The sequence below is a fragment of the Pocillopora verrucosa genome, chromosome 12, assembly GCF_036669915.1.
Source record: "Pocillopora verrucosa isolate sample1 chromosome 12, ASM3666991v2, whole genome shotgun sequence".
NCBI classification, from domain to species: Eukaryota; Metazoa; Cnidaria; class Anthozoa; order Scleractinia; family Pocilloporidae; genus Pocillopora; species Pocillopora verrucosa.
In genome coordinates, this window is record NC_089323.1 from 13,215,192 (window position 1) to 13,287,118 (window position 71,927).

At 37.8% G+C, this 71,927-nt stretch overlaps 4 protein-coding genes and 1 non-coding gene across 5 annotated transcripts; 1 reads left to right on the plus strand and 4 right to left on the minus strand.

The window, feature by feature from the left end:
* Nucleotides 1–8,826: 8,826 nt before the first annotated feature.
* LOC131798279 (angiopoietin-related protein 7-like) lies at nucleotides 8,827–21,592 on the minus strand. Its single transcript, XM_066159319.1, has 4 exons — nucleotides 21,505–21,592; nucleotides 10,992–11,168; nucleotides 10,149–10,529; nucleotides 8,827–9,820 (listed from the first exon to the last, which is right to left on the minus strand). The coding sequence occupies exons 1-4, from the start codon at nucleotides 21,527–21,529 to the stop codon at nucleotides 9,546–9,548; spliced, it is 858 nt and encodes a 285-aa protein (XP_066015416.1). The 5' UTR covers nucleotides 21,530–21,592; the 3' UTR covers nucleotides 8,827–9,545.
* LOC131793107 (small nucleolar RNA R12) lies at nucleotides 15,280–15,358 on the plus strand. Its single transcript, XR_009340892.1, has one exon. It is a non-coding gene; the product is annotated as a small nucleolar RNA R12 (small nucleolar RNA).
* An 11,101-nt stretch (nucleotides 21,593–32,693) lies between the features above and the next one.
* Nucleotides 32,694–46,212, minus strand: LOC136277323 (angiopoietin-related protein 7-like). The gene is made up of 4 exons (XM_066159336.1): nucleotides 46,112–46,212; nucleotides 43,042–43,218; nucleotides 33,279–33,659; nucleotides 32,694–32,968 (listed from the first exon to the last, which is right to left on the minus strand). The coding sequence occupies exons 1-4, from the start codon at nucleotides 46,134–46,136 to the stop codon at nucleotides 32,694–32,696; spliced, it is 858 nt and encodes a 285-aa protein (XP_066015433.1). The 5' UTR covers nucleotides 46,137–46,212.
* Nucleotides 34,958–39,735, minus strand: LOC136277350 (uncharacterized). The gene is made up of 10 exons (XM_066159365.1): nucleotides 39,121–39,735; nucleotides 38,646–38,795; nucleotides 38,186–38,428; nucleotides 37,907–38,065; nucleotides 37,549–37,722; nucleotides 36,830–37,202; nucleotides 36,157–36,418; nucleotides 35,790–35,989; nucleotides 35,408–35,476; nucleotides 34,958–35,147 (listed from the first exon to the last, which is right to left on the minus strand). The coding sequence occupies exons 1-10, from the start codon at nucleotides 39,733–39,735 to the stop codon at nucleotides 34,981–34,983; spliced, it is 2,412 nt and encodes an 803-aa protein (XP_066015462.1). The 3' UTR covers nucleotides 34,958–34,980.
* Nucleotides 46,213–64,063: 17,851 nt separating the features above from the next.
* LOC131786382 (angiopoietin-related protein 7-like) lies at nucleotides 64,064–68,772 on the minus strand. Its single transcript, XM_059103440.2, has 4 exons — nucleotides 68,691–68,772; nucleotides 65,704–65,880; nucleotides 64,861–65,241; nucleotides 64,064–64,532 (listed from the first exon to the last, which is right to left on the minus strand). Exons 1-4 carry the CDS (start codon nucleotides 68,713–68,715, stop codon nucleotides 64,258–64,260), a joined length of 858 nt encoding a protein of 285 aa, XP_058959423.2. The 5' UTR covers nucleotides 68,716–68,772; the 3' UTR covers nucleotides 64,064–64,257.
* Between the last annotated feature and the right edge of the window lie 3,155 nt (nucleotides 68,773–71,927).

Here is a 71,927-nt window from a genome sequence, read left to right on the forward strand (position 1 = left end):
AGTGCCAAAGGAAGCGCTCCCACGACTGAGATGAAAATTCGACCACTAGACTTTCTTAGAACTTTCCGTAAGATAAGTAACACCACATATTTAAGTGAATAGTGATTTTCGCGTGTTCTTATCAGTTCAGGGCTTGGAGGTGATAAGCAATGTAAAATTCACCCAGTAGAGTCGAATCTTCCATATTCCCTGCTTTTACTACGTTTGTGATTGGCTGATTAGTGATCAAGTGGCCTTGCTAGAATTTGCCGAGAATCCGCTGGTAAAACATCATTGACAACTGTTTCCCTCGCGACCAGACATCAAACGCAATAATTTGACTTGCATCTATAGTGATGTTACCTCTATTTTACGTTCCTTTCATTGTTTCAGTGTATATTTTGTGAACCATGATTTAAAAATGCTGCAATTCAAAAATTATTCCGCTTGCTGTCGTAAGAAACCAAAATATTTCTAAATCCAGTTTTCTACTATCTTACTCAGTGATTTATGCGCGTGGTATGAATTCTTTGGAGGTGAAATCCGCACCGGCCTAATTTATTCTGTTTTTAAAATAAAGGGAAGTAAAGAAAATTACAAGGTTATGGTAACGAGAACGTCAAAATAAAGGATATCTGGTACAAAACAATAGTTCAGCCCATGCGTTAAAAGTTTGTATATTTTTTTCCGTCATCTGCAAAACAACAACGCGAAATCACCAGACTTTGCGCGTTCTGACAGAAAAATTACGAATGCAAATGAGTACCTGAGTCAACTTTTTCTCCAAGGTACCCTGGGCAGGCTAACTTTTCACTTACTTCTTTGAAAAATTTAGCCGACCGTTTGCAGGCGGTTGTGAACTTGTCTCGGGTAGGCGAAACAAATTGAGGGGGGCGAGTTGTCTCATTTCGGCAGGTAGGGTAGCCCGGGCAGGTGGGGCAACTTTTTCTCATGTTAACACTTTGTCTGGCTGATTCGAGGCGAGACAACTGGAATAGAAAGTGCGTGCGCATGTCATTATCAGGATGTTTACAGCAATTTTTTCCTATCGTCCGCTATTTTTTCGAATATGTAACCTGGCCGAATGAAGGTTAACAGGTGTCAAATTCCATATAAACGTTTCGCAAAGTTGTCTCGCAAGGGGGAGGGTTATCTCGGGTACCTTAGACCATATAAATGGGGCCTGAGTTACGCAAAAGCAGAGTTGAAGCGCAGTAAGAGACGGTTTAAACATACAGCCATTCACGAAATTCTAACTTACAAGAGACATTCATTTTTTTAATCGAAGTGTTCCTCGGCGTTCCTGTCCTGACTGCTTAAGGTCCCTATTAAGAATTATTCTTTACTACAAGAAAACACTTGTGTACTTTTTCAATCTCTTTGCATAATTATGTCGATGTCTTTGTCGCTGATTGTGTTTTTAAGTTTGAATCTTGTCCGCAGGAATGAAGGCTTTTGTCGAACTCTTGATTTTGAAATCGACAAAAGCCTTCATTCCTGCGGACAAGACTTCAAACTTTTACAAACTTGTTAAGACGCAGCACGACAAACTCCTGATGGATAGCATCACAACCACCTACAAGAAAACTAGCACCGACGCCGCCAACATTATTGACTCACAAGCAAAATCTATTGCCCAAGAGCTCAACATCGACAACCGCACAGAACAAATCGCAAAACAACAAGCTTTTTATTACCCCAAAAGACCATAAAGATAACCTCGCCAACCACCCTACATGCCGCCTCATAAATCCCGCAAAAAGTGAACTTGGAAAAGTCATTAAACAAATTCTCGACAATATCAACTCGAAAATTAAAAAAATTACAAAGCTCAACCAGCGGAAAAACACATCAGATGTAATTAATTGGTTCACCAACATACCCGACATGCAAAAGCATTCATTCGCCTCGTTCGACATCGACAGTTTTTACCCATCCATCACAAAATCTCTTCTCTCTAATTTCATTTGCCAGGAATTATACCACAATCAGCGACAAAGACATCGACATAATTATGTACTGCCGGAAATCACTTTTATTTGACAACGCGACCGCCTGGACCAAGAACAACCTCAGCAGCATTTTCGACGTATCTATGGGCAGCTTCGACGGAGCGGAAGTTTGTGAGCTTATCGGACTTTTCCTCCTTAACAACCTCAGCGAGAAATACGGCAAAAACAGCGTAGGACCCTACAGAGACGACGGGCTGGTACTTCTAAGAAACGCAAGCAGACCACAGAACGGACAAGAAAGGACATCACACGAGAATTTAAGAAACAAGGACTGAACATTTCTATAAGCACAAACCTAAAAATCTGCAACTTCTTCGACGTCACCCTAAACCTCACGGACGGAACCCACTATCCATACAGAAAGCCTAACAACAAAACTCTCTACATCGACACCAATTCCAACCATCTGCCTAAAATAATAAAACGCCTACCAGCAGCCATCGGTCGACGAATCTCCGACATTTCCTTAAGCAAAGAACTCTTTGACAAAGCCAAACCACACTATAAAAGTGCACTCAAACAAAGTGGACACGACGAAGAATTAATCTACAATGAACGCAAGAAACCTGTAATTCACATTATACAGAACAGCCGCAAGAACAGACAAAGAAACATAATTTGGTTTAATCCGCCCTACAGCATGAACGTACAAACAAACATCGGCAGAGAGTTTCTGAACCTCGTCAGTAAACATTTTCCGAAAAATCACAAGTACCACAATATTTTCAACAAAAACAACATTAAAGTTAGTTGTAGCTGCTCAGACAACCTACATACCATAATTAAGAAACACATCAGAAAAATCCTCGAGACAAGCAAGACACCCTCCACGGAAAACAACTCAGTGTAACTGCAGGAAAAAAAACGACTGTCCTCTGAAAAACAACTACCTCACTTCAAGCGTCGTCTACAACGCCAACGTAACAACAGAAAGTGACACAACCGGAAAGAATTACATTGGACTAACTGAAGGAACTTTTAAACAACGTTACACGCAACACAAACTTTCTTTTCGGAACAGAAACCATTCAAACAGCACGGAACTATCAAAGTATATCTGGACACTCAAAGACAACCACACCAGTTTTACAATTAACTGGAGTATTTTAGCGACTGCCCCAGCCAACAGCAACAAAAGCAAGCGGTGCCACTCGTGCCTCACAGAAAAACTTTATTTAATTAAGGCTAAGAAGCCGTCTTTATTAAACAAAAGAACAGAACTCATTTCTAAATGCCGCCACGAGAATAAGTTTTACTTAGCAAATTTCACAAGCCGCCAACAATGGCTCTATAGAACCTTTATTTCACACGTGGATTAGATCATCGCACTAGGGAATTAATTAGCTACTTATCTAATTTGTATATAGGGAGGTATGTTCTTCGCTGAATAAAGTTCTGTCTGACGAGCGCTTAGGCGCGAAACTCAGAGTTACAGAGAATCGATGCGTCCTCTTCTTTAACTTATGTATACTTAGCTCTGCTACCACAGCATTGAGCACTTTATGCCAAGGTAGATTCTACCTCCACATCTATGTGTTTTCATATATATATATACTTTTTTTTTTGCAATCTCTACCTTTCTAATGATGTTTAAAGCTTTTGTTATTTAATGATATTGATAAAACCATTTTAGATCATATTACTAAAAGTAAAATTTATGTTTTAAGGAAATCAATTACGATAAAGGGGTACGATTCTAAAGAAACTGTGGTGTTGCGTCTTCATGAAAATCTAGTATAAGGAGAGTATAACGGGGAAATTTAGTTTTATCAACTGAGTTGATAAAGTAAATTGGCCATCTTAAAAAGTTTCAAAGCTTACTTTTCGAGCGTTTCGTCAGAGCGATAAACTGTAACAAACAGCTTCTGCGATAGCTTGGCGATTTTGTTTCCATGGCAACCCACCAGATCGCAGACCTTATCTTAGCTCAAATATTTTCAAGCCTACCCTGGTTTTTCATTTAATTTTTTTGCCAAAAAAGCTTCTTGCGCCTGATCTGACCAACATGTTAAAGTAGCGAGGTCCATTTCAGTTTTGCTTCATTGTTGTACAGAAGTTTAGGGGAAACGATCCTTTCAATATCTAAGAAGAGTCTCTAATTTTGTTTTACCTAAGTCAGAATCATTTCAGTTTCAGAAATGGTTATTGAATTTTGAGAAATTTTAAGGAAGTTCTTCGACTGAAAAAGGTATAATTAGATGGACGAAGTATTTCAGTTTGAATATCTGTGAACTTTTGGATGACACTATAGCATCATACAAATCACGCATAAAACTTTACGTAAGGGCTGGAATACTGGACTATCATTCATTACAGACCAAAAATATTTTAATTCATAAGTTGCCTACTACTGCAAATGATGTTTGACATGAGAGAAAATCTCGATTTAGAAAGAGTTATCAGGGAAATAAAAGGTCTCTCCTCTCCTGTAGTTCCACTAGATTTTCATAAAGACCTTCATAAATAAGGGGATGATAACCTTCACCGCCTTCAAAATTAAGATGCAGCAAAAATCCAATGGAGACACAGTTCATTAGCTTTAAGGCCATTTCTGCAAGGCTTTCGTATCCAAGCAACAACACTTCCATGACAACAGCCATATAATGGGTAAGGGACGGCTTTTCCTTGCCCATAACAATATTAACAACATGATGCACGCCATAAATGAGGGAAAGGTTGGCTATTGTCATAAACATTGTACCAGAGAGAAGCTCTTTGGTTACTGCGGAGAGTCCTGCAAATGGACAGCCAATGCTTTCATTGACCGATTGAACATGGATTTATAGACAGACATTACAAAGTGAATAAAATGCATCTTTCCAGTAAGTCCATCGATCGAACCAATCATTACAGTCTCAGCTTCTTCCTAGAAATAAAATGTTATTCTTAGATAGCCACCAGATAGACACGGGATGTTCACCATCAATAGGTAGAGAACCAGTGTGATTGTTAACACCATTGTCACGATCCACACAAAGTAGTTGCCGCATTCTGTTGAATTGAGGCGTTCAGACGAGAGAAGGGTTTCAGTGAAACCTTTTCCACAGAGGGTGCCGATCCTGTTCCCCTGGCAACTGTTGTATTATGTTGTTGCAACTGAAGGGCAGTAATCTTCCGGACAGACTAAAAACCCCAGCGACTGTGGATGTGTGGACGTTGGATAGCACCAAAAATTTGGCTTTACTGCAATGTTGTTTTCAATGCAGGTGGCTGCAAATGAACATGGAAGATAGTGAACAAGATATGCCACAACTAATCTTCGAGACGTTCCCCTTTTTAGGCCTAAATAAGCAGGAGCGCAGGATCTGCAAGAATATTTCAGAGAAGTAACGTTCAATATGCAAGCACTCTTATTTTTTTCTTTTCTTCTTTTTCTCGGTATACTGACTGAAAAGCCATTTTTCTGTTTTGTTATTGTAGACCATTCATAGGTCAAAAGATACCTTTCATTGGTCTAATTCAACTACCCTACATTCATTAATAAAGAAAGTATGTTTTCAACACAATGCTCGTGATTAGTTTTTTCAGGTTTACCTAAGAAATTAAAAATATAACAAGATTGAGTATTAGAAAATGTTCATACTGGTATAAAGTAGAAAAAATATTTACCTCAGTTTTGATGAAAGTGATGGATATGTAATAACACTTCGGTGAGTAATCGCCAACTATTGATGTTTTGACTTTAACACGCAAGGCTCCCTTACAAGTGTCATTCATTGCCATATTTACTAGAGCGAGCGCTGTCCGATCTCCTCCTTAAAGGTGCCAGGCCTTAGGTATAGGCCACACCTATGATTTCCTATTTGAAAACGCATACCTTTTAGGGCACGTCCACCTATTTTTAACACTAAAACAACCAAAACTTCTGTTAGAAATGGAGATTTTGGTCCAAAAGAGGAGCCTAAAGAAAAAGTTCTCTCTTTTGGGACGACAATAAACGGAGGCTTTTGAAGAAAGATTGCTGTTACGTATTTGTATAGACAATAGACATTAAAAGCAAAAAAAAAACCCAAACACCTAAAATGAGAGGACAACGAATTCATGTGGACAAAATGAAAATTAAAAAAAAACCGGTTCATGTGAAACAGATATGTAAAGAGGCTTTGCTTAAGGTCCCTATTTTACCGAGGACGGCTAAGAAATACACAAGGTCTTCAAACGCAGGTGCTGAGTTATTTTTCTGCTCATTAAATCTTTTGTTTGCCTCGTCCTCATTGCCGTCACCGTCGTGGTTTACGAAAGGTCCCCATTTACAGTTGTCATCTGTTATGGGATGAAGAAGATTGAAATGAACCGCAATATTTGGTATTCTGCTATTACTCGGGCTTTCCAAAGGATTCGCCCGAGTTGAAACTCCGTCTTGGTTTTTTTTATCTTTTTTTTTTTTTTTTTTCAGAAATATGACGAAACAAGATAAGATGGTGCTAATTCGTTAAACTAATAAACCTAACGGAGCCATTGAATATCACATTTGTTACCTCGATGAACGTGCTGGATTTCTGTGCGTATTACATGAAATATAATGACCATTGATTGATGTGTACCATCTGATACGATATTGCGACAACCTACTGAGTTATACCTTTCAGTATACGGTATTGTTGACCCAAAAAATATAAGGTTTATTATCCACATTGAATATCATATTGTGGTTTCAGGGAACGTGGCAGATTTCCGTGCGGGTTACTCGAAATATAATTATTATTAATGATATACACCTTCTGATGTGAGACTGCTACAGAGGTATACCATGCAATATCGCTGAGTCAAGAAATATTAGGTATGCTATCATAATATTCTAATTCCGTCCTTATCAAGCAGTTTTCAATGCAGATAACACCACCACGAATTCCTCGCGAATTGCAGTGATACCTAGCACAATGAACATACAGTGCTCCGTAGAGTCGTCCTGTATTGAGCGGTTATGGTCACCCCTTGATTTATTACCTTTCCCTTACACCTCAACTCCAGCATAACGTGTAAAAGAAGCTTTGAGTTTCAAATGAAAATTAAAATAATTTGCCGTAGCGGTTTCGGTTTGCAGACGAAGCAAATTGTGGTGATTTCATGTTGTTGTTTTGCATAGGACGGCTAAGAAATATACAAAGTTTTTAAAAGCACGTGCTGAGCTATTGCTCTGCCGATTAGACCTTTTTTTTTTCCATTTCCTCGTTGCTGTCGCCGTCGTGGTTTGCTTAAGGTCCCTATTTTACCGAGGACGGCTAAGAAATACACACGGTCTTCAAACGCAGGTACTGAGTTATTGTTCTGCTCATTAAACCTTTTGTTTGCCTCGTCCTCATTGCCGTCGCCGTCGTGGTTTACGAAAGGTCCCTATTTACAGTTGTAGCGAGCTGCTGTAGCGAATTGATTTATTATAAACGAAAATAGTGAAATAATATACGCGCTTAAGTATTATTATGACTCATTTAATCTTAAAATAACTATTACATTTTCGGGCGAAAATCCTGCGCGCATTGCTCGGAGGTAAACAGCAAAGCATATTCGGAATTTGTGTAGCCAATCAGACCGCGTCTTAGACGTAATCCGCTGTTTCAGTATATACTATTTATCGTTAAAAAGTTGAGCTCCAGCTTCCCACTGTTACCCTTTGGTTTCAAAAGCTGGCTTTGGTTTTCAATACATAACGTTTCTTTAATTTTTACGGCGATAATCGGTTTTGCCCAACGTCAAAATGTCAGCGTACCATATCCGGTGGTTTCGACATGTTAATTGATAGCTGATGATTGGTCAAATGCAATCATCATACTTTGGATAGAGGAAAAAATCACTTGAATTGCTTTCAAAAGTATTGGCGATTTGAGGCTGTTTTCACTTCCGTTAAAAACACACGCACGTACAAAACATAAAAACAAATCATCTGTTTCCATCAATGTGAACTTTTAATGGCCAAAGACAGAATTTCTGGCTCCGGTTGTTCGAAGGGTGGACAACACTATCCACTGGATAAATCTGTATCCGGTGGATAACACAGTACGTTTTGTTAACACTTAAGCGCTTAATAACGATTTATCCGTTGGATAGCATTATCTGCCCTTTGAACAAAGGGGTCCTGGTATTTTATCAAAGATTATCATTAACATAAAAGGTTGGTCAAGGGTCCAGTAATCCATTCATGGCGTACATTGTATCCAAAATAGCTTTCTGCCGTCCGGAAACTTTCTTCTCCATTCGATTTTCTACAGGAATTTCCGGAAATTTTTTCTATCGATTGGAAGCATTTTGCAATTGATGACACTAAGGGAGATATGTTTTTCGAAGGTAAAGGTGTCTCCGTTTCGTTATCAAATGGCTATGGAAAATCTTTAATATATCAAGCAGCGCCAGTGATCGATCGCCTCGCTTCACTGGAATAAACTGGTCACTATATTTATTGTGCCGCCCGTTAACGCTCTCTTAGAAGACCAGGTGCACTATCTTAATGGACTTGGGCCAAGAGGATTGTCTGCCTTCAACTTTCGGTCTCTTTGCGAACGGTGCGCATGCTGCGAAGCAGTTAAATTAAAGTTAGTTGTTTCTGGCAGCGATTCTTTCACAAATGCAAGAAGAAACCGCGTGTACGTTGAAATCTAGCTTCGGAATCGAACATCGTCCTCTTCTTACTCAAAAATCGCTCATAATCTTTTCCTATATAAGTAAAGCAAAGTAAAAATTTGCACTCGGACGCTGATTTGCAAATTTACTCGAAAAAAATGGAAAATTAATCCACTTCATTGTTGTTGTTTATCTCGATAACTTTCCACGTTAACACGTGAAAGGGCAGCGCTTGTCAGATAGATAGAAAGATTGATAGACAACTTTATTTCTCCACAGTAAAATTCTTCAACACAATCTAGGAGTATAAAATATAAAAATTCTGCTTACTTACTAATGATTAATACAGCATTAAAAGTTTAAAAACCCATTATATCATGAAAGCTGTTTTTCTAAGATACTATGTCTCATTTAAAAGCTACAATGACGTAGTTTTTAATTCGCTTAAAGAAACTGTTGAGCAGAGTTCTTGCGAAAGTCTGTTCCTCAGCATGGCACCCCTAAAGGAAAAACTTCTCCTCAAATAGCTGGTTTCGGTGGTAGAATAGCCAACTTGTACGCAGGATTCTTTAGTCAATACGAAGTAATAACATTTCGAGATATAAATCGAGGTTGTAGATATTCAGGGGACAGGTTGCATGTTAGTCGCCAAAATATTTTGATTTTGACAAAACTTTAACACAATCTGTGGTAGGAAACGAGTCGAAAGATTTGGGGTAGAACTGCTAAATACGCAGGCGAACTTTTTTTACGTTTTCTGACGAACCCGTGAAGAAGGTAAGGGGGCATGTTTGCAATGGGACGTATTTACCAAAAGCCAATGTTGGAATTTTTACTACAAAGAAACCAAAAAGATGGTTTGTTTCTGACAATATACCAATTCATAACCTAAATTAATTTCGATTTCGTCGCCTTAGCTGCTCAGAGGTGGATATTATCAGAGCACACTAAAAAATTACTATCTACCTATGTGCTGTGTACTTATCTCTAAGAAAGTTTTTAAAAGTCCACCGGTCTAATTTTCATTTCAGTTGATGAAGGAGCGCTGTCTTTGGCACTGGTTCGATCTAACTTTGCCCAGTGAATCTTTACAGAAGTGTTCCTTCCACAACGCGGATAAATACCATTGAGATTTGACAAATCAGCACATTTAATACCGTTGCCATACCACCAGCCTCTGCCACCTCTTTCAGCACAATCAACAGGATCTCTATCCCAGGTACCAAAAACGAGATTCCTGTGGGGACCGAGGGAATCAGAGGAAACGGTGGCATCTGTTTCAAAACAGAACAAAAGAAATTCGCATAATTCTAGGATCCGTATAACGGCTTTTTCCCGCGAATAACTTGCTGTTTTCCGCAAAAAAGGAAATAAAGGAAAAAATGAAGGTTAGTAAGAAGTGAGTTCCTTACGTGGCACAAAGACCTAACTCCAGACCGAGTAAGAACCAATCAGACATTCAGGTTTACCTCAGGACTACCTTGCCAACTTATAATACCATTATTCGATCAAGTAGAGTAAAATATTGAGATTTAAATGAGAATGAATTAATATATATAAATCGAATGATAAATGCCGAAAAAAGAAAAAACGTTAACTTACTTGTAATATTGCCAATGTATAGCCGGTACTTAGCTGTCTCGTTCCCAATCCCAAACCAGTCATACTCAGCGTGAACAGTTTTGCCAGTAGTTACCCCCAGATCTACCCGAAGCTTGTTCTTTGTCTTGTTTCGAGTCAGGCGGTTTATCTTGTCCAATCCCAGCCAAAATTCACCGACCAAGTTACCGAAGCCATGTTTGTATTCGTTCCAGGTGCGGTTAAAATCAACGGAGCCATCCATTCTCTTCTGGATCACTGTCCATCCCCCGTTGGCTGTAGTTTGGTCACAATATACATTAAAGGCGCCTGAACCATCTGGGTCGATAGTGTAAACACCACTGATCCTTCGTCCGGATTTGTACAGCTCAGCACAGTTCCTAGCTGTTGTAGATAAAATAAATATGCTTGACGTTTTGGGCATGCTCTCAAAGAGGGGGTTTGGTATGAATGTGCTTATATCATCCGAAGAAGTATCTGTCTTGGAGAGAAGACTACGGACTTGGATTCTTCATATATCTTTTATCTTTTAAAAGCGCATCAAATCATAAGATAAGAATAAAAATTATTTTGAAAAAACTCGACAAATGACCAAAGATTCGAAAAAAGTTTAGAATATTTAAATTATTCTGTTGTCAATGTTCAGCTACACAGCAGCTTGAACAGAGAGTTGCTAAAGATAAGAGCTCCAAGCATGTTGAAAATTTTGTCATCTAGATTCGCTAAAATGGTTCCTCTGAAAATAAATGGAGATCGCCATGCATAAGACTACCTTTTTCGTGTTACACTGTATAATGATAAAGATAAAATGGAATAACCAGTACAATTAAAAAAAAGTAAACGTACATCGCACCAATGTTCTGTTCTCTGTGAGAATTTTAACCTCAAATTGAAGTTGGGTCAGTTCCTTCAAGATTTCTTCTAAGCAGACAGCAGTGTTCTTCTGGCAATCTATTGGGGTTGCACTTGTTGATGGTATAAACTGAGAATTCAGAAAAAGTGCCAAAAGCAGTAGAGCTGAACCTGAAGAGAAGAAGTCATTGAGCGGTGAGAAGTCATTCCACCTTAAATATTTTATGATCAGTGCTACGCACTTAAAGAATGAATTGAACAACCGAGAGAACTTAACAATCAACGAGTGCTTTTGATTCGGAAATTGTACAAAGTAAAAAGACCAAAAGTTGTGCGTTTATAACAGTATAACTTGTTTTTCTTCGTAACACTCAAGATGTTCCTTTGAAGAGCCATATTTTTGGAGGCCTTCTGCTCCACCAGTTTTCTATTTCGTCTTTTGATGAAGTAAACAAAAGCTGCTTTTTTCAGCCACAGGCTTCTCTATAACGTTTTCAAGAATAATCCGTGAGCAACTTACAAGTCATTATTTTTTTAAAATAGAAAGGAAGTTCCAGATAAGAACACTTAAATATCACGCCACAATCACACCACCCACCTCAGCCACGCTCTGATCACGTGCAAAACCTAATCACTGATCATGCTTCACAAATGTGAACTGCGAGAGCATAGTAATGAACCTTTACTCATCTAACACAAAGTGCCTATTTACCGTCTCACAGCCATCAAGCGCAAATGGAAAAACAACTTTATTTGATTCTCTGCTTTTCGGTATTGCTTTGTAAGCTCATTAAATTTGTTGTACTCAAATTTTTCAAATGCAAACGACCAGAAGTCAATTCTGCTTCCAATCTCTAAATATCCACAAAATGCAGTTATTTCGAATCCAAGAAACGTTCAAAGCCACAAGGAATAATACTTCCAAAAGAAACATTGCATTGTTTTTGTGTTCCAGCGGAAACGTCCTCACATTATAACTGATCGCGTGTTTTATTTGGTAGAACCGAGCAAAGGAAGTGATCGAAGACAGCCTTCGTTTATAAGAACCTGAAGTCAACTTCAAGCTCTGAGTTTACGAAATACGAGTTACCAACTTACCGAGACGACTATTTGCTTCAACATTTAAACTTCAATCCTATCCAGAAGCGGTCAGCATATTCACAAATAGTTTTGCTGCGTGGTAGCGAACGGAGGAACGGATCGAACGGATTTCATAAATGAACTTTTAATTGCAAATAAGAGTTCTGGGAGAGCGAAGGAATCTCGTAGAAAGCTTTGCCTGACATCCCAAAATTTTGAAGGTTACCGGCATTTCTTTCTGTTGTGGCTATACCTTTTTTGGAGAATACAAAACCCTAAGGTACGTGGAATTTTTTTTATATCACTTATCTTTATGTTGCCACTAAATATGGGATTTGTGGTCATGAAGTCGCCGCGTCTTTTTTCTTCAAAACCGAATCAACTTTCATGGGATGTGAAAGAGAAATGGGATGTTTGTCTTACTGAGTACTTATCGTTTTTTTCAGATTGGGAGGTTCCCGTTGCTTCTTGTGCGTTTTCTTTTCTTTAACATAATAATAATAATAATAATAATAATAACGAATTTTTATACAGGATTGAAAAACCCATCAGTGTGTAACACTGTTGTCCTTGGGGTCCTGTCAAAAATAATAAATAAATAAATAAAATAAAATTTAACAAGATATAATCATTGATCTTGAGGTCTAGAAAAGCATACAATAAAATGAAAAAAAATTAAAAATTAAATAAAAATACTCTGAAAAGGATACCTATAACCACGTTTAGATAGAATTTAACTAAAATAATCTCGCAATTTGTTCTTAAATTTCAGTCTCGAATCTAACGACCTTAGTTCAGCAGGCAGGTTGTTGAAAGTCTTTGCTCCTTGGTAATAGAAGCTCTTTTTACCAAATTCTAAACGAACTTTGGGTAATTTCACTGATATACCGTTATTCCTAGTGGCCTTAGAATGAACCAGCCTTTCGAAGTAGTTCTTAAAGGGTGTGCAAACATTATTCAGGAGACAGTCGAAAACAAACAGACAGCTTTTACGCTTGATCAAATTGTTCACGGATGGGGGATTAAAAGAACTATTGCCGATAACTTTAAAGCCTCGTCGTTCGATGTTCTTTATCATTTCCTTTCGGTAATCCGGAAAGCTAAGACCAAGTGTTCCGCAATAGGTAAAGATAGGTGCGATCATAGTGTTATAGATCGATTCTGCACACTTTTGGTCGATCAAAGGACGAATTGATCGCAAGAGATTGATTCTGGTTGCAGCTTTTTTATAGATTCGGTCAAAATGTGATGCGAGGTTTAGTGATGAGTCAAGGTGAACACCTAAGTACTTATAGGTAGAGGTATTATTGATGAGTGACCCATTAGCAGAAAGTTTAAGTTCCTTGTCTTGAAGGTTGATTCTTTTAGCTGTTCCAAATAACATAGACTCCGTCTTGTCCTTTTTTAGGTTAATGATCAGTTCGTTGTCTTTAAACCACTCGCACAGGTTATTCATATCCTCGCTAAGGCTTTTCTGTATAGTATCAATATCTTTAGAAGAGGTATAGATGACTGAATCGTCGGCATAAGTGATAATCTTCGAGTGTTGAAGCGGTTTATGTACATCGTTGAAAAAGATAATGAATAAGATAGGACCCAGGATACTTCCCTGAGGAACACCTGTGAGAATGGGTTGAGGTTCTGATAGCACGCCTTTATATTGGACAACTTGTGATCTGCAGAAAAGGTAATCAGTGAACCATGCGAGTTCTGTTCCACGAACTCCGTAAGTTGAAAGCTTGCTCAGGAGGCCAGAGTGACTGATGGTGTCAAACGCCTTGGATAGATCGATGAAAACACAGCCTGTCAGGTTACCATTCTCACCTTCTCTTCTGATAACATCGGTAAGATGAGTAACGGCCAGTTCAGTAGAGCGCATGCGACGGAAGCCGTACTGAAAATGAGAAAGTAGACCATTCTGTTCAAAATGAGCCGTCAGCTGCTTAAATACCACTTTCTCCAGGATCTTTGACATTGAAGGAAGTATTGAAATAGGCCTATAATTGTCGATTTCGGCCATTGAACCAGATTTAAAAAGTGGTACAATTTTAGCCGCTTTCCAGTCAGTAGGTACAGACCCTGTTGCGAGAGACAGGTTAATTATATGCGTGAGAGGCTTGGCTATTATATCAGCAGAGTCCTTTAACATTCCAGAAGGAAAGTTGTCAAGGCCAGAGGACTTATTTCTCTTAAGGCTCTTTAATGCATTAAAGACAACCTTTTCCGAGACTGATCTAAACTCAAAGTTCTCTAGCGGCTGCTGGGTGTCTATTGTAAGGGGCCTTTTCCAGACAAAATTGCAAAGAGGGAAGATCTTTCTTTTTAGAGATCGCGCAACATCAGTGAAGAATTTGCAGAACAAATTTGCAATAACCTCTTTGTCGGTTTCTACTGCTTCATTAACGAGAAAAGCTGCTCCTGGTTCCTTTGTAGACTTTGTAGGGTATAGTTTTTTAATAGCTGACCAAAATTTGTTAGGTGAACCCACAGTCTCCTCTAAGAGTTCACGGTGATACCTGCTTTTGCAATTTTTTACCATACCGTTAACTTTGTTTCGTTGGCGCTTGTACGAAGACCAGTCAATTTCACGATTTGTCTTTCTCGCTTTTCTCAAAAGCTGATCTTTGGTATTCATTTCTTGCTTTACCTTCTGTGTAAGCCATGGGCTGAGTTTCCCTTTGATCCTCTTCTTTATAGCTGGCGCATGCTTATCAATACATTCTTTCAGAATGGCTTTCAAAAAAGACCATGCTTCATTAACGCAGGAGGATTTAAAGACAGGTGTGAAACTATTGGACCGTAAATCATTGCAAAAGGATATAGGATCATAATTAGCATAGTTTCGACAGGTGATGGTTCTTGGCTGGAATTTATGGTTATGCAGCTTCCGGACACAACCAATCATATCATGGTCACTTAAGCCGGCGGGAATGACTTTAACACTATAAACATTCTGAGGGCGATTTGTGTAAATCACATCTATCAGTGTTTTTGAATCTTGCGTTACCCTCGTGGGATCCTTGATTAGCTGTTTAAGGCCAAAAGACAATAGCATTGCCTTCAGTTCTTTGTTGTCTGAGCTTACCAAATAGTTGCAGTTGATATCGCCTGTCAAAATGCATTCTTTGTTTTCAGATGATACAGCAGAAAGCATCGACTCCAGTTTATTTTCAAAATCTGCACAAAGATGCTTTGAAGAACTCGGGGGGCGATAAATAAAACCAATAAGGATACCCTTAGATTTTGGAAATAAAATTTCTATCCAGATACATTCGATCCCATCGCGTTCCAGGTCTAGTCTTCTATGAAAGGGGACAGAAGAGGAGATATAAACTCCCACACCTCCACCTTTGCCTGTTTTCCTTGGTCTATTAATGAACGTATAGCCATCCAGTTGAACTTGAGCCTCTTCACTGTCCGATAGATGAGTCTCACTGAGGGATATGATGTCTATATGCTTGGAATCATCGATCATTTGGCATAGACTATCCCTGTTCGCCACGAGGCCTCTGATATTTTGATGAATAATTGTAAGCCCATTTTTCGTTGACAAATCCCGAAGATCAGACAGGATGTCATGTGAACTAGAGGAGCCAACAGGACCAGGTTGAAGTTCAACATCATTTGCGAGACGAATGAGTAGTAAGGAAAGAGAGGAATTAATCGCAAAACGGCATCCAAGGAGTAGAAGTCTTGAATTCGGCAACTGGAGATTCTTTGCATGTTGCGAGCTCGGTGACCGATGGTTAAAAGGTTGAATTCTCACTGTCGTCAGACCGTGAGAAATGAAGAGAAGAGTATCACCAGATATATCGAGGTCAGGATTAGCCTTGGGAAGGAGTGCACCAGAGAAACAAACGTAGAAATAAAGCAGAATGATCCAGCATCTAAGAGCTCTAAAAACGTGACCGTCCGCCATATTGATATGGTAATTATCTGGGTTCTCATAACATAACCTTCATAACCTCTGAATCAAGCTTCCAATCGATTCCACGTGGAATGAATTTAATTCAGAGTCATTCCTACGAAGTACTGATACGGATAAGGTTAAATCGAAGAATCAAATCGTGAAATTTTCAGTCTTTTAAGTTGGGATTCGGTGACGATAAATTTCTCTTTTGACGTTACTTTGGCGATAAGTTTTCTTTCGGAGTGGTCAATTTTCACTCCGTTGGGCGATTAATTGTAAATTACCTGACTAAACGTTCAATGTGGGGAAACTTCAATGATTCGGAACACTTGCTTGGCCTAACTGAAGAGCAGAAAATCCTTCGCCAATTTCCTTAAACCGGGGATCTGCAACAACTAGATTTTGTTCATTAATGAAAAAACGGAATTTCTCTTGTTTCCCTGCGCCCAGGGAAAGTACCATTCATGCACTTCACATACAAAAAAATATCAAGATATATGACCGCATTTACTGCGTGGCAGTTTAACGTTTCTGTTTCATCTTTCAAGCCAGATCAACATTCAAGTTTGTTGAGAAAAGCCGTCGCCAAAATTTTGACCCAGATCAGCTTGAGGATCAGAATAAGTGCATTAAGAGCGAATTTTTTTTATCACCGCGTGGGAGGTGGCACATGATCGGAAAAATCACTATCCTCATATTTCGCTCAGAGATACCTTAGGGTAAGTCTATAAACGTGGTATAATTTTTTTGTTCAGAGCTGTTTTTATTTTCTAGAAATTCACCAAACACTGTATCGAGCCCCAACCGCCGTAAAATGACCGAATTGAAGTCGACGAGTAGGGCAACAAAACCTTTATTCCTCAAAAGCGCAAAAGAAAGCAAGTCTTTCTGAATTTTACCTATTTGTATACGAGGTATTAAAAAATGATTTGAATCTAATAACGGGCTTGTTGACATAACTATGAATTATTGGCGAATATTTGAAAATAGCCAAAATTTGATTGATTAAAAATTACATTTTGGAGCAGTTTTTCAATAAAAATTCTTCCTACCTGGTATAACTCGGAATCACTTGAGATGAGCATTTTTACAAAGTGGAAAGAATGTTCTTTCCATGGATATAAAAATTAATTTGGGGCTCTTAATTACTGCGAAGAAGTAGCCCGGTCTATTTCGTGCAAATCGTAACGCCGCCATGTAAACTACCGCAGATAATCCAATTAGGCTTTTAATTATCGAAGCCATAATTCCAACAAAATCTTATCGCTTTGACCTATACTAGATTGTAAACTGGATTTCTTAGGCTCACCTGGCGAAAAACACCTTTCTAAGATTGGTTCCTTGCCTCAATCTTGTTATAAAGAGACTTGACAACAGCTTCGATAGTACAGCACTACAGGCGGTGTATACCAAATCACACTGAAAACATCTCACGAAGGTTCCTGCCGGAAACGTCGCATTGCTGGACAGTTATAACCATATTTCAGCTTGGAACACTCACATTTTACAAGTCTTCCTTTCACAATAAGAATGGAAGTTTGTTTTTTATAGAACGAGCCAGGGCATCCTGATAGATGAAATGAATCATTGACGTTCGTTTTTTGCGATGGTGTCACGCAATAACATGTCACTCGAAAGGAGGCTCGGTTACCAATACGCTCTTATTTTCTTTCCTTCTTATCCCTTATTTTTTATTTCCGGGAAAAAGTTTTAAATCCAGAATTTAAAATTACCGTTGTTTGCATTTTTTAAGCGCGATACCACTCATGCGTCACCCTAGACTGCTAAATGAATTAGCTATATGTTACTACAGCATAGAGGAAATTTCACTGCATTAATTTTTTTACGACGTAAAAAAATGTGTTATCCTATTTTGTAAATTGTGACGGCTTGCAGGGTAGACAGGTGCAGGAGTGGAAAAATTAAATTGGGAGTAGCTTTCTAAAATACTCAGCGCTAAAAAAATAAATTAGATTAGGCACAGTTTCTAATCATATAATGAGCGTCGCGCCATAAATTTTCCAAAGCAAACTAAAATGGTGTTTTCGTTTGGCCACCGATTTTTTAAGAGGTGAGCGTACCAAATGGAAATCAATTGCTCCTTTCAAAGATTAGTTGGGGGATGCTGCTCCCAAGATAAGCGAAGTCGAGTTGCAGGAAAAGCTTCTCTTATAGTCCCTCTGCGCTTATGTGAGAAAGACATCTCAGCACACAAACAGGCTGTGGGCGTGAATGATGTTGAATCGGAAGTCGATCTCATTTTAGCACGGGCATCGATATTCACGTTGCCTTCCAATATTTCGGTATCTCGATATCTCCGTTCATCGTAAGCAGCCTTACGTGAGCAAGATCGAAGCCCTTTGTTTTAGCTGTACCTGTCAGCAGTGACGAACTACATGTAGCTTGAATTCATTGGTTTCATTGACCAGGAAGAAACCTAAAGTATATGACACTGTATTCCTTTCCTTTCTTTCTTTCTTTCTTTCTTTCTTTTTTTGCTTTATAAAACCCATTCAGTTAGCTGGTATGGAGGAACTTCCTGATTTCTTGAATCTCCGAGGGTACGCCGCCTCTGTCTTGTCGAGAATTCGGGATCTCAAAGAATGGCCGATTAATTGTTTGATTAAGGGACGGGAAACAACTTTTTCCGAGTTCGAGTTGAGAAAACTGTCAAGTTTCTAGCGATGGCCATTATCATCGTAGCAATCAAGGTACAAAATCGAAAGGTTTAAATTGATGAGCACGCTATCATAAGGAAAATTAAAAAAACAACAACAACAACAAAAACAAAAAACAGAGATTGTGTAAGTCCAAAGCTTTAAAAATGTAATTGTAATGACCTACAGTCAGGCGATATCAAATAACACGTAATGTCTCGCGGCCTATTACAATCGGCCGACTTTGTGACTCGAAGATTTACGTTTTTAGTGAAGTTTAACGTTCAAAGTGCTTAGATAAAGCACGAAATTGTTAGTCTGTTGTTCTGTTTACATAGTCGGTAGCATTTTTCCAGTGTCATTAGAAAAGAACGCCTCACCGTGGAACCTGTCTGCCTGCCACTGAAGGTCATGGTAGACCTTATCGATCCACTAGGGACACGTAGGTGATGTATATAATCACGGAGCACCAGACAATTAACTTCCAGTTGTTTTAGTTTACTGGGAAGTTCGTCATTTGAGAGGTTGCGCATGACGTTTGTTTTTCCCGCGAACGTCAAAAATTCAATTTCTGTCGTCTGTCTCTAGGCGTGTGTAAACGGAATTAAGTAGGTTTGATTTATTTCATTTTATTTTTTGTGCAGGATTTTTTTAAGAATTCCATAAATAGGTAACAAAATGAAAGGCAAGCTTGCGTTTGCCGTTTGCCGTTAAACGTCATACTTAAAGTGCCTATTGATAAATAGAATCTTTGCAAGCGCGAAGTCGTGGAAATAGAGTCGATAACAACGCATGTATAGTCAGTACCAGGGGGTGACTAAATTTACGAAAACGTCAAAAAGTAGTTTTTCAGAATGGCACTAATTCAAAACACTCAAAAGAGATCTACAGCGTTTTTTAAGTGAATTCGCGCAGGTTTTTGTTTAAAACATAACACTGACTAAGAAATAAATATTAGTTGGCCCTGCACTCGGTACAGCGATGTCTGCAGACGAATGCCTGTCTGGGTGTCCTGTGCACGTTTAGCGTGATTGCGTGACAAACATGAGTGATGACACACGACTTGGTGAACATCGTTGTGCCATTTGGGGAGCCAAACGTTTCTTAACTGAAACTGTAAGCGATCAAAGCATCTTGGTTTATCGTGCTAAAAAGACTTTTGTATATACTGGAGTTGTATGGAAGCAGAAATAAGTCAAGAGTTGCGATGGTTTGCGATGATTTATGAACAGCTCCGAGTATTGTAAATGGTCAAGCCGGACGTTGTAAACACTTTTCAAGTGAACATGGCGATTTGAAACAAAAATAATGGAAACATCACTCCTTAATCACTGGTTTCAGAAGGTAAGGGTAACATATTGAGTTTCTGATAAAGCACAGCTCAAAGCGGTAAGATTTTGAAGAAATTATGGCTTCGATAATAAAAGAATAATTGGATTATCTGCGGTTGTTTACACGGCGGCGTTGCGATTTGCACGAAATAGATCGGGCTATTTCTTCGCAGTAATTAAGAGCCCCAAATTAATTTTTATATCCTTGAAAAGAACATCGTTTCCAATTTTCAGAAATGCTCATCTCAAGTGATTCCGAGTTATACCGAGTAGGAAAAATTTTTATTGAAAAACTGCTCCAAAATGAAATTTTTAATCAATCAAATTTTGGCGATTTTCAAATATTCGCCAATAATTCATAGTTATGTCAATAATCCCGTTATTAGATTCAAATCATTTGTTAATACCTCGTATACAAATAGATAATATTCGGAAAGACTTGCTTTCTTTTGCGCTTTTGAAGAATAACGTTTTTGTTGCCCTACTCGTCGGCTTCATTTCGGCCACTGTTATGGCGGTTGGGGCTCGATATAGTGTTTGGTGATTTTCTAGAAAATAAAAACAGTTCTGAAAAAAAAAAATTATACCACGTTTATAGACTTACCCTAAGGTATCTTTGAGCGAAGTATGAAGGTAGGGCTTTTCCTAGGCATGTGCCACATTTTTTGGATTTCACGTGGTCTCCAGAAAAATTCTCTCTTAATTCTTTGGAGAGACAAGAAAAGGCGGCAGAGAGCAATATTTAAAGAAAGGAGGAGAAGGTGTCTGAAGACTTTTTCACAAGCGAAATTCCGTTAGAGAATCCTTACATCTTACGGTACTAGATAAACTTCACGCTTTGCCGTTCCCGTACGAAAAGCAACGCAGCGATTTCAGGACCATAATCATCAGCATGTATTCAAAATCAATATGAACGCAAGTAAAGTTTGAAGGAACAAAGGACTGCTAGATGGAAAGGACTTAAATCTTAGACCGGACGAAATTCCACGAATCAACCTAATATTCGCATGATACTTGTTACATAAGAAAGTCACTTTCAAAAACTGATTATAGTTTTCCATCTTGACATTGACTAGACATTGAGTAGCCATTCCAAAGGTAGAAGCAGACTTAAAACTGAAAGGATCTTTTGGATAGAACGAATGTGCGATCGAGCTGGAAAATAGAATTGTGCTGAGCTCAGAAAACGAAAATTATAGGACCGCATAGGCCACCATGACTGTTCCACTGTGTCAGACAATCTGACTATTCTTTATTCAAAGCCACCATCGAAAGACATTCCAAAACGTTTAGAGTTCGACCTCTGTTTTTTTTATGTTTGATAATACAGAGTGAACTTTTCGAAAGTTTTTCCTATTTGCAAGATTAAGAGTCGCATACCATGGGTTAGAAATTAGTTTTAAATGACATAGATGTGCAAACAATCTCATATTTCAAAAAGTAAGCATTGCATCTAATCACTGCTTCAGTTGTGGACGAAAGTCTCCTTGAGATGCGAATTCTTAATCAAAGAGCCAGATTTCACATACCTGTTCCTTGTTTAATACCTCTCATTGTAATTCTTTTGGTGTTGCATGCAGTATCACTCAGAAACGCTGCCAAAAAATGGATAATGACAAGGTTTTGTCAAAACTGATAGGACTCAACTCTCTACTGAGTTATAAGAAGCTTGATGGAGTTGCGTGCGCACATGTTCAATGCATCAATGCCTCTGCAAGTCGTGAGAGTCAAGTACCTCAGCTATCGTCAGAGACAACACTAATTATATTGTTTTTTTCTGGAATGATCGTCAAAAGTGAGCCGTTAAATTAATTACCGTTTCGGCGAAATCTTAATAGGTCATGTTCAAAAAGTTTCCAAACGCAGTTAAAATTGCACAAAAATATACCCTAGGATTTTAACGTAAAGTTTCCACTCTTAAACGTAAGCGAGGGAAACTTGAGTTTTTTTGGAAGGATCTTATACCTAACTGGATAACAACAATTTTTAAAGGCCGACCTTTCTTTGAGTACGTGCGAGTTCATGAGAATTAAACATCAGCGGGGGTAACCGACGTTTTGTTTGAACAAAAACAACTCTTCGAGGAAATGAAAGACGAGATTCTAAAGTGGATTGCAACAACTTTTTAGGGATGACCTTTTCGCGAAGACGTGCAAGACGTTCAACTTGCCAGTTTTACTTTTTACGAAGACTTTGATTTCATCGACGAACGTGACTAACGTTGATTTGAACTTCCTTTTTGAGGGGGAAATAATTATACGATGACAAATTGTTAGATTCCTTCGTAGAATGAAATAAAATAATTTTGGAATAGCTATGAAACATATGTTGCAACCAATTTATTCAAATACTCTCGCTCGCAAGTTTCTACCAGATCAACTAAGAGGGACTCTAACCTTTCTGATTGCATTTCGTAAGGCAAGGATTAGTTCAACAAATATAAGGATAAGAATGAAATATTCAGGGATAGTGTTAGGTCTGGATTTAGTGTCAATTTTGACAATCGAAACTGTTTGAGGCTTCCTTTAGTTCCCGGTAATACATGGTGCATTTCACTGCTTTCTGGAACTCAGACTTAAATCTACAGACTCTCAAAGGCTCATTTGACCAATAAGCCGCACTCCAATTGGTTCTTGAAAGAAACGTCCCTGTAAAGTTGTATTTTATGAAACTGATGGAAAAAGGCCTGAGTTCGTAGGGTGTTACGTGATGCATGACATTGTTTTCCTAACAAGGGGCAATCCGACCTAATTGTTCCTACTGCTGTCAGTTCTCTGAGATACTCGTTTCAAATAGATTAAAGGTAATACTAATGTGCGCTTTCATTGGATATCAGTGTATTTAGACCAGCATTATGGTTGCTGTCCTCTTCAGACCTTATGGTTTACTAAAGATCTACCATCTGGGGCACTTTACGCCCGTTCTTGTAATAAAATGGCTGAAAATAACTCTCTTATCTAACTGCATCAAACCACTCCCAAACAAGAAAATTCAAGTATTCTTTGATGTAAAAAAATAGCCCGATTTTAAATGACTGAAAATGCTTTCTTAATTAAGAACAGATCAATGTTGGCAGGAAAGACGATGTGTCACGTAAATATTGTCATGATACTTGTTAGGCAAGCCATTTTCAAAAACTGACTAAAATCGTTGATCTAACTTCCCAATGACTGGACATTGACTTGCCATTTCCAAGGCTGAAACGAAAAAAAGACAGGCTCTTCTTTCAAACTTTCAAATGAACCGATTGAACAGGCCGAACAAGTGTGTAAATCAAATTGTACAGTCATCAACTACCATGCACGTGAAAGTTCGAACGAGTACGATAACTTGACTATATTTTCATTCTGAACCAGCATCGAAAGACACTCTGAAACGTTTGGAGTGCGACCTATTTTCCTTGTAAGGCCATTGGTATTATAGACTGGGCTTTTTCAGAGTTCTTCCTGTTTGCAAGATTCCATAGATTGCATACAAACCCCTTTGGTTAGTGATTGGTTCAACTCTTACCCTGTTCAAGTTGAAATGCTGTTAGTAACATTGAATGACATGAATGTCTCACGAGAAGTTTTAAACTTGAAGTAAGAAAGGGATTCAAGCAACATTTTTATCAAAGTTTCTAGCTGGATATCACATACCTATTCCTTGTTGAATTCTCCGGGTGATGTATGCACGACGATGGCAAAGGGTAATATTTGATAACGACCGAAAAGAACATTAGCAACTGTAGTAAATGTTGTGGAGAGGTTTTCATAAAGGCTAATTGAGGACTCTACCTACTGCTGAGATTTCAATCACCCGACTAAAGTGCACGTGCATCTGTTTTAAGCACTAAAATTGTAAGAGAGTAAAGTACCTATGTTATCGCCAGCACTAAAGGAATTGATTCTATCGGGAATTTTTAGCAAGAGCGTCCAATGAAAATGGCTATTGCTTGAGGCGGCCTTTGGAAAATCATATCTAGAATGAACCCAAACGCAGTTAAATTTTAATAGTTTTCATTTTTCGACATTCGCAACTGGAAACTAACTGAAAACTTTCACCACACTTCTGCAGCAGCGAAAGATGATATTCTTCACTGAATAACTACAAATTTTAAGGGTTGACCTTCGATTGAAGATGCACGAGTCCGTGAGAATTGGTGCTGAAATTGTGGTTAATATTCCACAAACTGGAATCTAAAATGTTTCATCACTGAGACGCAGTCTCAGCTAAACACGAAACTCTCGTTCTTGAATGGTTTAGATAGTCATTGCATATTAAAAGTGATAAATACCATTTTTTCAGTTGCATGAAAAACTATTAACCTCTCTATGGAAACATATTCCTTCGATTAAGCGATATAACCGTCTCATCGAGTAAAGTTGACCATGATTGAAGAACTCCTGTTTGTTATCTTGCAGATAAGGATTAAAAATTCTTAAATACGAATGACAAGCACAAGCCGCGCTTTCACGGGCGTTGCTTTTAAGTGGTTTAGGGAATGACAACCGGAAATCTTTTGAAAACAGTTCTTTCCATCGCCAACTCACTTAAAGGCAAGCGAGTCGGCAACATAACTGCAGGGATGCCAACCTCTGGAATTTATAATCTGATTTCTGCCAACCCTTACTTTCCAACCAGTCTGCTTAAACCCACCATCCCTCATAAGTTTTATGGCAGCAAGGGGTTTTTAATTTAAATTGCAAAAGTGCAATTTTCAATGATTTTAAGTCATCAAAGCAGATACATGTATATAGCTTAAGAGTGTCATTCAGCAGTTTCCGCTTATTAGAGAGAATTCGCTGAATGAGGCTGTCGAATCGGAAACTGTCCAGAGGATCTCAATGGGGTTGACCGTTGGCTGTAAAACGGCAAAAAAAGTTACCCGTTAGGCGTAAAAATTGACTAATCGTTACAGTTCTTGGTATAAAAAAGTTAAAACGAGAAGCTTTACCAAACCACGATGTTCCATTCTGACATTGTTAAAATCTTAACAATGTTAAGTGTCTTGTCTTGTGGCCGATGCGGTTACGACGGTATTCATACCGACGTCGAGAACAAAGACATCTAGCTCAGGAGTCCTACTCCGCCTATTAGATGTTTCTACTTTTTGTGCGTGGAAAGATTTGACGGACTTAGACTTCTTTTAGGATCGTTACTTTCTTATTTCAGTGTATGAGTGATGACTGAAAGGAACAATTAGTTTATAAAGAGCTTGGGAGGTGAACCAAATCGTAAGATTTGAGACAAGAATCAAAATCGGAGAAGAATATCGTAACTACAAATTGTTTTATTTACATACGTGCTCCCCTAAAATTACCCTACATAACTAAGTTTTATCTGGAGTCGTAAAAACACGACAAGAGATTTGTTTACACAATTCATTTTGACTCACCCAATTTTAAAATGTAATTGTCAGTTATTACGATTTACAATCTGTAAATTAAACAGAATGCCTTCACCAATCCGCTATTAAGCAGATGGCAAAAGCTCTTTGAGGATCTCGTATTTGGCTTTAAAAAAACCTTAAAGAAACTTTACGCCTCGTCATTCGATTATAAATCAGATTTGATAAAGCAAGAGCGCACATCTTGTGACTATATATGCCATAAGTAATCATATTGTTATGGAGCAGGGAACGAAACGCCTTGAGCTGCAGTGACAGTCCGACGGCCAAGCAGTCACACCATCAATCATTCGATCAATCGATCCATAGGTATGTTATCTACATTTAGCATCACATTTGTGGCCTCAATGAACGTGCATGATTTTTAACGCATATCATCGGAAACGAGAAGATAACTTATTTGAAAATGTACGCTTTCTGATATGAAACTTCTTCAAGGTACTAAGATATACTTGTCGTATGCATTATTGCTGACCCAAGAAATGTTATATTTATTATCCACACTATTCGAATTACTTTCTTATCGTGCATGCAGTCTTTAATGCAGATAAGATCACTTTTAGAAAAATGATGTTCCTCGACTATGCAAACTTCTTAAATAGACAAATGCTACAGAACAGAGAATGATAACAGTGTCAAATTGAAAATGACAACTTTTTAAAAGCGGTCCAATGTTTTCTCGTTTTCAAATGTCAGAAAGGGGAAAAGGGAAATGTCTCGAAAATTGCGACGATGATTCTGGCCCATTACCAAGATTTATTCAAGCTAAAAATCGTCCCACGATTGCACTGATACAGAGTACAATGACCATGTACCCATAGAAACAATTGTGGAGATAAAGAAAAAATGTTAACTCATTTGTAAACCTGATGGAGAATTTTATATCATATATACTTGACTTTTCCTGTGCTGGGCGACCTACATTTTTTTCAAAAAGTTATCTTAGCCGTTTTTACGCGTGGAAAATGAGGGGCCTTACCGGTAAAAGTGATGTCAGTAGAACTAGGATACCACTAACTGTCAATGACAGTTAAAATTTCGTTGTCTACTATATCCGGTGGTCTCAACATGTTAATTTATAGCTTTTGTTTAATCAAATACAGTCTTCAGGTTTCGGAGAGTAAAAATAACTGCTTGAGCCGCTATCTAAAGTTTGAAGTCATTCACATGGCGGTGATGTGGTATTTTATTGAAGTCCATAATTGACATAGAGAATGGTGCAGATTTCAACGGAATGTTCATGGTGTACATCCTACCCAAAGATAGCTTTAGTTTCTGTCCTATGAGAAAGATACTCTCAAAGGTCGATTGGATTGTGGCCAAACACGTGAAAAAATGCACTAAAGGTATTTGAACCTTTTTGTTTTGATCCCAAAATGTTAATCCGGGAAAAAAATGTTTCCAGCAGAGACTGGGTGAAAGAAAAAAGGAAGAGCCGTTTGTTTTCTCGCCACACATTAAGGTGATAAGCCACTTGAATTCTTGGCAAAGATAATTAATAGATAAAATCTTCGTTGAGTTGGAAACTTCGTGAAACTGTGTAAAAATAGTTCTACACGTTGAATAACTTTTTGTCGTTATTATATAAATTGGTGGCGCCACACCTCAACTTCAGCATAACGTATAAAAGAAGCGTTGAGCTCCAAATTGAAATTAAAGTAATTTGCCATCCCGGTTTCGGTTCGCAGACTACGCAAATTGTTGTGATTTCACGTTGTTGCTTTGCATAGGACGGCTAAGAAATGTGCAAAGTCTTAAAACGCACGGCCAATTAGATCTTTTGTTTTTCCATATCCTCGTCTCCCTCGCCGTCGTGGTTTGCTTAAGGTCCCTAATAGCAAGAGCTACTTTTGATACCCGATGAATTCGATGGAATGACATTTGGTCGTGGTTCTATTTACCGACTTCCTTCGCCTTGAAAGAAGAAAGATCAAAATATCAAAATAGCTTTGCAATCTTATCAAAATCTGCATTTAATAAACTTTCACTGATATCCAGCTTTTGGCGGTTTCCTAAAATCCGTAACCGAAAGCAACTTTAGCTTCTTGAGTTCCCTCCAACCTTTCGCACGTCGTGTGCTTCATGTCTCGATGAATGAATACCCAACGTAAGAACTAATTGTGCTATAACATTGTCAACGCAGTTGTTTTGATGTTCCTTTCTCAAAGTTTAAAACTTCAGAGAAAGACAGCGCACAATGCATCCCAGATAAATCGTCTTCAAGATATATTCATCTAGGAGCAGTGCAACAACCTACTCTCAACCTGAAAAGATGATAATTTTGAGTGAAATGTACTCAGAAATGAAAATTTTAGATAAAAATCATAGAGCGATCGGATTTCAAAGTAGAAGTACACAGATGTCAGGTTCATCAAATAACGACGTGCTAACCGAAAACTACAACTAGAAAGCAGGGCAAAAATCATAAAGAAATATTTCAAATATTGGAAGTGAAAGAAGTCTGAGTTCCTTGCATATGGGAACTGCGCAATAGAATCAACATGCTTGAATCGATGGCTGCTAGACTTCACGGCCCTAAAAATTACATTATGTTGTATTGAAAATTCCGAGAGTTGTAAGATTTGAATCAAAATCTGCTGTTGCCCAACACTTCAAAGACATTAACAATCGAAAAATAATATTACCTAGCCAAAGAATGGTTTGAAAGTGCGAAGCCCCACTTAAGTCAGCAAATTCAGTTTCGCTTTACAGCCTTAGTTCGTAACGCGTTGGTGGGAATCGTTGTAGTGTTTACTCGAGGGTTATTTGCGTTGCTTTCCATCGCTTTCCAAGTCGAATATCTTTCCGTTAATTTGCTTTTATTTTAGAACTCTCAAAAGTCCATCTAAATCGGGATGGAACGGAAAAAAGACATCTTAAAAATCTTCATACAACGAAGCATTTGTTTGCTGACGTCATACGTGTGCACGATAGGATTACGACGCACGCACGCGCAATTGAATTGATTAGCTGTGTCGTAATATTCCTTGTTATGAGACCTTGATTAATCTATATAAGCAGAATTTCAGGATTTTTTTCTCAGCGAACTAAGTTTACGTGCAGGTGATATTTGTGTTCGCTATCGGCACTCGGTGAATGTAAAATGTGATTCAAAATCGTCTTTGGTTCACATGCATTCAATATCACTACACCATCTAGTGCCGAGGCATGAACACAACAACCGGGCATGAAATTCGTGTATCTACGATACCATGTGCAGGCGCTGGTTTTTAAGAAACCGCCACAAACTAGATATCAAAAAGAAGTTATTAAATGCAGATTTTGATACGATTAAAGGTATTTTGATCTTTCTTCTTTCAAGGCGAAGGAAGTCGGTAAACAGAAAATGACCAGACGCCACTCCGTCGAGTTAATCGGGTATCAAAGATTATCTATGATTAAACGTAACTGCACTGTGTTAATAACAAACGATCAGTTACTATTAGCTTTCTTTAACAATTCTGTAAGGTGTAATATTGAAAAACTTGAAAAACATTTGTTAAAGGAAAAAAAAAACAAAAAAGAAAAGAAAAGAAAGAAACGGCGATCCAGTATCTTCCTCGTTTTCCTGTAAATGTACGGGCCAAATTTCCTCGCATATCCTATTTTAAAATTCGTTCGAGGAGCTAGGGGCATTTTGCAAAAATTATATTATTAGTTTTCATCTCTTAAACGTCTTACGCCCGCCCAGAGACATGTGTCAGCATCAGGCTCTGTGAGCCGCTAGCCAAAAATATGTTAGTACCCCTAACACAAAGAAAGGCCTCTATAGATTGTGCTAGCGTAATTTTTGGCATAATTTGGAAAGAATAACATAATTTTTGAACTTCTTATAAAAGCAGCACTACTAGCTTGCATGATCAGCAAAATTTAAGTTTACTTGACGGGAACATTACCAGAGATATAGAGTCATGACTTGTTTGGTCTCTAAGATTGATCATTTTTAAGTTCAGTTTTTTGTTCAATTTTGCAATGTGTTGGATGAATAAGTTTATCGCAACAGTGCGTCGTTCGTCGTTGAATGGACTGCAGAAACCGGAAGTACAGATCGGTCACAGTTTCCGCTCTCACAAGTAACTAAATGGGTGTGTGGTAGTGAGCTGTGATGTAACAGAGCAAGTGTTTGATTCATGATCAAAAAGACACATGTTTATCAACATCATATGTATAATTTTGAGATGTTTAGTGTTTCTCTTTTTAAAAATATACTTTAGGAAAAAGGAGAATGATGTCCAAAAACGAGCATATTTTAGAGCATAATTTGGAAAAAAAATCGACTAATGCTGTTTGAGTAATATGCTACTTTTACACTCAGTGAGCTCTCATGAACAAGTTCGCGATCACTTTAGTCAGATAATAGTAAAAGCAAGGGTAACGCAAGTTTATTGTTATATTCAGTTCGCCCGAATGATTTGAATCATTTCACTCGCCCAATTACATATGTACACGAGGGAGTCAAGTCATTTAGCTTTGGTTTGGAATTATCAATGGGTGGCGTGACATTTTCTGAGCGGCAGACACAAACGTTTCTCGATAAAAACGCACTGTACACTGATTAAGCAATGGTAACTCCGCCATCTTGTACCTTTGTCGAGGCAGCATTGCTGTGTTTATGGGCGAGTAGTAACGACTGGAAATGCCGAATGGAACAGAACAGCTCCTGAATTTCCAAATTTACAGAAAGATGGAGGATCTCAAGAGCTTGAGAATTTCCAAACGAGTTTCCGAAAACTTTCCTTTCCATTCGATTTTCTGTTGGAATTTCAGGAAAATTTTTTTATTTAACGCAACCACTTTGCAACTGATGACTCCAAGAAAAACATACCCTGCTGTATTTCTCGCGACTTCCGTTTGTATTGTAGCCAAAAAAATGTCACTTTTTCAAAGACGCCAGTTGTTGCAATAAGGTAGCATATCAGAAATATATCTTTTCTATGCGATACGTGCAACTGAAGAAAAGAGAACTGTCTCTTTTATGACTCTGACCTAAAAGAGACAGTGCGAAGTGACTAATCCTATAAATGATTAAAGACATTATAATTATTATTAAAAGTAGTTCTAATTTCATCGAGAATGTTCGAAGTGACTAATCCAAATATTTGCTACGAAGCCACATGTTGGGAGCGCTTCCAACGACTCACTTCTTAGTAAGGGGCCCATTCATGTCTAAGTTTAGCGGGTCCATCTGGTAGCTGGAAGGCCAGGCCAAAGTCGAAGCTTTTTTCCTTCAATTTCTCTAACTGCAGTTCACCTGCAACGATCATTTTTTCATGCATGTCAGCATATGATGTAAATCTATTAAATTAAGATACTTGCGATTGTTAGGAATTTCCAATTGAACAGGAAACGGCGAATTAAGGGGAAATTAAGATAATTTCGCAAAACTTGATTACTGAACGGTAGCTCAAACGACTTCACGTGCACGTTCTCACTAAGTCCACACAAGACTGACCATGGGCGAGCCAAAAACGAGGAGGGTCTTTACGACCCCATGTCGAACATTCTCGATAGAATTAGAACTATTTTTAATAATAATTATAATGTCTTTAATCGTTTATAGAATAAAAATATATTTCCTATGTTACAAGTTAAAATCTAAAGGGTATCGTACAAGGTATAAGAGGAGCAAAGGTTAAATTTCAAGCCACGTCACGCGGCATCATCTCAGAAGTTCTCTTTCCGAGAATATTAGCAACCGTATAATCGGTAACAAATGAAATTTATTGGTTAATTGAATTTTCGGATCAGACTAAACTTCCCTTAGTTCCAGTAAATACTCGAGTGGAGATCTACGAAGTTGCTGTGTTTTTATTTTGTTATTATTAATACTATTTTTATTATGAATATAATCATCATTATAAAATAGTTTTTATTTCTCTTGTAGTTTTTGTTTCTGTTTTTTTTTGTTTGCTTGTTTGTTTGTTTGTTTTCATTTTGCAGCCTATTAATTGTTTCATTACTTAACTTGGCGTCGTGACATAGTATAGCTGGAATGACTTCCTACCGCATAATGACCTCTTCATAAGTTCTGCTCTGCTTAGAACTATTTTTAATCGTTTATAGGATAAAAATGCATTTTCTATGTTATGTTTATAGGATAAAAATAACATAGAATAGCTGGAATGACTTCATACCGCATAATGACCTCTTTACTTAAGTTCTGCTCTGCTGTTTCTGGCACTTTCTGCGATTTTTCAAATCACACCATCAACGCGTGTAGCCCCAAGAGATTGCCAAAAAAAACACTTCAGTCTGATTGAAAGAAGTAATGAAGGAACTGACGCAAGTTCGATTTAAAGCTAATATTCTCACAGGGAAAGGGAAAGTATGAGACTCTCTTTGCTCACTTGTCTTCATCATTCCATCTTCTCGTTATCATTAAATTTCGTCGCACGAAAAACCTATATTACAGGAGTGTTATTTTTCAGAATGGCGATGTCAATTTATATTCTAAGTGATCAATTTTGCGATTCAAGATGACAAAATTTTCTCTTCTGAGCTCTTATCTGTGCAATTCTTTTTTAAAGCAGCAGCGTGACATTATTATAAACGACTGTCAAATACGGTAAAGACAAACTGTTTCAATGTTTTTGTCAAAAGCGAAACACTCACGACAGCGATACCATGACCGTGGGAATCTGGACAGCAATTATGACAATTTGGTAAAAAGTAACCTATTTATTTAAATTGACTTCGAAGATATTAAATCCATGACGAATGCGTCTTCATTTTATAGATACTGATGAAATATCGGGATTTTTTCTTTTACTAAAAACTCATATCTTCATCGCACACAGTGAAGATACTATTTTTATCTTTCACGTGTGAGGATATTGGTGTCGCCATGGTTACTAACATGATGAGCCAATCACAAGAGAGCTTCCCGCGGCCGGTTCTTTTGAAATTTCATTCACAAAATGGCTTCGAGGTGCGAAGACGGTACATTTACCGGTGACTTTCTCGATGAGCTGCCAAATTTTCACATCGATACTTTTTGCGAGCTTAAAGAACATTCAGGAAGATTTGCTGAAGTCTCGGAAAGTGATGTTGAAAAAATTCATTGAAAATTAATTTTAAAAATTTGTCTTTTATGCAGGAATTTCATAAGTATCTATAAAATAAACAGATAATTACATGGCCAATGTTGGAATTTTTACTACAAAGAAACCAAAAAAATAGTTTCTTTCTGACAATATACTAATTCATAACCTAAATTAAACTTTGACGCACGATTTCGTCGCCTTAGCTGTTCAGAGGTGGATATTATCAGAGCACGTTAAAAAAATCACTATCTACTGATGTGCTGTGTACTTATCCCTGGGAAAGTTTTTAAAAGTCTACTGGTCTAATTTTCATTTCAGTTGATGAAGGAGCGCTGCCTTCGGCGCTGGTTCGAACTAACTCTGCCCAGCGAATATCTGCAGAGGTTTTACTTCCACAACGCGGATAAATACCATTGAGATTTGAAAAAACAGCACATTTAATACCGTCGCCATACCACCAGCCTCTGCCACTTCTTTGAGCACAATCAACAGGTTCTCTATCCCAGGTACCAAAAACGAGATTCCTGTGGGGACCGAGAGAATCAGAGGAAACAGTGGCATCTGTTTCAAAACAGAACAAAAGAAATTCGCATAATTCTGGGATCCGTATAACGCCTTTTTCAGCGAATAACTTGTTGTTAACCGCAAAAAAGGAAAATATTAAGGTAAGTAAGACCTAAGTTCCTTACGTGGCACAGATACCTAACTCCAGACCGAGTAAGAACCAATCAGGTTTACCTCAGGACTACTTTGCCAGCCTATAATACCATTACTCGACCAAGTAGAGTAAAGTATTGAGATTTAAATGAGAGGGAATTAATATATATAAATCGAATGATGAATGCTGAAAAAAAGGAAACCGTTAACTTACTTGTAATATTGCCAATGTATAGCCGGTACTTAGCTGTCTCGTTCCCAATCCCAAACCAGTCATACTCAGGGTGAACAGTTTTGCCAGTAGTTACCCCCAGATTTACCCGAAGCTTGTTCTTTGTCTTGTTTCGAGTCAGGCGGTTTATCTTGTCCAGTCCGAGCCAAAACTCACCGACCAAGTTACCGAAGCCATGTTTGTATTCGTTCCAGGTGCGGTTAAAATCAACGGAGCCATCCATTCTCTTCTGGATCACCGTCCATCCCCCGTTGGCTGTAGTTTGGTCACAATATACATTAAAGGCGCCTGAACCATCTGGGTCGATAGTGTAAACACCACTGATCCTTCGTCCGGATTTGTACAGCTCAGCACAGTTCCTAGCTGTTGTAGATGAAATAAAGATGCTTGACGTTTCAAACGTTGGGCATGCTCTCAAAGAGGGGGTTTGGTATGAATGTGCTTATATCATCCGAAGAAGTATCTGTCTTGGAGAGAAGACTACGGACTTGGATTCTTCAGATATTTTTTATCTTTTGAAAGTGCATCAAATCATAAGATAAGAATAAAAAAATTATTTTGAAAAAACTCGATAAATGACCAAAGATTCGAAAAAAGTTTAGAATATTTAAATTATTCTGTTGTCAATGTTCAGCTACACTGTAAAATGAAAAGAGCCAAATTGATCAAAAGCCAAATTGGCCACAATTTCTTGAGGGCCAATTTGGCCCATCAAGATTCGTTTTGGACTATTTGAGCCAAAACGGGCGGGACAGGTACCATTTCAACCCCTCCAAAATCTGAATTGGCCCCTCCAAAATCTGAATTGGCCCCTATGAATTCTACTTTGGAACTTTTCCTCAATTTGGCCCCTCCAAGAGCCAAGTAGGATTGACCAATTTGGCCCCAAAAAAGTACAATAATAGTAAACACAGTGAGTAAGGTCGTTAGTTTTTGCTCTACTTTTGCTTTTGACATAGGAAGATGCTTATTATTTTTGTCATTTTTTCAGCCATGTCGGTTTAAGAAAATCCCACAGGTGTGGATCATTTCAGCTCTTTGATGCCATCTGGCCTTGATCTCATGAGGGCATCTAGAATCACTTTGGTTTGGATGTTATTCAAAATTTCTAAAGATAACCATATGATTGAACAAACTAAGTCACTGAAAATCAGAACAGTGAGCCAAGCTACTATTCTGTGTTCATAGGTTTGATTATACAATGGATTTTGAAAACACAAAGACTAAAATACCCATTCCTAAGCTACATCAAATGCTCTTTATTAATCCATGATTATCACTAGGTTACAGCTTATTTTACAAAAGCTTCAATGCTATTTACACGTCATTTCACAAGCAGTTTTATATACAATACCTTTAAAAGCAAACAGCTGTTTTTGCCCATCTATATTCAATGCACTTTTCAAAAAATGACAGCCTGTTACAGACATAATCCAAAAAATCATATTTGATTGCTGACATATACTCAGTACACCTTTCCAAGATCATTTGCAGACACCTTTTCTATATCTGCTCATTGTAAACATCCACATCACTTTTAGGGCATATAAAAATGGATTGATTGTCCCCAATACTTCTACAAATATGCAAAGGCCTAAATGTTGTGAGTTCTTCTTGGCTCCTGACAGTGACTGCTCCATCATTTAAAACCTTCACATGATATGCATGCAAGTGGACTTCATAATTATGGGTAACAATTTCTTTCAAAACAAAAAAGACCTGTGAAGCATCTTTCCCAGGAACTGTCACAATTTTGTCTATCAGTGAGAACTGTGGTAAGAGCCCATCTCCTCCTGTGTGGACAGCTGCACCTTTTTATATTTGGTACCAAAGACCATGCACCATTTTGCCCTAAAAAATACAACCGTCAAAAAAGATGAAAATATGGGTTGTCCAAGAACAAAAAACTACAACAAAAGTGCAATTGTCAAAAAATTACCATTGAATACCCTGAGCACATGTAAATATTTGTATTCTTAATACAGAATTATTTTTTATTAACATTACTTGTTCTATGTAAAGTTGTTAATTCAGCGTCACCTAGTTTAAAATCTGCACTTGAATGGTGTTTGCATTAAATGAAATTACTTACTCATGAATTAGGTCTTCACCTTCCAGGGTGTCAAGCTTCTCAAGAAGCATGTTGAAGTATGCTGCCCTGTTAGCTTCTTTCTGAGTCCCTGGAAATGGCAATAATAACCTCATAATATTACAATAAGTGTCTTTGTTTTTTTCAAAAGGCATAACATATCTAATTAGACAGCAGGCTTAAAGGTTATTGGCTACAAGTTGACAAAAAATAATTGTGGCGGTTTTTTTCCAATGAATGGTCTCTACACTAAATAAATAAAAGCAGAATTGTTGGTCCTAAGGACCCCCATTAGATAAATACACATAGTATATGTCTATATTGTCACAGGCAAATTCACATGCACATATGAATGTCAGCATACTTTCAGACCAGCGGAAAATAAAATGGTTGTAATTAAATACCTGGGCCTACTTCCAAAGACTTTTCAATTGATGGATGACCATGCTTACTGCCTGATATTTCATAGCACTGCCCCAACTGATGACGAAGAGCCAGCGTCCAAGGAATATTGGTGAAATTGCCAAGGGATGTGGCCAGCCGTTTGAGTCTTTCATGCTTTGCCTCAAATCTCATTGTCCAGGACCGTACCATTGGACCAAGCCTTAAATATCAAAATGCTACCTATTTACATTTTTTCCTTTTTCAATGATCAACCTTACATGTACTATAGATAACTACTGGAAAACACAAACAATAACACAAAGATTTATGTCACAAAATTATCACCCATCAAAAGAAAAGTTAAAATATTTTTAATTTCCAACTTACCTTACCATTGTCCTGGGGTAATGAAGAATATAGTGCATCTTTGGAATCACAGAGGAATTTGGGTACAACTGGGTAAAGCTAGTATGGTGATCTGTGATTAAATCCCTTAAGTAAGCTGCTTTATCAAGTGTGACTGCATCAGCAAAAACAATGTCCACTATTTCCAAAAGATTTAAGAAGAGACCCCACTTCTCATCATCACGAGGGATATGGCTGCCCATCATCAATGGAAGGAAACGGCCAAGGCACCACATCTGTGAAGCTAAAATCACATTATGATCAGCAGAGCTACCAAAACACAGTTTTATCAATTTCATGAGTGAAATAAATAAAATATATATATGTATCAGTGCCATTGATCATTTACCAAAATATTCCACTACTTTTAAAAAATATACCAGAATGGTAGGATCATGATGTTAAACACATGGCAAATGTTTGGAAAATTTTGAATTACTGTAACTTGCAGTTCAAATATTACCATAAAAATAACAATGGACAAAAAGACAGCCTTTTGTTTACAAAATTAATACTAACAGTGTACACTAGGGTGACAATGCAATGATGACGAATGTATCTTGTGTCAGAGTTACAAGCAATGATTTCAAAGCTAAGACTGTATCTCTGGATAAAGCATGTTGTACGAATGAAGCTACTAATAATGCAGTTTTACCTTTTTGTTTGAGAGAATTAGTGTTGGAATTTAGGGTGGCACTTGATATAACACATGGTTTGTTGGAAACATCTGGATAATCATAATCAAAATTTTTAATCCAACAATTTAAATTTTCCAAAGTGAAAAACTGCTGCTCATATATAGCATATTTGAGGAGTTCTTTGACTTCATATTGAAGAAGCCCCTCAAGGACATCATGCATTGCATCACCCGGAAGACCTTCTATGACATGGAAGTATCGTGACTGGTTCAGGGCTGATCTCAGATTTATTCCAAACTGTGAAGAAATGTCAATGACTGAATTTTCAATGGCTGTGCACTGCTGATCATACATTGCTTTGGTGCGTAATTGGAAATCGTCTTCCACAAACTGTGGGGAATAATGAGAAAGTTATTGGATTTCAACACCACTCTTCAATTACAAACTCTATAAGACACGATTTACAACACAGTTTTTTCATGGTAAGTCACAGGATCAGGTGGTTTATAATTAATAGAGGGGAGTATCTTTGGTTCTACATAGAATGGTTCTCACATGGCTGCTGGGAAAGTTAAGCCAAAAGTTATCACAATGAGCAAAAGCCTAGAAAAAAACTTATGAGTAGGCAGCAGAGTGCAAAGTGAATGGGAAGAGATTTAGACAGCTGCATGTAGATTGACAAAACTTATTATATTGTCAGTGGAAAAATAGTTCATCTTTTATTTCATTATATTACCTTTGAAGCCACATCATTTGCATCTCCCATGCAAACTCTGCACTTCAGTGCAGAACAGCTTCCAATTTTAAAGCCTCCAATCTCCTGGGATGCCAAATTATCACCGGAAACGAAGCTGATGGTTCCTCTCAAAGACTTTCTTTCCCCATTTATGGTAAACTGGTATCCTCCATCCTTAGGAAATAAATATAGATCAAATAAAAAAGATGTTGATAGTCAAGCCCTGAACTGTCCAATATATACAATACAAATAAGACTAGTACAACATTTTTAAAGTCTGTTGCATTTCTATACTTTCAGTCTACTCTACAACAGATATTGAATGTACTGCACACTGTGGTCATTATTTAACTCTCACCTGCTCTAACTGATTGAGCTCTGTCATGAATGTTTGAAGAATTTCATTGCATCCATACTTCTTGATCACAGTTCTCTTTGCAATTTCCAGAAGCTGCATTGCCTTTAGCTGGGATCGGTGCTTAGGGTCAATATTCCCAAGAGTATAGTAAAAAAACGCCTAAAATAGTATGCAACATTTAGCATGCTTACAAAGGTTAATTGATTATGACTTCAAATAAGTATCTGAACTGGTTGAATCTTAATTGTGAAACAACTACACCTAAATGCCTTTCCTTACTCTCTGAGGTACATGCATGACTGTCTCATGACTTGTGACAGTATAGTGAAATAAAAATATCTCATTACCAACTTTATGCTTTGAGGTTTTGCTGCCCAGTGGATTCACAACTTCAACATCATCATAATACAATATAATCTGTAAAGCATGTGGGTCCCTAGAGAAAAGAGGGTGCTGGCGGTAAACCTGACCATCACAATAATCAGCAATCATCTCATCATGTCGTTGATGTGAGTTTTCCACCTGTTCAGAAACAATTAGTAAGAATTTACAAATAAATCACCACATTTAACATTCCACCTTTATCAAAATTTAAGAATACCACTGGGCAAAGTAATGGAAAATTACCAGCTAGGCAAATTCCCACAAGTTAAAGAACTGGTCCACATAAAACTAAGTTCCCCTATGATAAAACAAGTATGGCAAAGTGTAGATTGACTTCACCATAATTTCTGTTTACCTGTTTCAAAATTGAGGGGTTGTTCAACCACTGCTCTAAACTTTCAAGAAGAGGGATCTCAATGACTTCATCATTTAGTTGAACCCTTCTTCTTTTTGGACCTTTCTGTCGATGACCATGGAAGTTTCCAAGCACACGTTTCACAGGTTCCTGTTCAGGGGACATTACATAATGCATGTTGATTTATTACATTCCAACAAAATATCATACTGGTACAGAAACATCTAAGTTAGCCTAGCTAGCTGGTTCAAGCATAGCCCTAGCTGGTATAAAACAAGAGAAAAGACTGCACATTTCTGTCTCTGGTATTACAACTATAAATTGTTTAGGCATGTTTGAACATTGTAAGCAGAATTTGGTGTCTTTAACAGCTGTATGTTAAGGTGCTTTTCTTTTCATTAAAATAGTGATTTACTCCCTTACTATTAACAAGGAAATCCTAAATTGTACAATATACTTAATTTCTTATACTTACAACAAGACCAAAGATTTCTTTAAATGCTCGTTTTTGTCTATTTTCTGTTTCAAGGTTTTGAAATGGGCTTGCCTTCTCAGAATTTTCCTCAAATAAAGTTTGCCAGGTTATGTTTTGTATCACATGATTTTCCTCTTCCTCCATATTTAAAAGCTTATCGGCAATATTTATACATACTGACTTAACAGCAGTAGAGACAAGAGAACTGGTACTCTGTACAATGTCATCCAAAGCTTTTTGTGAGAGATTGTGTGTTTCCTTGATTCGCAAAAGATATGCTGCAATCGTGTTTCTTAACTGTTCATTTTGGACATCGTCTTTGTCTTCTTCAAAAAGTGCTTCATCAATAAGCAAATCACCAGCTTGCTCTTCAGGCTCAATATCTTGCACTAAATCCTGAGGTTGTTTAACGTCACGTGCAACTCGTAGAAATCCTCTGTGCACTTTGTGTACGTGACTTCTGTACCCATAAAATTTCTTGTAAGTTCTTCCACATCCATTAATGCCACATGTAACAAAGAAATTAGGATCTTCTCTATGTACCCGCCTGAAATGGCTGATAACTAGTCCAAAATTGTCAAGGACAGCATTGCACATGTTACACGGAATACCCATCACAACTTAAACGCCACAAGGACGTAGGGATTCGGGAATGTTAAGGGGTAAACTGGTAGATCTTTAACTCGAACTAAACCGCAGCTAACGATTGGTTTACTCAACTTAAAACTGTGAACTTTTTAATGATTAAAACTTTGTTATAAAAGCGATTTCCCTCCAAAATTCGTCCTTCTTTTGCTGGTGCGTCTCTGCAGCTCCTTCTTCGTATCTCATTAGTCGAACGAACCTAGCTAGACCTCGTGCGTCGGACTCAATAATGAACTACAGTGGTGAGGAGGTTGTTTCTTGGCTCCAGTCGCATGGATTTTCTCCAGAGACTTTAGAGAGGATAGGTAAGCGAAAGAAATTTGCTTAACAACACATTTTATTGCAATTTTATGTACACAAACTTGACTCCTTCACTGATCTTTGTTCGTATCTTATCTTGCAGAAAAGGACGGTTTGGACGGTGAAGATCTCCTCGGCATTGTCCAGTATGTAGAAGAACTGAGGCACTACTTTCCCTTAGTAAAAGAGCGACTAAAATTCAAGAAATTGATCTTGATGAACGCTGAACCTAGAGATGGTGCGAGTTCTTCGTCGGTAAGATAATTAATTTTCCCGCCAAAGAATTTGACGCATGCGTGATTCCCCTGACTCTCAGCGGTTTCACAACTAAAGTCATGTGTTCTCATTTTGGCGCCGAGAGATAGAGACGGTTACAATTCAAAACGGATACTGCATTTGCACAAGATGAACTTGACTTCTTTCAAGACTCTCTGATTTTAGGATTCCTCACTCCGAATTCTTAAACTTGTCCTTAAAAAAATTAATTGTTATTTTTATGTCCATATCTTAGTTTGTCTCCACTTAAGCTGAATTTGTTGCTCTTTCTCTTTCAGTGTGCAGAATCAAGTTCTACGAGCAATTCGTTTTACACGTCGACTGACGATTCACAAAACACCAACGATGATGAAAATTTAGAACTAACATCGACACCCAATGAAAAGGGAAAATCGCCCAAGGATTTTTGTATCATGGACAAAGCGATAGAACTGGGCATTGCTAAAGTAAGTTCTTATGGGGTAAGATGGTGAAGATAGCTGGATAGTGAAGAGTACATTATCAATTCCTTTCTTGCTATTTTACCCCAAAGGAAAAAACACAAGGTGCCAGTTGGTCCGTCAAAGAAGAGAAATGTCGGGGAAAACAGCCGTCAAAAACGGTGAGATCTGCTAATTTTTATTGAAATATACTAGATATGTATTTACGTCCACTATGCATAAAACAAAGTAAACCTAATGTGTGAATTTGGTAAATTAAAAATTACTTAATTAATAACATGTTATCAGACAGTCTAATTTATTCAAAAAATATTTCTACCTATAGCTTCCTCCTGGATGGCTATCAAAGTTCCAGCTTCCATCGAGAGTAAGAAACTTTTCCGTTTTTTTTAATTTAGTTTTTTTGAGCAATCCTTGTTAATTCATGAAAACTGAAGTGCCTAGGAGTATGATTTCCTTTCTCTATAAGTACATAGTTTGGTGAAAGTACATTATTGATATCATCGAGGTATGATTATGTTTTTTCTCTTTTATGCACAGTTTGTTTACATTTATGGAAACTTTTTAGTCACAAAAATTACTGTTCTCCAATGACAAATAAATTTGTTCATTTGTTTACTTTTTTTACAGTTCTCTGCCTCAGTAGAGTTAGGTATCCAGGAGGGATACCTCAGTGCAAACCAGAAAAGTGAATTGGTCCGGGATGTTTGCACAAGCATCAACCACTTCACCAGCCACCCAAAGCTCTCTGAGAGGCAATGGATAGCTAAAAAAATTGTTGAAGAGTATCCATGTATGGCTGGCAAGAAACTAGTTGACTCAGACACTGAATGGGTTAGTAAAGTTTAAAAATCTATCAGTTTGCTTCTTCTGCTTATGGTAAAAATAGAAATTTTTGTGCTGAATTTCTTGGCTTAAACTTAGAAGATGCAGAGTAATCACTCTGATCTTTTAAGTTCTTAAGTGTGATTGGCTGTTACCAATAATTATAACACATATCTACCATAGGAGGCACAGAGTGGGAAAGGGGCAGAATACAGTGCCAACTGAAAAACTTGAGATGATGTGAACTCCACACATTGAAAGTAATATCATTAGTTGAGTAAAGTTTACTAACAAATGTGCAAAAAATTTGGCATTAATTTATGCAATGTCCTGACCCTTTTCCATGGCTAGTTGGAGGTCAAGATTTTCAACAGGATGAAAAAAATCCAAAAACCCAAACATCCAGCCAATCCTGCTGAAGCTGGTCCCTCTAAGGCCAAAAGGCAAAAAAAAGATTTCAGTATTTGGGCACAGCAGCCAGACTTACCTGCAGGTGAGACTCTGGCAACTTTAAAAGCCTTTGCTGAGGAAAATCGCAATGAAGTCAGGAGAAACCCCCGAAAGCACAGAGCTCATAAGGATTTCATGGACAAAACGTTCCCCCTCCGCCGCCATGAAATCATAACTGCCCCTAAATTGGTGAAGGCTGTCTTGATGGAGTACCCATCTCTGAAATATTTCATCCATGTAAGTATTTGCTGTAAATTGCTTGTATCTGTCATAAATGTAAACCAGTTACAGGTTTGTTTGTTTGTTTTTTGGCCAACTTTTGGCTGATACTAGGGTACCTGTCAGAGATTGCAGTCCAATACTTTTAAATGATATGCTTCCCAATTGTACTAATTTTTTTACTTAAGGGGGGAAGAGGGATTTTGTGTGTATGAAAGGCAAGTTCCTTACCAATATATTTGTGTTCCTATTAAGGGCATGAACAGTCCTTAAGAACAGCATTTCTCTCTCTGGATTCTCAGTACACATGTGGTTATGAATACCTCTAGAGTAGATTCATCTGACAAGTAAGACGACTTACATGTTATGTTTTCTGCCTTACCTTTCAATGCAGTTAAAAGCTGAGCTGTGTAGAATATTCAATGATGATAACATCCCAACCAAATTTCGGGAAAAATACCTTATGTGGCAGCAGCATATCCTAAAATATGCTGCTGCTAGCAAAGATAAGGTGGTCAATGAGGTAATGGATGGAATGGAAGCTGCCCTTAGTGAAGAGGGATGCAACAGAGAAGGTAAAAATGAGGTTTTCAATCATTTACAAAGAAGTATTATACCTTAATTTGTGTAAAACATTCTGCTGCTGTCACAGACACCTGAAAATAAATGGAAATCGCCATGCATAAGACTACCTTTTTCGTGTTACACTGTATAATGATAAAGATAAAATGGAATAACCAGTACAATTAAAAAAAAGTACACGTACATCTCACCAATGTTCTGTTCTCTGTGAGAATTTTAACCTCAAATTGAAGTTGGGTCAGTTCCTCCATGATTTCTTCTAGGCAGAAAGCAGTGTTCTTCTGGCAATCAATTGGGGCTGCACTTGTTGATGGTATAAACTGAGAATTCACAAAAAGTGCCAAAAGCAGCAGAGCTGAACCTGAAAAGAAGAAGTCATTTAGCGGTGTGAAGTCATTCCAGCTTAAATATTTTATGATCAGTACTACGCACTTTACAGAATGAGTTGAACAACGAGAGCTTTTGATTCGGAAATTGTACAAAGTAAAAAGACCAAAAGTTGTGCGTTTATAACACTATAACTTGTTTTCTTAGTAAAACTGAAGATGTTCCTTTAAAGAACCATATTTTTGGAGGCCTTCTGCTCCACCAGTTTTCTATTTCGTCTTTTGATGAAATAAACAAAAGCTACTTTTTTCAGCCACAGGCTTCTCTATAACATTTTCAAGAATAATCCGTGAGCAAGTTACGAGTCATTATTTTTTAAAATAGACAGGAAGTTCCCGATAAGAACGCTTAAAAACATCGCGCCACAATCACACCAGCCACCGCAGCCATGCTCTGATCAAGTGCAAAACTTAAACATTGATCATACTTCATAAATGTATTCCGATCGGGATTTAAATTTATGCAGGGTCATGTGTTTATTATCAGTCAATGACAATCGTGTGTAGAGCAAGGGAAACTGCGAGAGTATAATAATTAAGAATTATTCATCTAACACAAAGTGCCTATTTACCATCTCACATTCATCAAGCGCAAATGGAATAACAATTTTATTAAATTCTTCGCTCCTCGGTATTACTTTGTGAGCTCATTAAATTTGTTGTACTCAAATTTTTTCAAATGCAAACGACCAGAAGTCAATTCTGCTTCCGATCTCCAAATATTCACAAAATACAGTTATTTCAAATCCTAGAAACGTTCAAAGCCACAAGGAATAATACTTCCAAAAGAAACACCGTATTGTCTTTGTGTTCCAGCGAAAACGTCCTCACATTATAACTGATCACGTGTTTTGTTTTGTAGAACCGAGCAAAGGAAGTGATCGAAGACAGCTTTCGTTTATAAGAACCTGGAGTCAACTTCAAGCTCTGAGTATACGAATTACGAGTTACCAACTTACCGAGACGACTATCTGCTTCAACTTTTAAAACTTCAATCCTATCCAGAAGCGGTCAGCACCGTCACAAATAGTTTTGCTGCGTGGTAGTGAACGGAGGAACGGATCGAACGGATTTCATAAATGAACTTTTAATTGCAAATAAAAGTTCTGGGAGAGCGTAGAAATCTCGTGGAAAGCTCTGCCTGTCATCCCGAAATTTTGTAGGTTACCGGCATTTCTATCTGTTGTGGTTATACATTTTTAGGAGAAAACAAAACCCTAAGGTACGTGGATCGGCCTTTTATATCACTCACCTTTATGTTGCCACTAAATATGAGATGTGTGGCAATGAAGTCGCCGCATCTTTTTTCTTCGAAACCGAATCAACTTTCATAGGATGTGAGAGAGAAATGGGGTGTTTGTCTTACTGAGTACTCATCGTTTTTAAAGATTGGGAGATTACCGTTGCTCCTTGTGCGTTTTCTTTTCTTTAACATAATCTCTGAATCAAGCTTCCAACCGATTCCACGTGGAATGAATTTAATTCAGAGTCATTCCTACGAAAGTACTGATACGGATAAAGTTAACTCGAAGAATCAAATCGGGAAATTTTCAGTCTTTTAGGTCAGGATTCGGTGACGATAAATTTCTCTTTTTACGTTACTTTGGCGATAAGTTTTCTTTCGGAGCAGTCAATTTTCACTCCGTTGGGCGATTAATTGTAAATTACTTGACTGAACGATCAATGCGGGGGAACTTTAATGATTCGGAACACTTGCTTGGCCTAACTGAAGGGCTGAAAATCCTTCACCAATTTCCTTAAATCGGGGATCTGCAACAACTAGATTTTGTTCATTTATGAAAAAACGGAATTTCTCCGGTTTCCCTGATCCAGGGAAAGCACCATTCATGCACTTCACATACAAAAAAATATCAAGATATATCACCGCATTTATCAACGTGGCAGTTTAACGTTTCTGTTTCATCTTTTAAGCCAGATCAACATTCAAGTTTGTTGAGAAAAGCCGTCGCCAAAAAATTGAGCCAGATGAACTTGAGGAACAGAATAAGTGCATTAATTCTTTGGAGAGACAAGAAAAGGCGGCAGAGAGCAATATTAAATGAAAGAAGGAGAAGGCACCTGAAGCCTTGTTCTTTAGCAAAATTCCGTCAGAGAATCCTTAAATATTACTGTACCAGATAAACTCTACGCCTTGGCGTTCCCGTACAAAAAGCAACGCAGCGATTTCAGGACCGTAATCATCAGCATGTTTTCAGAAGCAACATGAACGCAAGTAAACTTTAAAGGAACAAAGGACTGCAGTCCTTTCCAGCTAGATGGAAAGGACTTAAATCTTAGACCGTGCGAAATTCCACGAATCAGATAATGAATATTCGCATGATACTTGTTATATGGGAAAGTCATTTTCAAAAAATGATCATAGTTTTCCATCTCGACATTGACTAGACCTTGAATAGCCATTCCAAAGGTAGAAACAGACTTAAAACTGAAAGGATATTTTCGATAGAACGAATGTACGATTGAGCTGGAAAACAGAATTGTGCTAGGCTCAGAAAACGAAAATTATAGGACTGAATAGGCCTCCACGAGCACGAAAGTTCGACTGTTCTACTATATCAGACAATCCGACTATTCTTTAATCAAAGCCACCATCGAAAGACATTCAAAACGTTTACAGTTCGACCTCTGTTTCTTACGTTTGATAATACAGAGTGAACTTTTCGAAAGTTCTTCCTGTTTGCAAGATTAAGAGTCACATACCATGGATTAGAAATTAGTTATAAATGCCATAGATGTGCAAACAATCTCATATTTTAAAAAGTAAGCATTGCATCTAATCACTGCTTCAGTTATGGACGAGTCTCTTTAAGATGCAAGTTCTTCATCAAAGAGCTAGATTTCACATACCCGTTCGTTGTTGAATACCTCTCATTGTAATTCTTTTGGTGTTGCATGCAGTATCACTCAGAAATGCTGCCAAAAAATGGATGGTGAGGTTTTGTCAAAACTGATTGGACTCGACTCCCTATTGAGTTATAAGAAGCTTGATGGAGCTGCGTCCGCACATGTTCCATGCATCAATGCCTCTCCAAGTCGAGAGAGTCAAGTGCTTCAGCTATAGTCAGAGACAACACTAATTATATTAAGTTTTTCGGGAATGATGGTCGAGAGTGACCCCTTAAATTGATTACCGTTTCGGCGAATCCTCTCTTAAAAGGAAGCGAGGGAAATTTGTGGTTTTTTAGAAGGATGTTATACTTAACTGGATAACAAAATTTTTTTTAAGGCCGACCTTCCTTTTGAGTACGTGCGAGTTCGTGAGAATTAAACATTAGCGGGGGTAACTGACGTTTTGTTTGAACAGACACCACTCTTCAAGGAAATGAAAGACGAGATTCTTTTTAGGGATGACCTTTTCGCGAATGGATGTCAATCGTAACAATTGTGATAAAATATTGAAAAGAAGTTAATCTCTCATATACCGGAATCTGAAAAGTCTATCAAAACTATCCATTAAAATCATTAACAAATAAATTAATTCAATAACATGTCTTCCCCTATCTGCCATCGAGCAGATGCCATAAGATGCTGCAGATCTTCTGTTTGATACTAGAGAGTTTTCTTCCAGTGCTTTGTTTCAAAAGAACCCTCAATCCTCTCCATTTAATATTAGTTTTGAAAGATATCTTGTGACTAAATATACTATCAGTGGCATACTCATGTTATTGCGGAGCAAAGCATGCAATGGAGAGGGCTAAGCAATCACATCATAAATCGATAAATCCATGTACAACATGTACCGATAAACTGTTTTATGTCAAAGTATTTGATCAGCTTACTTTTTCATCCGGGGATATCTTTCACTCCAGTCATGTGGCTTACGAACACAACTTATTTCAAATAGTCGTGTTATCTACATTTACAATGGCTCCCTAAGGCGGAACGAGAATGAAAAGAAGATCAAGGATCAACACACAATCGCATCTCTATCCGAGTAACTTCGTGATACCGTATTTCAGAGATACAATATCTCTCATGTATTCACATGGTATCCGTTATTAAATAGTAACATTTTAGCTACCTGGTCTTCAGAGCTAAGAAATAACAAAAAAAAAGATTTTTCTTGTTGTTTAAACTGTCGAGTTTTGTAGTAGTTGCAGAGTGCATCATTGGCTCCCAAGTGCAAATTCATGAGAATTGTGTATGGTGAAGAGTAATAGGTTATTAATGGCATTAAAGATTAAATGGTGAAAATGTCAGTCAATCCTCAGAGCTATGACACAGAACATAACTACAGTATTTTCCTGTTTCAGTTCATGATGAATGTCAGAGTTAGTTTTGTGAAGTTTACTACGAATGTTTACTACAACTTCTCATTATTACGATCGCTTCATTTGCCCTCATTTTGACTGAAACCGTTATCACTCTCAGTGCTATAGTATTGATCCTTTAAAGTACTGCGTATACTAAAGATATTTCTGGTGTGATATTTGAGGAACAGCATGTCGCTAATAATATGTATTGTTCTCTGGTCTAGAGATGAGAACGTAAATAGAATAATTAGAACAACATGCGTAATATTATTTGGGTTACCGACGAAGAATGAAGGCTTGCAGTTCGCAGCAATATCGTACGAGAAATGATATCTAAATTTCAGTCACATTGCAGTAATCATTACACACCACGCCGTGGCCACATACCCGGAGCCAAGTACGGTCTTGAATGGATTAATTGGCCGGCAGCCGGAAATGTTTGGCCAAATTTCATAATTGTTCTTTTGAACTTCTTGAAAGTATCAAAGTTTAGTGATTTTGAGGGATTCCAGAAACAATGTTTATTTCTAGAGTTTACGAAATATGCGACCTTGGATGTCCTATATCGTCTGAGATATAGCACGCGCATAAAGGTCACAAACATGATATTCAATGGCTCCGCCCAAGTTATGTATCAAGAAGTTCAAGTTATTCACAAGTTAAACTATTATTGCCTAGGTTCAAGATGTTTCTAACTCAATAACAGTTTTTGGGCTAGAGAACTCAAGTGGCTTATCACCCCTAAGCGCAACGACTCCTCCTGTCTCGTCCATTTGGCATCTGTCACAAAACATTTTTGTCTGGTTCAAAAATTTCTTACTCCCCTGGAAACTAATTTGTATCGAAAGAAAAATGGTCAAATAGTTTCAGTACACTTTTTCACGCGTTTGACTACAATACAAACGATATTTTGAATATTTCTATTTTAGATTGAAGCAAACATATTTTTGTGTGCAATACTGTGAAACACCACGATTGGTCAGCTGATACGTTGACCATCGTTTCATATCAGCAATGGACTTGAGTAAAATACCAGAAAATGTTGTTTTGACCATTGAAAGTTTAAAGCTCACATGGAGTGAAGCATAAGACTTTTTGCGGTTTTTCTTTCTTTTTTTTTCTTTTTTTTCTTTAACAACGGAAGAGAGAAACAGCCCTAAATCAACACAACGTAATTGACTTTAGAGCGGTTTAATTGATTCTTTCCACTCTCCAAAGTCTATAGACTGCATTTGACAAAACATCAGCTATTAATGAACGTGTTGAAATCACCGGACATAATAGACACCGAGATTTGGGCGTCGGGCAAAACCGATTATTATCATGAAATTCAAGAAACGTTATGAATTCAAAAGCCAACTTTTGATGCAAAATTAATTCGGAAAATGCGTCTAGAAAGATATCCACAATCAAATTTTGGCCACTGAAACGCATTGGAAATTACTCATAGGCAACTTTTATATCTTATCTTTTTAGGCTCTACGAGTATTTGGGGGGTTTGATTATTTCTGGGAGTCAAAGAAATGTTTGTGGGTAGATTAGAATAAGAGAAGACTGGAGTGTTATCTCTCTAGGCGCAAACATCTTAGGCTACTCAAGTTTGTGGTGTAATTATTAAATAAAGATTGTGGATGAGTCAGGAGTATGATGAAACGATGAAAATAAATGCAAATCTGTTAGACTGATAAACCTAGCAGAGTACTAGCCTTGAGTTCATGTTGCTACCAAAAGTATGGTGATGCCCACGGCCTCGAAATCGATCGTTGCATCGTTTTGCAACGGGAACGACAAAGTGTGATTTCTTGTTTGGGATTAGTTTGGTGCAGTTAGATCTGAGGATTGTCTTCTGATATTTCATTGAAACAAACGGGCGTCAACTACTTAGAATCATAAGTCTTTGGTTAAACATGAAGTCTGAACAGAACGAGGAAATAATAGTATAATGCTTTAATTCAAAGACACACATCAGCAGTCCACTTTAGTTTTACTGCTAAATTATTGAATACAAGAATAGGTAAACTCTGACCACTGTAGGAAGTACTATAGTTCAAGTTGTCTCCTACTCTGGGGACACAATTTCTGAAACAAGACTTTACCAAGCCATATCTAAAGAGAACCGACTGAAATGCAGTTGTTTCTTGAATTTTTGTATAACTCCTCAGAAAATCTGTGTTTTTAAGTTTTCAGCAAGCAGTTAAATTTACAATGAAAATAAGAAATAATTTGTGATGAAGTAAATTTATCTGATCTGTGGATTGAAATCAAATAAAGCCATGATCCTCGCGAGTGATCTGCAATTTTGATAGTAATTGTAAACAACAATCCTGAAAAAAGACACGAAGCCAGACGAAACCACACGTTGGGATCGAGGCCAAGTTTAGGGGGTTCTTTCTTTCCCGTGGTGGAATATGTCACAACTGGTAATGGTATAAAACTCATTATTTTAGCTCCCAACGCGTAGTTTCGTGGCTGCGTTGGTAGTGACGCTTACCTAGTATCTTAGAGGTACGTATTTGCTAAGAATTTCCGTTCATCTACGAGGATCATGGTTTCATTTGAAATGCAAAGGTGAAACTGAGCAGACTCAGTTGCCAAAACTAACTCTAAATCTTCACTACCGCTATTCCCAACTATTCATTTCTAATCCTTTTCAATGCCAAAATGGCTTTCTGTTTATATTTCTTGAACTAATCTAAAGCGGCAAGTGTCCATTTTAAAAAAGCTCTTCGTCGTCTTGGTTTTATTTAATCAGTCTGATCAAGACGCCATATGATCTCTTGGTCAGATTTGATTAGATATTTTTCTTTTAGAAAAGAATACTTTGGGAAAAAGCCAACACGAGATATTGAGGACTTGAACCCTTAGAGCTGTCAGCTTTCACTTTCAACCATTTCACTTCCAAGATCTCATAAGTGTTTTCCCTGGCATATAATTCTTCTGACGTTACTTCAAAGAATTTTGTAATAGATCAACAGATGATCCTCCGACAGATATTTTTCTCTCTAGCCCTGTTTTTATCACTTTTGCTTGATACTGTATTAATTTGGTAAGGTGAAATTCAGTACTGGTCACTCATGGGAGTGAAATTTTAATACATCAAGCTGAAGGATTCCTCAATTCTTTGTTTTATTGTTGTTTTTTCTTTTGTTGTTGTTGTTGTTGTTTGTTTTATTTTTTCTGAGAATGAGCTTCGTTGACTTAATATCCTTATGGATGATGAACAAAATACGAAATAAAGTAAACCCGACATTGCTAATTTCTTGTTTTTTCTTTGCTTATCTTTCAGGAAAACTACAATACAAATTTTCGACCATGTTCAGAGAAAGTTAGCTATTTTTCAGGGTATCATCGCTACAACCGACCGGATAAGTGCACACAACACAACTAGAAATGAGTTTTAGAACTGAGCGAGTTCAAAATGCGCACAAATTAATTTATACATCAAACTGGAGAGAGTCTGTAGAAATGACAGAGTTGTGTTTCCATCGGACCTTTTAAGTCCGTACATCAAATTAAGGGATGTTTACTATAGATCGAGTAAGCCCGCACAATTTGACAGAAACTGCTGAGAGATCTTGATGTGTACAGAAGAATGTAAGTTGTTTTCAAAGAATGAAGCGGCTTGACAAACAGCTCTCAAACAGGGATTTTTCGTGAGACAACAGACAAAACAACTGTGATTCGTATCAGTTGATAAAACGATTTCTTAAACAACAGTGCGTCATAAACTTATGAACTGATGATCCTCTTTGGTATCCTATGCAAGTTCCATTCGACCGAAGATTCCGGTTTGGAATCTGTAAAACATTTCGTGTGTCGAATGGAAAAGTATTTTGCAACAGGCCGAAAACAGGCCGAAAACATCTCTTTCCTGTGATTATGTTGCACGTACTTTCTATGACAAACGAAGCTAGCTATACTTTCAACTTAGATGCTTGTGTTGGAATTGCCTTCTGAAAATTGTCTTGATACTAGCTATATCACGTCCTCCACAGCACCTCTGCTCATGCTGAAAAAAACATTGTCATAAACATATTAAGGAAAGAAAATGCAAAGGAGCCTCATACGGCGCGACACTTCAACTTCAGCGTAACGTATAAAAGAAGCGTTGAGCTCCAAATTGAAATTAAACTAATTTGCCATCGCAGTTTCGGTTCGCAGACGACGTAAATTGTGGTGATTTCACGTTGTTGTTTTGCATTGGACGGCTAAGAAATGTACAAAGTTTTAAAACGCACGGCCAATTAGATCTTTTGTTTTTCCATGTCCTCGTCTCCCTCGCCGTCGTGGTTTGCTTAAGGCCCCTAATAGCAAGAGCTACTCTTGATACCCGATGAATCGACGGAATGGCATTTGGTTATGGTTCTGTTTACCGACTTCCTTCGCCTTGAAAGAAGAAAGATCAAAATAGCTTTGCAATCTCATCAAAATCTGCATTTAATAACATTTAACTGATATCCAGTTTGTGGTGGTGTTCTAAAATCCGTAACCGAAAGCAACTTCAGCTTCTTGAGTTCTCTCCAACCTTTCCCACGGCGTGTGCTTCATATCTCGATGAATGAGTAGCCAACGTAAGAACTAATTGTGTTATAACATTGTCATCGCAGTTGTCCCGATGTTCCTTTCTCAAAATTTAAAACTTCAGAGAAAGACAGCGCACAATGCATCTCAAATAAATCGTCTTCAAGATATATTCAACTAGGGGCAGTGCAACAACCTATTCTCAACCTGAAAAGATGATAATTTCGGGTGAAATGTACTCAGAAATGAAAATTTTAGATAAAAATCACAGAGCGATCGGATTTCAAAGTAGACGTACACAGATGTCGGGTTCACCAAATAACGACGTGCTAACCGAAGACTACAACTACAGAGAAGGGCAAAAATGATAAAGAAATATTTCGAATATTAGAAGCGAAAGAAGTCTGAGTTCCTTGCATATGGGGAACTTCGCAATAGAATCAACACGCTTGAATCGATGGCTGCTAGACTTTACTGCCCTACAATTACATCGTGTTGTATTGAAAATTCTGAGAGTTGTAAGATTTGAATCAAAATCTTTTGTTGCCCAATACTTCAAAGACATAACAACAATCGAAAAATAATATTACCTGGCCAAAGAATGGTCTGAAAGTGCTAAGCCCCACTTAAGTCAGCAAATTCAGTTTCACTTTACAGCCTTAATTCGTAACGCGTTGGTGACAACCTTTGTAGTATTTACTCGAGGGTTATTTTCGTCGCTTTCCATCGCTTTCCAGATCGAGTATCTTTCCGTTAATTTTCTTTTCTTTTAGAGCTCTTAAAGGTCCATCTAAGTCGGGATGGAACGGAAAAAAGATATCTTAAAATGTTCAAACCACGAAGCATTTCTTTGCTGACGTCATACTTGCGCACAATAAGATTACGACGCACGCTCGCGCAATCGAATTCATTAGCAGTGTCGTGATATTCCTTGTTATGAGAAATTGTTTAATCTATATATTGCAAAATTGCAGGGTTTTTTCTCTGCGAACTATTTTTATTATAAATATAGTCATCATTATAAAATATTTTTTATTTCTCTTGTAGTTTTTGTTTCTGGTTTTTTGTTTGTTTGTTTGTTTGGTTTGTTTTCCTTTTGCAGCCTATTAATTATTTCATTACTTAACTTGGCGTCATAACATAGAATAGCTGGAATGACTTAATACCGCATAATGACCTCTTTACGTAAGTTTTGCTCTGCTGTTTCTGGCACTTTCTGCGATTTTTCAAATCACACCATCAACGCGTGTAGCCCCAAGAGATTGCAAAAAAAGACACTGCAGTCTGGTTGAAAGAAGTGATGAAGGAACTGACGCAAGTTCGATTTAAAGCTAATATTATCACAGAAAACGGAACAGTTAAAGGTACCGGTGACTTTCTCGATGAGCTGCCAAATTTTCACATCGATACTTTTTCCGAGCTTGGAGAACATTCAGGAAGATTTGCCGAAGTCTTGGAAAGTGATGTTGAAAAACTCATTGAAAACGAATAAAAAAAAATGTTGTCTTTTATGTAGGTATTTCATTAGTATCTCTAAAATAAACAGATCATTACATGGCCGCTTGGGGATACAAATTTCATTTTCTCGTGCTGAAAGTATCTCTCACTCGAAGATGAAATTCGTATCCCCGCGCAGCCATGTAATATCCTCTATTTTTGCCGTGATAGACATTAACAGATGCTTCGTTAGGTGGGATAGGGAAATCCATATATTCAACCCTTGTTTTCGAGCATGCCCACAAAATTGAACACCTTTATTTCACTAAGAGAAATTCCGATCTCATTGAAACAGCATGTCGCTATGTTTAAACTGAGTTTTGTTCTGTCTCTTTGCTTGTTTGGCTGTTTTCTTTTTTGCGACAAACATCAGGCTTGAGGCTCCAAAGAAGTTATCTTGATATTAAAATTATGAAAATTTATTTTTTCTTGGAACAGATGCGACTGTTCTCTTTGATTACCTTATTCCTCAGAGAGATCTCATTTTTGGTACTTGGGATAGAGATCCTGATAATTGTGCTCGAAAAAGAGGCGGAGGCTGGTGGTATGGCATTGGTAAAGATTGAGCTGTTCGTTCAAATCTCAACGGTGTTTTCCCACGTTGTGGAAATGAAACCTTCGCCGATATTCACTAGGGAGAATTAGTTCTTACCAGTGCCAAAGGAAGCGCTCCCACGACTGAGATGAAAATTCGACCACTAGACTTTCTTAGAACTTTCCGTAAGATAAGTAACACCACATATTTAAGTGAATAGTGATTTTCGCGTGTTCTTATCAGTTCAGGGCTTGGAGGTGATAAGCAATGTAAAATTCACCCAGTAGAGTCGAATCTTCCATATTCCCTGCTTTTACTACGTTTGTGATTGGCTGATTAGTGATCAAGTGGCCTTGCTAGAATTTGCCGAGAATCCGCTGGTAAAACATCATTGACAACTGTTTCCCTCACGACCAGACATCAAACGCAATAATTTGACTTGCATCTATAGTGATGTTACCTCTATTTTACGTTCCTTTCATTGTTTCAGTGTATATTTTGTGAACCATGATTTAAAAATGCTGCAATTCAAAAATTATTCCGCTTGCTGTCGTAAGAAACCAAAATATTTCTAAATCCAGTTTTCTAATATCTTATTCAGTGATTTATGCGCGTGGTATGAATTCTTTGGAGGTGAAATCCGCACCGGCCTAATTTATTCTGTTTTTAAAATAAAGGGAAGTAAAGAAAACTACAAGGTTATGGTAACGAGAACGTCAAAATAAAGGATATCTGGGACAAAACAATAGTTCAGCCCATGCGTTAAAAGTTTGTATATTTTTTTCCGTCATCTGCAAAACAACAACGCGAAATCACCAGACTTTGCGCGTTCTGACAGAAAAATTACGAATGCAAATGAGTACCTGAGTCAACTTTTTCACCAAGGTACCCTGGGCAGGCTAACTTTTCACTTACTTCTTTGAAAAATTTAGCCGACCGTTTGCAGGCGGTTGTGAACTTGTCTCGGGTAGGCGAAACAAATTGAGGGGGGCGAGTTGTCTCATTTCGGCAGGTAGGGTAGCCCGGGCAGGCGGGGCAACTTTTTCTCATGTTAACACTTTGTCTGGCTGATTCGAGGCGAGACAACTGGAATAGAAAGTGCGTGCGCATGTCATTATCAGGATGTTTACAGCAATTTTTTCCTATCGTCCGCTATTTTTTCGAATATGTAACCTGGCCGAATGAAGGTTAACAGGTGTCAAATTCCATATAAACGTTTCGCAAAGTTGTCTCGCAAGGGGGAGGGTTATCTCGGGTACCTTAGACCATATAAATGGGGCCTGAGTTACGCAAAAGCAGAGTTGAAGCGCAGTAAGAGACGGTTTAAACATACAGCCATTCACGAAATTCTAACTTACAAGAGACATTCATTTTTTTAATCGAAGTGTTCCTCGGCGTTCCTGTCCTGACTGCTTAAGGTCCCTATTAAGAATTATTCTTTACTACAAGAAAACACTTGTGTACTTTTTCAATCTCTTTGCATAATTATGTCGATGTCTTTGTCGCTGATTGTGTTTTTAAGTTTGAATCTTGTCCGCAGGAATGAAGGCTTTTGTCGAACTCTTGATTTTGAAATCGACAAAAGCCTTCATTCCTGCGGACAAGACTTCAAACTTTTACAAACTTGTTAAGACGCAGCACGACAAACTCCTGATGGATAGCATCACAACCACCTACAAGAAAACTAGCACCGACGCCGCCAACATTATTGACTCACAAGCAAAATCTATTGCCCAAGAGCTCAACATCGACAACCGCACAGAACAAATCGCAAAACAACAAGCTTTTTATTACCCCAAAAGACCATAAAGATAACCTCGCCAACCACCCTACATGCCGCCTCATAAATCCCGCAAAAAGTGAACTTGGAAAAGTCATTAAACAAATTCTCGACAATATCAACTCGAAAATTAAAAAAATTACAAAGCTCAACCAGCGGAAAAACACATCAGATGTAATTAATTGGTTCACCAACATACCCGACATGCAAAAGCATTCATTCGCCTCGTTCGACATCGACAGTTTTTACCCATCCATCACAAAATCTCTTCTCTCTAATTTCATTTGCCAGGAATTATACCACAATCAGCGACAAAGACATCGACATAATTATGTACTGCCGGAAATCACTTTTATTTGACAACGCGACCGCCTGGACCAAGAACAACCTCAGCAGCATTTTCGACGTATCTATGGGCAGCTTCGACGGAGCGGAAGTTTGTGAGCTTATCGGACTTTTCCTCCTTAACAACCTCAGCGAGAAATACGGCAAAAACAGCGTAGGACCCTACAGAGACGACGGGCTGGTACTTCTAAGAAACGCAAGCAGACCACAGAACGGACAAGAAAGGACATCACACGAGAATTTAAGAAACAAGGACTGAACATTTCTATAAGCACAAACCTAAAAATCTGCAACTTCTTCGACGTCACCCTAAACCTCACGGACGGAACCCACTATCCATACAGAAAGCCTAACAACAAAACTCTCTACATCGACACCAATTCCAACCATCTGCCTAAAATAATAAAACGCCTACCAGCAGCCATCGGTCGACGAATCTCCGACATTTCCTTAAGCAAAGAACTCTTTGACAAAGCCAAACCACACTATAAAAGTGCACTCAAACAAAGTGGACACGACGAAGAATTAATCTACAATGAACGCAAGAGACCTGTAATTCACATTATACAGAACAGCCGCAAGAACAGACAAAGAAACATAATTTGGTTTAATCCGCCCTACAGCATGAACGTACAAACAAACATCGGCAGAGAGTTTCTGAACCTCGTCAGTAAACATTTTCCGAAAAATCACAAGTACCACAATATTTTCAACAAAAACAACATTAAAGTTAGTTGTAGCTGCTCAGACAACCTACATACCATAATTAAGAAACACATCAGAAAAATCCTCGAGACAAGCAAGACACCCTCCACGGAAAACAACTCAGTGTAACTGCAGGAAAAAAAAACGACTGTCCTCTGAAAAACAACTACCTCACTTCAAGCGTCGTCTACAACGCCAACGTAACAACAGAAAGTGACACAACCGGAAAGAATTACATTGGACTAACTGAAGGAACTTTTAAACAACGTTACACGCAACACAAACTTTCTTTTCGGAACAGAAACCATTCAAACAGCACGGAACTATCAAAGTATATCTGGACACTCAAAGACAACCACACCAGTTTTACAATTAACTGGAGTATTTTAGCGACTGCCCCAGCCAACAGCAACAAAAGCAAGCGGTGCCACTCGTGCCTCACAGAAAAACTTTATTTAATTAAGGCTAAGAAGCCGTCTTTATTAAACAAAAGAACAGAACTCATTTCTAAATGCCGCCACGAGAATAAGTTTTACTTAGCAAATTTCACAAGCCGCCAACAATGGCTCTATAGAACCTTTATTTCACACGTGGATTAGATCATCGCACTAGGGAATTAATTAGCTACTTATCTAATTTGTATATAGGGAGGTATGTTCTTCGCTGAATAAAGTTCTGTCTGACGAGCGCTTAGGCGCGAAACTCAGAGTTACAGAGAATCGATGCGTCCTCTTCTTTAACTTATGTATACTTAGCTCTGCTACCACAGCATTGAGCACTTTATGCCAAGGTAGATTCTACCTCCACATCTATGTGTTTTCATATATATATATACTTTTTTTTTTGCAATCTCTACCTTTCTAATGATGTTTAAAGCTTTTGTTATTTAATGATATTGATAAAACCATTTTAGATCATATTACTAAAAGTAAAATTTATGTTTTAAGGAAATCAATTACGATAAAGGGGTACGATTCTAAAGAAACTGTGGTGTTGCGTCTTCATGAAAATCTAGTATAAGGAGAGTATAACGGGGAAATTTAGTTTTATCAACTGAGTTGATAAAGTAAACTGGCCATCTTAAAAAGTTTCAAAGCTTACTTTTCGAGCGTTTCGTCAGGCGATAAACTGTAACAAACAGCTTCTGCGATAGCTTGGCGATTTTGTTTCTATGGCAACCCACCAGATCGCAGACCTTATCTTAGCTCAAATATTTTCAAGCCTACCCTGGTTTTTCATTTAATTTTTTTGCCAAAAAAGCTTCTTGCGCCTGATCTGACCAACATGTTAAAGTAGCGAGGTCCATTTCAGTTTTGCTTCATTGTTGTACAGAAGTTTAGGGGAAACGATCCTTTCAATATCTAAGAAGAGTCTCTAATTTTGTTTTACCTAAGTCAGAATCATTTCAGTTTCAGAAATGGTTATTGAATTTTGAGAAATTTTAAGGAAGTTCTTCGACTGAAAAAGGTATAATTAGATGGACGAAGTATTTCAGGTTGAATATCTGTGAACTTTTGGATGACACTATAGCATCATACAAATCACGCATAAAACTTTACGTAAGGGCTGGAATACTGGACTATCATTCATTACAGACCAAAAATATTTTAATTCATAAGTTGCCTACTACTGCAAATGATGTTTGACATGAGAGAAAATCTCGATTTAGAAAGAGTTATCAGGGAAATAAAAGGTCTCTCCTCTCCTGTAGTTCCACTAGATTTTCATAAAGACCTTCATAAATAAGGGGATGATAACCTTCACCGCCTTCAAAATTAAGATGCAGCAAAAATCCAATGGAGACACAGTTCATTAGCTTTAAGGCCATTTCTGCAAGGCTTTCGTATCCAAGCAACAACACTTCCATGACAACAGCCATATAATGGGTAAGGGACGGCTTTTCCTTGCCCATAACAATATTAACAACATGATGCACGCCATAAATGAGGGAAAGGTTGGCTATTGTCATAAACATTGTACCAGAGAGAAGCTCTTTGGTTACTGCGGAGAGTCCTGCAAATGGACAGCCAATGCTTTCATTGACCGATTGAACATGGATTTATAGACAGACATTACAAAGTGAATAAAATGCATCTTTCCAGTAAGTCCATCGATCGAACCAATCATTACAGTCTCAGCTTCTTCCTAGAAATAAAATGTTATTCTTAGATAGCCACCAGATAGACACGGGATGTTCACCATCAATAGGTAGAGAACCAGTGTGATTGTTAACACCATTGTCACGATCCACACAAAGTAGTTGCCGCATTCTGTTGAATTGAGGCATTCAGACGAGAGAAGGGTTTCAGTGAAACCTTTTCCACAGAGGGTGCCGATCCTGTTCCCCTGGCAACTGTTGTATTATGTTGTTGCAACTGAAGGGCAGTAATCTTCCGGACAGACTAAAAACCCCAGCGACTGTGGATGTGTGGACGTTGGATAGCCCCAAAAATTTGGCTTTACTGCAATGTTGTTTTCAATGCAGGTGGCTGCAAATGAACATGGAAGATAGTGAACAAGATATGCCACAACTAATCTTCGAGACGTTCCCCTTTTTAGGCCTAAATAACCAGGAGCACAGGATCTGCAAGAATATTTCAGAGAAGTAACGTTCAATATGCAAGCACTCTTATTTTTTTCTTTTCTTCTTTTTCTCGGTATACTGACTGAAAAGCCATTTTTCTGTTTTGTTATTGTAGACCATTCATAGGTCAAAAGATACCTTTCATTGGTCTAATTCAACAACCCTACATTCATTAATAAAGAAAGTATGTTTTCAACACAATGCTCGTGATTAGTTTTTTCAGGTTTACCTAAGAAAGTAAAAATATAACAAGATTGAGTATTAGAAAATGTTCATACTGGTATAAAGTAGAAAAAATATTTACCTCAGTTTTGATGAAAGTGATGGATATGTAATAACACTTCGGTGAGTAATCGCTAACTATTGATGTTTTGACTTTAACACGCAAGGCTCCCTTACAAGTGTCATTCATTGCCATATTTACTAGAGCGAGCGCTGTCCGATCTCCTCCTTAAAGGTGCCAGGCCTTAGGTATAGGCCACACCTATGATTTTCTATTTGAAAACGCATATCTTTTAGGGCACGTCCACCTATTTTTAACACTAAAACAACCAAAACTTCTGTTAGAAATGGAGATTTTGGTCCAAAAGAGGAGCCTAAAGAAAAAGTTCTCTCTTTTGGGACGACAATAAACGGAGGCTTTTGAAGAAAGATTGCTGTTACGTATTTGTATAGACAATAGACATTAAAAGCAAAAAAAAAAACCCAAACACCTAAAATGAGAGGACAACGAATTCATGTGGACAAAATGAAAATTTAAAAAAAACCGGTTCATGTGAAACAGATATGTAAAGAGGCTTTGCTTAAGGTCCCTATTTTACCGAGGACGGCTAAGAAATACACAAGGTCTTCAAACGCAGGTGCTGAGTTATTTTTCTGCTCATTAAATCTTTTGTTTGCCTCGTCCTCATTGCCGTCACCGTCGTGGTTTACGAAAGGTCCCCATTTACAGTTGTCATCTGTTATGGGATGAAGAAGATTGAAATGAACCGCAATATTTGGTATTCTGCTATTACTCGGGCTTTCCAAAGGATTCGCCCGAGTTGAAACTCCGTCTTGGTTTTTTTTATCTTTTTTTTTTTTTTTTTTTCAGAAATATGACGAAACAAGATAAGATGGTGCTAATTCGTTAAACTAATAAACCTAACGGAGCCATTGAATATCACATTTGTTACCTCGATGAACGTGCTGGATTTCTGTGCGTATTACCTTATTGGTACTTAATTTCGCGGGTACTTAATTTCGCGATTTTGGCGAGGCAATATTTCGCGGGGTTTTATTTACGCGATTTCAATAGGCAAATATGAAAAAAGGGCATTAAATTTCGCGATTGAAGCGTTCTCAACTTTATTTTATTTTTCCAAAGGTCTGAACTGTTTAAAGTTTCTAGATAACTGGAACACAACAAAACACATATTTGAAAATTAACGTTAAAAATAAATGTATTACAACGTGAAAACGCATTGTTTCAGTGGTTCGCGGCAACGTTCATAATGGAATTTACGAGTAGAAACCAGTTAATATTTTGCGTTTTGTTGATAAATATCCTGTAAATTTTGTTGCCATTACGAATAAATCATTTTTTTCTACAGTTTGATTTTTTTGTATGGGTATTAAATTTCGCGTGTTTAAATTTCGCGAGGATTTTTTTTCGCGGGTCTTTAATTTCGCGATTTTTTTACAATCGCGAAAAACGCGAAATTAAAGACCCGCGAAATTAAGTACCAATAAGGTACATGAAATATAATGACCATTGATTGATGTGTACCATCTGATACGATATTGCGACAACCCACTGAGTTATACCTTTCAGTATACGGTATTGTTGACCCAAAAAATATAAGGTTTATTATCCACATTGAATATCATATTGTGGTTTCAGGGAACGTGGCAGATTTCCGTGCGGGTTACTCGAAATATAATTATTATTAATGATATACACCTTCTGATGTGAGACTGCTACAGAGGTATACCATGCAATATCGCTGAGTCAAGAAATATTAGGTATGCTATCATAATATTCTAATTCCGTCCTTATCAAGCAGTTTTCAATGCAGATAACACCACCACGAATTCCTCGCGAATTGCAGTGATACCTAGCACAATGAACATACAGTGCTCCGTAGAGTCGTCCTGTATTGAGCGGTTATGGTCACCCCTTGATTTATTACCTTTCCCTTACACCTCAACTTCAGCATAACGTGTAAAAGAAGCTTTGAGTTTCAAATGAAAATTAAAATAATTTGCCGTAGCGGTTTCGGTTTGCAGACGAAGCAAATTGTGGTGATTTCATGTTGTTGTTTTGCATAGGACGGCTAAGAAATATACAAAGTTTTTAAAAGCACGTGCTGAGCTATTGCTCTGCCGATTAGACCTTTTTTTTTTCCATGTCCTCGTTGCTGTCGCCGTCGTGGTTTGCTTAAGGTCCCTATTTTACCGAGGACGGCTAAGAAATACACACGGTCTTCAAACGCAGGTACTGAGTTATTGTTCTGCTCATTAAACCTTTTGTTTGCCTCGTCCTCATTGCCGTCGCCGTCGTGGTTTACGAAAGGTCCCTATTTACAGTTGTAGCGAGCTGCTGTAGCGAATTGATTTATTATAAACGAAAATAGTGAAATAATATACGCGCTTAAGTATGATTTTGACTCATTTAATCTTAAAATAACTATTACATTTTCGGGCGAAAATCCTGCGCGCATTGCTCGGAGGTAAACAGCAAAGCATATTCGGAATTTGTGTAGCCAATCAGACCGCGTCTTAGACGTAATCCGCTGTTTCAGTATATACTATTTATCGTTAAAAAGTTGAGCTCCAGCTTCCCACTGTTCCCCTTTGGTTTCAAAAGCTGGCTTTGGTTTTCAATACATAACGTTTCTTTAATTTTTACGGCGATAATCGGTTTTGCCCAACGTCAAAATGTCAGCGTACCATATCCGGTGGTTTCGACATGTTAATTGATAGCTGATGATTGGTCAAATGCAATCATCATACTTTGGATAGAGGAAAAAATCACTTGAATTGCTTTCAAAAGTATTGGCGATTTGAGGCTGTTTTCACTTCCGTTAAAAACACACGCACGTACAAAACATAAAAACAAATCATCTGTTTCCATCAATGTGAACTTTTAATGGCCAAAGACAGAATTTCTGGCTCCGGTTGTTCGAAGGGTGGACAACACTATCCACTGGATAAATCTGTATCCGGTGGATAACACAGTACGTTTTGTTAACACTTAAGCGCTTAATAACGATTTATCCGTTGGATAGCATTATCTGCCCTTTGAACAAAGGGGTCCTGGTATTTTATCAAAGATTATCATTAACATAAAAGGTTGGTCAAGGGTCCAGTAATCCATTCATGGCGTACATTGTATCCAAAATAGCTTTCTGCCGTCCGGAAACTTTCTTCTCCATTCGATTTTCTACAGGAATTTCCGGAAATTTTTTCTATCGATTGGAAGCATTTTGCAATTGATGACACTAAGGGAGATATGTTTTTCGAAGGTAAAGGTGTCTCCGTTTCGTTATCAAATGGCTATGGAAAATCTTTAATATATCAAGCAGCGCCAGTGATCGATCGCCTCGCTTCACTGGAATAAACTGGTCACTATATTTATTGTGCCGCCCGTTAACGCTCTTTTAGAAGACCAGGTGCACTATCTTAATGGACTTGGGCCAAGAGGATTGTCTGCCTTCAACTTTCGGTCTCTTTGCGAACGGTGCGCATGCTGCGAAGCAGTTAAATTAAAGTTAGTTGTTTCTGGCAGCGATTCTTTCACAAATGCAAGAAGAAACCGCGTGTACGTTGAAATCTAGCTTCGGAATCGAACATCGTCCTCTTCTTGCTCAAAAATCGCTCATAATCTTTTCCTATATAAGTAAAGCAAAGTAAAAATTTGCACTCGGACGCTGATTTGCAAATTTACTCGAAAAAAATGGAAAATTAATCCACTTCAGTGTTGTTGTTTATCTCGATAACTTTCCACGTTAACACGTGAAAGGGCAGCGCTTGTCAGATAGATAGAAAGATTGATAGACAACTTTATTTCTCCACAGTAAAATTCTTCAACACAATCTAGGAGTATAAAATATAAAAATTCTGCTTACTTACTAATGATTAATACAGTATTAAAAGTAAAAACCCATTATATCATGAAAGCTGTTTTTCTAAGATACTATGTCTCATTTAAAAGCTACAATGACGTAGTTTTTAATTCGCTTAAAGAAACTGTTGAGCAGAGTTCTTGCGAAAGTCTGTTCCACAGCATGGCACCCCTAAAGGAAAAACTCCTCTTCAAATAGCTGGTTTCGGTGGTAGAATAGCCAACTTGTACGCAGGATTCTTTAGTCAATACGAAGTAATAACATTTCGAGATATAAATCGAGGTTGTAGATATTCAGGGGACAGGTTGCATGTTAGTCGCCAAAATATTTTGATTTTGACAAAACTTTAACACAATCTGTGGTAGGAAACGAGTCGAAAGATTTGGGGTAGAACTGGTAAATACGCAGGCGAACTTTTTTTACGTTTTCTGACGAACCCGTGAAGGTAAGGGGGCATGTTTGCAATGGGACGTATTTACCAAAAGCCAATGTTGGAATTTTTACTACAAAGAAACCAAAAAGATGGTTTGTTTCTGACAATATACCAATTCATAACCTAAATTAATTTCGATTTCGTCGCCTTAGCTGCTCAGAGGTGGATATTATCAGAGCACACTAAAAAATTACTATCTACTTATGTGCTGTGTACTTATCTCTAAGAAAGTTTTTAAAAGTCCACCGGTCTAATTTTCATTTCAGTTGATGAAGGAGCGCTGCCTTTGGCACTGGTTTGATCTAACTCTGCCCAGTGAATCTCTGCAGAAGTGTTCCTTCCACAACGCGGATAAATACCATTGAGATTTGACAAATCAGTACATTTAATACCGTTGCCATACCACCAGCCTCTGCCACCTCTTTCAGCACAATCAACAGGATCTCTATCCCAGGTACCAAAAACGAGATTCCTGTGGGGACCGAGGGAATCAGAGGAAACGGTGGCATCTGTTTCAAAACAGAACAAAAGAAATTCGCATAATTCTAGGATCCGTATAACGGCTTTTTCCCGCGAATAACTTGCTGTTTTCCGCAAAAAAGGAAATAAAGGAAAAAATGAAGGTTAGTAAGAAGTGAGTTCCTTACGTGGCACAAAGACCTAACTCCAGACCGAGTAAGAACCAATCAGACATTCAGGTTTACCTCAGGACTACCTTGCAAACTTATAATACCATTATTCGATCAAGTATAGTAAAATAATGAGATTTAAATGAGAATTAATTAATATATATAAATCGAATGATAAATGCCGAAAAAAGAAAAAACGTTAACTTACTTGTAATATTGCCAATGTATAGCTGGTACTTAGCTGTCTCGTTCCCAATCCCAAACCAGTCATACTCAGGGTGAACAGTTTTGCCAGTAGTTACCCCCAGATCTACCCGAAGCTTGTTCTTTGTCTTGTTTCGAGTCAGGCGGTTTATCTTGTCCAGTCCCAGCCAAAATTCACCGACCAAGTTACCAAAGCCATGTTTGTATTCGTTCCAGGTGCGGTTAAAATCAACGGAGCCATCCATTCTCTTCTGGATCACTGTCCATCCCCCGTTGGCTGTAGTTTGGTCACAATATACATTAAAGGCGCCTGAACCATCTGGGTCGATAGTGTAAACACCACTGATCCTTCGTCCGGATTTGTACAGCTCAGCACAGTTCCTAGCTGTTGTAGATAAAATAAATATGCTTGACGTTTTGGGCATGCTCTCAAAGAGGGGGTTTGGTATGAATGTGCTTATATCATCCGAAGAAGTATCTGTCTTGGAGAGAAGACTACGGACTTGGATTCTTCATATATCTTTTATCTTTTAAAAGCGCATCAAATCATAAGATAAGAATAAAAATTATTTTGAAAAAACTCGACAAATGACCAAAGATTCGAAAAAAGTTTAGAATATTTAAATTATTCTGTTGTCAATGTTCAGCTACACAGCAGCTTGAACAGAGAGTTGCTAAAGATAAGAGCTCCAAGCATGTTGAAAATTTTGTCATCTAGATTCGCTAAAATGGTTCCTCTGAAAATAAATGGAAATCGCCATGCATAAGACTACCTTTTTCGTGTTACACTGTATAATGATAAAGATAAAATGGAATAACCAGTACAATTAAAAAAAAGTAAACGTACATCGCACCAATGTTCTGTTCTCTGTGAGAATTTTAACCTCAAATTGAAGTTGGGTCAGTTCCTTCAAGATTTCTTCTAAGCAGACAGCAGTGTTCTTCTGGCAATCTATTGGGGCTGCACTTGTTGATGGTATAAACTGAGAATTCACAAAAAGTGCCAAAAGCACTAGAGCTGAACCTGAAGAGAAGAAGTCATTGAGCGGTGAGAAGTCATTCCACCTTAAATATTTTATGATCAGTGCTACGCACTTAAAGAATGAATTGAACAACCGAGAGAACTTAACAATCAACGAGTGCTTTTGATTCGGAAATTGTACAAAGTAAAAAGACCAAAAGTTGTGCGTTTATAACAGTATAACTTGTTTTTCTTCGTAACACTCAAGATGTTCCTTTAAAGAGCCATATTTTTTGGAGGCCTTTTGCTCCATCAGTTTTCTATTTCGTCTTTTGATGAAGTAAACAAAAGCTATTTTTTTCAGCCACAAGCTTCTCTATGACGTTTTCAAGATTAGAATCCGTGAGCAAGTTACGAGTCATTTTTTAAAATAGACAGGAAGTTCCCGGTAAGAGCACTTAAAAATATCGCGCTACAATCACACCACGCACCTCAGCTATGCTCTGATCAAGTGCAAAACCTAAACATTGATCATGCTTCACAAATGTGAACTGCGAGAGCATAGTAATGAACCGTTACTCATCTAACACAAAGTGCCTATTTACCGTCTCACAGCCATCAAGCGCAAATGGAAAAACAACTTTATTTGATTCTCTGCTTTTCGGTATTGCTTTGTAAGCTCATTAAATTTGTTGTACTCAAATTTTTCAAATGCAAACGACCAGAAGTCAATTCTGCTTCCAATCTCTAAATATCCACAAAATGCAGTTATTTCGAATCCAAGAAACGTTCAAAGCCACAAGGAATAATACTTCCAAAAGAAACATTGCATTGTTTTTGTGTTCCAGCGGAAACGTCCTCACATTATAACTGATCGCGTGTTTTATTTGGTAGAACCGAGCAAAGGAAGTGATCGAAGACAGCCTTCGTTTATAAGAACCTGAAGTCAACTTCAAGCTCTGAGTTTACGAAATACGAGTTACTAACTTACCGAGACGACTATTTGCTTCAACATTTAAACTTCAATCCTATCCAGAAGCGGTCAGCATATTCACAAATAGTTTTGCTGCGTGGTAGCGAACGGAGGAACGGGTCGAACGGATTTCATAAATGAACTTTTAATTGCAAATAAGAGTTCTGGGAGAGCGAAGGAATCTCGTGGAAAGCTTTGCCTGACATCCCAAAATTTTGAAGGTTACCGGCATTTCTTTCTGTTGTGGCTATACCTTTTTTGGAGAATACAAAACCCTAAGGTACGTGGAATTTTTTTTATATCACTTATCTTTATGTTGCCACTAAATATGGGATCTGTGGTCATGAAGTCGCCGCGTCTTTTTTCTTCAAAACCGAATCAACTTTCATGGGATGTGAAAGAGAAATGGGATGTTTGTCTTACTGAGTACTTATCGTTTTTTTCAGATTGGGAGGTTCCCGTTGCTTCTTGTGCGTTTTCTTTTCTTTAACATAACCTCTGAATCAAGCTTCCAATCGATTCCACGTGGAATGAATTTAATTCAGAGTCATTCCTACGAAGTACTGATACGGATAAGGTTAAATCGAAGAATCAAATCGTGAAATTTTCAGTCTTTTAAGTTGGGATTCGGTGACGATAAATTTCTCTTTTGACGTTACTTTGGCGATAAGTTTTCTTTCGGAGTGGTCAATTTTCACTCCGTTGGGCGATTAATTGTAAATTACCTGACTAAACGTTCAATGTGGGGAAACTTCAATGATTCGGAACACTTGCTTGGCCTAACTGAAGAGCAGAAAATCCTTCGCCAATTTCCTTAAACCGGGGATCTGCAACAACTAGATTTTGTTCATTAATGAAAAAACGGAATTTCTCCTGTTTCCCTGCGCCCAGGGAAAGTACCATTCATGCACTTCACATACAAAAAAATATCAAGATATATGACCGCATTTACTGCGTGGCAGTTTAACGTTTCTGTTTCATCTTTCAAGCCAGATCAACATTCAAGTTTGTTGAGAAAAGCCGTCGCCAAAATTTTGACCCAGATCAGCTTGAGGATCAGAATAAGTGCATTAATTCTTTGGAGAGACAAGAAAAGGCGGCAGAGAGCAATATTTAAAGAAAGGAGGAGAAGGTGTCTGAAGACTTTTTCACAAGCGAAATTCCGTTAGAGAATCCTTACAGCTTACGGTACTAGATAAACTTCACGCTTTGCCGTTCCCGTACGAAAAGCAACGCAGCGATTTCAGGACCATAATCATCAGCATGTATTCAAAATCAATATGAACGCAAGTAAAGTTTGAAGGAACAAAGGACTGCTAGATGGAAAGGACTTAAATCTTAGACCGGACGAAATTCCACGAATCAACCTAATATTCGCATGATACTTGTTACATAAGAAAGTCACTTTCAAAAACTGATTATAGTTTTCCATCTTGACATTGACTAGACATTGAGTAGCCATTCCAAAGGTAGAAACAGACTTAAAACTGAAAGGATCTTTTGGATAGAACGAATGTGCGATCGAGCTGGAAAATAGAATTGTGCTGAGCTCGGAAAACGAAAATTATAGGACCGCCTAGGCCACCATGACTGTTCCACTGTGTCAGACAATCTGACTATTCTTTATTCAAAGCCACCATCGAAAGACATTCCAAAACGTTTAGAGTTCGACCTCTGTTTTTTTTACGTTTGATAATACAGAGTGAACTTTTCGAAAGTTTTTCCTATTTGCAAGATTAAGAGTCGCATACCATGGGTAAGAAATTAGTTTAAAATGACATAGATGTGCAAAGAATCTCATATTTCAAAAAGTAAGCATTGCATCTAATCACTGCTTCAGTTGTGGACGAAAGTCTCCTTAAGATGCGAATTCTTAATCAAAGAGCCAGATTTCACATACCTGTTCCTTGTTTAATACCTCTCATTGTAATTCTTTTGGTGTTGCATGCAGTATCACTCAGAAACGCTGCCAAAAAATGGATGATGACGAGGTTTTGTCAAAACTGATAGGACTCAACTCTCTACTGAGTTATAAGAAGCTTGATGGAGTTGCGTGGGCACATGTTCAATGCATCAATGCCTCTGCAAGTCGCGAGAGTCAAGTACCTCAGCTATCGTCAGAGACAACACTAATTATATTATTTTTTGCTGGAATGATCGTCAAAAGTTACCCGTTAAATTAATTTCTGTTTCGGCGAATTCTTAATAGGTCATGTTCAAAAAGTTTCCAAACGCAGTTAAAATTGCACAAAAATATACCCTAGTATTTTAACGTAAAGTTTCCACTCTTAAACGTAAGCGAGGGAAGGATCTTATACCTAACTGGATAACAACAATTTTTTAAGGCCGACCTTTCTTTGAGTACGTGCGAGTTCATGAGAATTAAACGTTAGCGGGGGTAACCGACGTTTTGTTTGAACAAAAACAACTCTTCGAGGAAATGAAAGACGAGATTCTAAAGTGGATTGCAACAACTTTTTAGGGATGACCTTTTGCGCGAAGACGTGCAAGACGTTCAACTTGCCAGTTTTACTTTTTACGAAGGCTTTGATTTCATCGACGAACGTGACTAACGTTGATTTGAACTTCCTTTTTGAGGGGGAAATAATTATACTTGGTATACTCGAGAAGTTTTACCAAACCACGATGTTTCATTCTGACATTGTTAAAATCTTAACAATGTTAAGTGTCTTGTCTTGTGGCCGATGCGGTTACGACGGTATGCATACCGACGTCGAGAACAAAGACATCTAGCTCAGGAGTCCTACTCCGCCTATTAGATGTTTCTACTTTTTGTGCGTGGAAAGATTTGACGGACTTAGACTACTTTTAGGATCGTTAGTTTCTTATTTCAGTGTATGAGTGATGACTGAAAGGAAAAATTAGTTTAAAAAGAGCTTGGGAGGTGAACCAAATCGTAAGATTTGAGACAAGAATCAAAATCGGAGAAGAATATCGTAACTACAAATTGTTTTACTTGCATACGTGCTCCCCTAAAATTACCCTACAAGAGATTTGTTTACACAATTCATTTTCACTTACCCAATTTTAAAATATAATTGTCAGTTATTGCGATTTGCAATCTGTAAATTAAACAGAATGCCTTCACCAATCCGCTATTAAGCAGATGGCAAAAGCTCTTTGAGGATTTCGTATTTGGCTTTAAAAAAACCTTAAAGAAACTTTACGCCTCGTCATTCGATTATAAATCAGATTGGATAAAGCAAGAGCGCACATCTTGTGACTATATATGCCATAAGTAATCATATTGTTATGGAGCAGGGAACGAAACGCATTGAGCTGCAGTGACAGTCCGACGGCCAAGCAGTCCCACCATCAATCATTCAATCAATCGATCCATAGGTATGTTATCTACATCTAGCATCACATTTGTGGCCTCAATAAACGTGCATGATTTTTAACGCATATCATCGGAAACGAGAAGATAACTTATTTGAAAATGTACGCTTTCTGATATGAAACTTCTTCAAGGTACTAAGATATACTTGTCGTATGCATTATTGCTGACCCAAGAAATGTTATGTTTATTATCCACACTATTCCAATTACTTTCTTATCGTGCATGCAGTCTTTAATGTGGATAAGATCACTTTTAGAAAAATGATGTTCCTCGACTATGCAAACTTCTTAAATAGACAAATGCTACAGAACAGAGAATGATAACAGTGTCAAATTGAAAATGACAACTTTTTAAAAGCGGTCTAATTTTTTCTCCTTTTCAAATGTCAGAAAGGGGAAAAGGGAAATGTCTCAAAAATTGCGACTATAATTCTGGCCCATTACCAAGATTTATTCAAGCTAAAAATCGTCCCACGATTGCACTGGTACAGAGTACAATGACCATGTACCCATAGAAACAATTGTGGAGATAAAGAAAAAATGTTAACTCATTTGTAAACCTGATGGAGAATTTTATATCATATATACTTGACTTTTCCTATGCTGGGCGACCTACATTTTCAAAAAGTTATCTTAGCCATTTTTTACGCGTGGAGAACGCGGGGCCTTACCGGTAAAAGTGATGTCAGTAGAACTAGGATACCACTAACTGTCAATGGCAATTAAAATTTCGTTGTCTACTATATCCGGTGGTCTCAACATGTTAATTTATAGCTTTTGTTTAATCAAATGCAGTCTTCAGGTTTCGGAGAGTAAAAATAACTGCTTGAACCGCTATCTAAAGTTTGAAGTCATTCACATGGCGGTAATGTGGTATTTTATTGAAGTCCATAATTGACATAGACATTGGTGCAGATTTCAACGGAATGTTCATGGTGTACATCCTACCCAAAGATAGCTTTAGTTTCTGTCCTATGAGAAAGATACTTTCAAAGGTCGATTGGATTGTGGCCAAACACGTGAAAAAATGCACTAAAGCTATTTGAACCTTTTTGTTTTGATCCCAAAATGTTAATCCGGGAAAAAATTGTTTGCAGCAGATACCGGGTGAAAGAAAAAGGGAAGAGCCGTTTGTTTTCTCGCCACACATTAAGATGATAAGCCACTTGAATTCTTGGCGAAGATAATCAATAGATAAAATCTTGGTTGAGTTAGAAACTTCGTGAAACTGTGTAAAAATAGTTCTACACGTTGAATAACTTTTTGTCGTTATTATATAAATTGGTGGAGCCTTTGAATATCACGTTTGTAGCCTTAGTGCACGTGCTATACTTCTATAGCGATCTGATAAAGGATACCCAAGCTCGTACATTCCTTATCTTAAAAAAACAACAAAATGTTTATATTTGGTACCCTCAGAATGTTTGAAAGAACTTCTTATTACGGCTGTACAGCTATTTTGCTTGTGCTGCGGCGTCAGATGCCCCATAAATTCAATATAAGAACCCTTGGTCGTTTCTGGCCTTATCGACGCCCGACACCCCCTAAAAGGAAAAGTAGCTTAATTTATATTTTTATCGTTAACTACATTTATCAAGCTTTCTTCTGATACATAGTTTCCTAGTGTTTAGTGAAACTGGCGTGTGTACGAATTTTTTCCCGAAGGACACCCACGTTTCGTTCTTAAGTCCCATGAAAGTTGATTCAGTAATTGAGAATAAAGATCCAATTTTTTAACTCTGAAAGGACTACTGTTAAAGTCGCGCGTGCTTGTGTA

What these genes read in the sequence shown, in the direction of transcription:
- LOC131798279 (XM_066159319.1), bottom strand. Translation starts at nt 21,529, where the DNA reads ATGAGAGGTATTAAACAAGGAACAG. An exon ending in AGGTATTAAACAAGGAACAG is followed by an intron (nt 11,169 to 21,504) that starts GTATGTGAAATC and finishes TCTTCTCTTCAG; the next exon opens with GTTCAGCTCTACTGCTTTTG. An exon ending in ATACATTGGCAATATTACAA is followed by an intron (nt 9,821 to 10,148) that starts GTAAGTTAACGT and finishes GTTTTGAAACAG; the next exon opens with ATGCCACCGTTTCCTCTGAT.
- LOC136277350 (XM_066159365.1), bottom strand. Translation starts at nt 39,735, where the DNA reads ATGGGTATTCCGTGTAACATGTGCAATGCTGTCCTTGACAATTTTGGA. An exon ending in GTCTTTGGAAGTAGGCCCAG is followed by an intron (nt 35,477 to 35,789) that starts GTATTTAATTAC and finishes TGCCATTTCCAG; the next exon opens with GGACTCAGAAAGAAGCTAAC. An exon ending in GAAGCTTGACACCCTGGAAG is followed by an intron (nt 35,148 to 35,407) that starts GTGAAGACCTAA and finishes TGTATTTTTTAG; the next exon opens with GGCAAAATGGTGCATGGTCT.
- LOC136277323 (XM_066159336.1), bottom strand. Translation starts at nt 46,136, where the DNA reads ATGAGAGGTATTCAACAACGAACGG. An exon ending in AGGTATTCAACAACGAACGG is followed by an intron (nt 43,219 to 46,111) that starts GTATGTGAAATC and finishes TCTTCTTTTCAG; the next exon opens with GTTCAGCTCTGCTGCTTTTG. An exon ending in GAACAGAACATTGGTGAGAT is followed by an intron (nt 33,660 to 43,041) that starts GTACGTGTACTT and finishes CATCTACAACAG; the next exon opens with CTAGGAACTGTGCTGAGCTG.
- LOC131786382 (XM_059103440.2), bottom strand. Translation starts at nt 68,715, where the DNA reads ATGAGAGGTATTAAACAAGGAACAG. An exon ending in AGGTATTAAACAAGGAACAG is followed by an intron (nt 65,881 to 68,690) that starts GTATGTGAAATC and finishes TCTTCTCTTCAG; the next exon opens with GTTCAGCTCTAGTGCTTTTG. An exon ending in GAACAGAACATTGGTGCGAT is followed by an intron (nt 65,242 to 65,703) that starts GTACGTTTACTT and finishes TATCTACAACAG; the next exon opens with CTAGGAACTGTGCTGAGCTG.